The 71,725-nt window shown below is 43.9% G+C and overlaps 2 protein-coding genes across 3 annotated transcripts in view; both read left to right on the plus strand.

Moving 5' to 3' along the window:
- Positions 1–7,627: 7,627 nt before the first annotated feature.
- LOC116515391 (angiopoietin-2-like) lies at positions 7,628–43,370 on the plus strand. Its single transcript, XM_032227390.1, has 9 exons — positions 7,628–8,030; positions 23,117–23,272; positions 25,565–25,686; positions 31,773–32,005; positions 33,674–33,801; positions 35,163–35,264; positions 37,891–38,057; positions 41,010–41,140; positions 42,644–43,370. Exons 1-9 carry the CDS (start codon positions 7,722–7,724, stop codon positions 42,826–42,828), a joined length of 1,533 nt encoding a protein of 510 aa, XP_032083281.1. The 5' UTR covers positions 7,628–7,721; the 3' UTR covers positions 42,829–43,370.
- A 7,017-nt stretch (positions 43,371–50,387) lies between these two features.
- The window catches only part of LOC116515707 (probable beta-D-xylosidase 6), a 27,943-nt gene continuing 6,605 nt past the window's right edge, over positions 50,388–71,725 (plus strand). Inside the window, exons 1-12 of one of the 2 annotated variants that reach the window (XM_032227888.1) lie at positions 50,388–50,753; positions 54,006–54,161; positions 56,057–56,211; positions 56,361–56,521; positions 57,638–57,797; positions 60,212–60,382; positions 63,039–63,130; positions 63,828–63,985; positions 65,891–65,994; positions 69,128–69,352; positions 70,017–70,102; positions 71,118–71,254. In XM_032227888.1, the coding sequence (XP_032083779.1) occupies positions 56,062–56,211; positions 56,361–56,521; positions 57,638–57,797; positions 60,212–60,382; positions 63,039–63,130; positions 63,828–63,985; positions 65,891–65,994; positions 69,128–69,352; positions 70,017–70,102; positions 71,118–71,254 (1,444 nt within the window). In that variant the 5' untranslated portion in view covers positions 50,388–50,753; positions 54,006–54,161; positions 56,057–56,061. The remainder of the gene's footprint in view (positions 50,754–54,005; positions 54,162–56,056; positions 56,212–56,360; positions 56,522–57,637; positions 57,798–60,211; positions 60,383–63,038; positions 63,131–63,827; positions 63,986–65,890; positions 65,995–69,127; positions 69,353–70,016; positions 70,103–71,117; positions 71,255–71,725) is intronic. The other variant, XM_032227887.1, reaches the window with a different exon arrangement.

The following is a 71,725-nucleotide window of genomic DNA, read 5'->3' on the forward strand; positions in this document are numbered from 1 at the left end:
TTGCTTAATGACTACGGAATTTGCTTAATGACAACCATGAAAAAGATTGTAAAATTGGATCCAGTCATGTGTGACTCTTTTTATAATCGCCCGCCTAAAGTCAAGGACTAACTGTATGATTTAAAAAAAGAAGTCAGTCAGATTGCTGTGATAGTGTAATGAAGTTCTATCCTTTTTTATTGTGTGTCACACAGAATGATGAGAACAAAGATAGCATTTGAACCCTGCCTCTCTCAGATCCTCAATGGCAGAGGTATCACACTGGTTATTTTTCTCACTCGAGCTAAACTGAGTCCTATTTCCATTTCGTGCCATTTTCATATCTAAAACCGATTGCTTTAAGGTCAACTGCAGCACAACACGTATGGAAGTTACGCTTAATGGAAAGTTGGATAAGATTTTCCTCATCGGTTTGAATTCCAATTACTTGGAGCTGAGTTATTATTTTGAATGTGGAGCCAATGTTCTGGTTTGAATGGCTGGCTTATTGTTGGTTTTTTTTAAAAAAAATGGTTTTCTATAACTGTCAGCCTGATTTGTGAGATAGTTTTACTGTTGTTTTTAAAGTGGAAAAAAATTGCAACGTTGCATGTTTTGCTTTATACAAGCCACTGTGGGAGGCGATTTTGAAAAGCTGGAGGAAAATATTGAAAAACAAACCAAACAGTGCTTTTGGGGTTGATCTGAATCTTCTTCCCATCTAGTAACTGGTGACCATTTCAATGTGCACACAAATGTAAGGAAAAAAATAGGCTGCCCGTGAGCTGAACTCAAATCTCCTCCTCCTTTTCTTCTTTCTTCTTCTTCTCCTTCTCCTTCTCCTTCTCCTTCTCCTTCTCCTTGTTCTTCTTCTTCTCCTAGTTCTTCTTCTTCTCCTCCTCCTCCTCCTCTTCCTTCTTCTTCTAGTTCTTCTTCTTCTTCTTCTTCTTCTTCTTCTTCTCCTCCTCCTCCTCCTCCTCCTCCTCCTCCTCCTCCTCCTCCTCCTCCTCTGTGGGATGCCTGCTTCTTTGGAAAAATAGGACAGCCTGTAACTGTAAGTCATTGACAACCAACTCTCAGAGATACAGTATATGTCATGCTGTTGAGCTATTCAATTAAACATTGCCATGTCATAGCTGATGGTTGTGAAGCTTGTGAGGATTAAGTAATCTTTTGCAGGCCACTGGCATGACACACTTACAACACCCCTGTTCTATAATTAATACTGTGTAATTAATACGAGAGAGCTAATTTGGTGCCGTGAAAAAGGCATCACGCCAGAAATCAGGAGAGCGTAATTTCTAGTTTTGCCTTAAGGCATAAAGACGGCAGAGTGACCTTGGACCAGTCACTTTCTCTCTCTCTCAGCCCCAGGAAGCAGAAAATGGCAAACCACTTCTGAAATCTTGCCAAGAAAACTACAGGGATATTTCCCCCAGTCTTCAAGAATTGGGCCTGATTGAATAGAAGACAATATGCATACTATGTTCCAACCATCCTTTAGTTCAGCACACCTCACATACATCACAACATTGGAAATCCCCCGGTCTGAATAGATCCAGATACAAAGCATAGATTTCTCACACTACTTGGCCTTGTGGTTTAGCCCTTGTCAAAAGGTAGACCTTGCCTGTCGTTTGGTTTAAAATTAAAATTCCATTCCACCCCATCTCCTTTTTTTAGAGTCCACCCAAGTCAACAAGGTTCTTTGTGTACTTGAAGCCTTTGGCGTTTCCCCAGATTTTGGCTTGAGATGAAGAGTGGTAAGGGCAGGCTTTCCAAAATCAAAACTACAAAAGAAAAAGATGAATTGTATGGAATGATCTCACAAGGGCCAAGAACCAAGAGCTGCAGAAAGCAGCAATTTCTTCTGGAAAAATGACTCCAAGGACATCAACAGGAGGAGGGTAAAAAAAAATCAAGGTGGTGACCAAGATCTTATGATCTCATCTTGAATTTGTCCCCGCACCTACAGACCCCCTTCAAACATACCATTACTGTACAATCATCAACTTCAATACCAATCACCCAATAACTACAGGGTTGAGTGGGGACTAGATCCTGGATCTCACCAATGCCAAGAGGTACTGGTGAAAGATGTGTAGCTGGCAACAGCTACACATCTTATATTATTTAGATTATAGCTGTAATCTATAAAAGACTTTGGAGGTGTCCTTGGGCAAAATCTGAAAGAGCCATTAAGAGAAGGAAGTAAGGAAGAAACCATTGAAATAGTCGGAGAAGCAATTACAGATAGTCTTGGCTTATGACCATAATTGGTGGTGCTAAATAAGTTGCATTTGATTTTATGACTTTTTTGCCATGGTTGTTAAGCAAATCACTGCAGCTGTTAAGTGAATCATATAGTTGTTAAGCAAATCCAACTTCCCCCATTGACTTTGTTTGTCAGAAGATGGCTGGGAAGGTCCCAAAGGGTGATCACATGACCTCAGAACACTGCAACACTCCATCATACATTCATGCCAGGGCCAAGCGACCGAATTCTGATCAGTGGAGATGCTGCAACAGTTTGTAAGTGTGAGGACTGGTCATGAGCAACGTAAACGTTGTAAGTCGAGAATTACCTTTAGACAATCCAAATCAGGCATGAGAAAGACACTCATTATAATTCTAAGCATAGGGTGCAAAATTGTCTGCTACAACGTCCTACCTGTCAATGACTACTTCAGCTTCAACCTCAATAATTCACAGGCAAACAATAGATACAGACTCAAGGTAAACCGCTCCAAATTCGATTGCAGAAAATACGACTTCAGCAACAGTGGTCAACACCTGGAATGCTCTACCCGACTTCATTGTTACATCCTCAAATCCTCACAGATTCAACCTCAAACTGTCTACCGTGAACCTCACCCCATTCCTAAGAGGGCCGTAAAGGGGGAGTGCATAAGCGCATCAGCGTGCCTACCATCCCTATCCTACTGTCCCCCTTTATCTGTATTTACTTCCTTTGTTCATGTTTATGTTCATACCTATATTGTTATCTTGTACATGTTTGACAAGCAAACAAAACAAACGAATACATAATGTTATCTTGATATTGTTCAATGTTAGATGGAATAAGAGAAAACTGGACAGGCATTCGTGATTACAGTATGTTAATCCTGAATAACAATAATAAAGTAGCATTATTGGAAACCTGGCAGCGTCTGTTTCTTAACCTGAGCCACCTGGTCCAGGAATAATTTTAGGAATTTGGGTCCTCATTATCTCTTATCCAATATTTGGTAGTAGGGAAATGCAAGGGTTATTGGGAGAGTAAACTGTGACCTTTGGGGATGTGAAACTTCCACACTGTTGGAAGTTCACTGTTAAGACATCTGAGGCAGTGGTGAAATTCAAGTTTTTCCCTAGTGGTTCTATGGGTGTGGCCAGAGAAGGGTATTGCGAAATCTCCATTCCCACCCCACCAGTCAGAGGTGGTATTTGCAGGTTCTCCAAGCTACCGTATTTTTCGGAGTATAAGATGCACCATTTTCCCTCAAAAAAGAGGGTGAAAATCTGGGTGCATCTTATACACTGAATACATCATTTTTGGCCTCCCGAAACCCTGAGCCCTTCACCAAAATGGCCATGCATAGCCTTTAGGAGGCTTCCAGAGTGCTCCTGGGGGCTGGGGAGGGCAAAAATGAGTGAAAATGGGCCTTTTTTTGCTTGTTTCCCCCCCACAGCCCCCAGAAGCACTCTACAATCCTCCTAAAGGCTATGCATGCCCTTTTTTCACAAAAAACAGGCCCTTTTTGGGAGGTCTGCAGAGTGCAAAAACTTTTTTTAAAATTTACTTCTCAAAATCTTGGTGCGTCTTATACTCTGAAAAATACGGTACTCAAAATTTCCACTACGGTTCTCCAGAACCTGTTAGAACCTGCTGAATTTCACCCCTGATCTGAGGGCATCCAGCTGGGAGGGACTGTATAATGTATAATTGATGGTTCTTCCAAGAATTTAAGGTTGGATTCAGAACATCTCTTCTAGAGACAGCGATTGACTCAAAGTCACCAGTAAATTTCCATGATTAAATGTGGAATTCAGGAGCATCCATGGATGGAAATAGAAGAAGTCAAGATGATGCCTTTGGCTGCTCAATGGAAAGCCCCACCCTTTTTTCTGTGTCCAATAACATATGGTAGGGCTTTGGTCACCCACTCATGGGTACCATCTTGGTTTTTTTTAAAAAACTCTTATTCCAAATACTCCTGAATGGGTTGAACCTGGATCTCTTCTTTTCCCTATAATTAAGATTAAAAAAATAAGCCAGGCATGACTAAACTAGATATCATTTCCCCAGGCCAAAAAGTCTGCAATTTTCTTGAGTAAAGAAAGAAGAAACAAGGAAGGAAGGGAAGGCCAACCCATATGAAATTCCATGGGCTGGAGCCATAAATATTTACTGGAATTAATAAGTCCAGATTGACCTTTGCAGGAAAGAAGAGTGTTTTTGGCTTTGCTTTAAAACATTTTTTTAAATAAACAGATCGTACTCAAAGAATGCAATTTAGAAATCAAATTTCAAATGGAAAGTCTTTCAGTTTAAGATATTTGCACAGTGTTGTTTTCATGCAGTGTGTCATAAGTACAGAATGGCTGGCTTCACCCTTTGCCCTAAACTATGGTTTGATGAAAAAGCCATAACTGAATGCATTCAGACAACACTCTGTTTCCAGGCATAGGGTTACAAGATTAGCAGGAACCCTTGGGATGTTGTTCATTTATCAGATGTGTGGTTAGTATAGGTTTTATATCTTAATTGTTTGGCAGAGGATTATTTTATTTGGCATTTAATCTCCTCCAATGCATTCTTTAGAGGGTCGCAGTGACTCGGTGGCTAAGATGCTGAGCTTGTTGATCAGAAAGGTTGGCAGTTTGGCGGTTCGAATCCCTAGCGCCACATAACAGCTTCTGCCAACCTAGCAGTTCAAAAGCATGCAAAAATGCAAGTAGAAAAATAGGGACCACCTTTGGTAGGAAAGTAACAGTTCTCTGTGCGCCTTTGGCATTTAGTCATGCCAGCCACGTGACCACGGAGAAATCTTTGGACAGTGCTGGCTCTCTGGCCTTGAAACAGAAATGAGCACTGCCCCCTAGAATTGGGAACGACTAGCACATATGTGCGAGAGGAATCTTTATCTTTACCTTTCATGCTTTCTTTGTAACTATAATTTGTTTAAATTTGAAGCCCTTTTATTTTGTTGACACTAATAGTTTTCGATACTATTACTCCATTGTAACTTTAGATGTTATCATACTTAATATAATTTTACTTTTTCATTGTAATTGAATAGAGGCTATATCCTGGACCTCACATATAGATGTTAGATTATTTTACAAATGTATTTTAATTCTATCTTAAGTTTAATTTGTTTATTATCTGTACTGGTCTATGACAGCAATTAAATTGAATTGGAATAAATGGCATTTTATTAACAGTTAGCCACCCAAAGAGCAAACATCAATCATAAATCTGATTTACAAACCAGAATGGTAGGATTTACAAATACATTATGAACCAAACCCAAATTAATTAACATTACTAGTAGTCTCAACTTATGACTATTTTTCACACTTAATGTCTGTTGCAATATCCCAACAGCCATGGGATCAAAATTAGAACACTTAGCAACTGGCTGATATTTATGACAATTGCAGTGTCCTGAGGTCAAAGATTTTGCAACCTTTTGATAAGCAAAGTCAGATTCCCTTAACAACCGTGTTACTAACTTAACAATTGCAGTGATTCATTTAATGACTGTGTCAAGAAAGGTTGCAAAATGGAGCTCAACAACTATCTTGCTTAGCAACAGAAATTTTGGGTTCAATTGCAGTCATAATTCATCATTCATAACTCAGTTGATTCCAGGGTCTTTTAAGAAGAAAGGGGGCTTGGCAGCTCTGCAGCACCACCTTCCATAGGAACTGCTGGGATTTGGAAGCTACGCTTAGGCAAATATCCACTTTATGAAATAAGAGTGTGGTCGGAAGGTGTAAGCGATTTATGGTATTCTCTTTTTTTATTCCAAACCCTACAGCAGTTGAGAGTAGGATAGTGATGAAATGGCACTTTTTGTCCTCAGTATTTCAGGTGTTGGTTTCAACAGCTTCTGAGAATCTGGACCATAAATTGCACTACTTTTAAAAATGAAGTCAAATCTTGTTTAAATTCCTCCAGTCAAACTCAAATCCTACATGAAAGGCCCGCATAGGATTTTTTTTGGCAACTGTGCAGATGGTTTGTCCTATCCTTTTTCTGGAAAGTTTCTTTACTTTCCTAGCCTACAAGTTGGGATTTCCAGGTGAGTAAGCTTCCCATCCAAGCATTCAAACAGGTCTGAACTCCAGGTTTCCTAGATGCTGCTGAAAGCTGAGCAACCATCATAGAAATTGAATTGGATGGTCCAATTGACTTTAAGGGAGCTGACATTCAGGTAAGACTTCCTACTTTGAGACCATAAGTCTCGATATAAATGCTGCAAATATTAAGGATTATTGTTGGGGGCAATATGTTGACTCTGTCAGCTACTTACAGAGGGCTGTAAAAGCACTGTGAAGCAGTATATAAGTCTAAGCGCTATTTCTATTGCCCAAGTTTCTTATATGTTATTATGTTTAACATGTTATGTTATATGCTAAAACATATGAAGAACGGTTGCAAGAACTGGGTATGTCTAGTTTGATTAAAATAAGGACCAGGGGAGATATGATAGCAGTGTCCCAATATCTCAGGGGCTGCCACAAAGAAGAGGAGTCAAGCTATGCTCCAAAGCACCTGAGGGCAGGAAAAGAAGCAATGGGTGGAAACTAATCAAGGAGAGAAGCAACTTAGAACTAAGGAGAAATTTCCTGACAGTTAGAACAATTAATCAGTGGAACAATTTGACTCCAGAAGTTGTAAAAGCTCCAACACTGGACGTTTTAAAGATGTTGGATAACATTTGTCTGAAGTGGTGTAGGGTTTCCTGCCTAAGCAGGGGGTTGGACTAGAAGACCTCCAAGGTCACTTCCAACTATTCTATTTTATTCTATTCTGTTCTGTTCTGTTCTGTTCTATGCTATGCTATGCTATGCTATGCTATGCTATGCCATGCCATGCTATTCCTATTCCTATTCCTATTCCTCTTCTATTATATTCTATTCTAATTCTATGCTAAACCATGCCATGCCATGCCATTCTATTCTATTCTATTCTATTCATTCTTTCCTTATTCCATTCCATTTCCATTTCTATTCATTCTTTCCTTATTCCTATCCTATCGTGTCCTGTCCTCACGCCCCATGGGGAGAGGATGATTCTCAAGTTTCTTCATTATCCCCAAACTCCGGAAAATTTCCGCGCAGCCACATCCTGACTTCCCGACGTTCCCTGACCGGTCCAGCCTGCCAGGCACCCGCTGTTTGGAACGTGGCGGGAAGGTCCCAGCCGGTTGGTTGACTTGGGAGCGCGCGGATTTGACCCTCAAACGCTCTTCTGCGAAGCGGGTCCCGCAGCTCCATTCGGCCAGCAAAGCGACTCGGGCGGGCTTCCAAAAAGCCAGCAGGGGGGCAAAAGGGACGGAGGGGGCGGGAAGAGGCGGAGGCCAGGAGAGGGTGGGAGGGCTCCAAGCCCCCACCATCCTCCCGTTGCCCACAGGAGGCGGGGAGCCAGAGACCGCGGGACGTCCGGCAAACCAGAGCCCACTGCAAGCCCGGAGCAGGTTTTGCGACAGGTCCCACCGAAGAAAGTCAGGATGGGAAGCTGGAAGGTCCTGGCGTATCTCTTGCTGCCCGCCTTGGCAGGGATGCAGCCGGGGGTGCTGGGCAAGGGGTCCCCGGAGCGCTCTCCGCATCGCCTGCAACACGGATCCTGCACCTACACCTTCCTGCTGCCCGAGCTGGGGGGCTGCGATGCCCCGGCGCCTGCCGCCGCCGCTCCCCCGTTCCAAGTGTCCAACTCGCTCCAGAGAGATGCGCCGCCCTTGGCCGAAGCCCAGTGGCCCGTCCAGCGGCTGCAACAGCTGGAGACCGTCATGGAGAACAACACCCAGTGGCTGCAGAAGGTGGGGAGGAGGGAAGGGCGAGGGTGCTAAGGCCGAAGGAGCGGGGCAAAAGGTGCAGGGATCAGCCCCTGGGGATTGAGGGGGGCGCTGGGGAGGGAGGAAGGGGTGTGTGTGTGTGTTTGTTTGTTGTATGCATTCACTGCACTCGGTTGGGCTGTGGGGTGTGGGTGGACACGTGAAAAGCATGGGGTCAACTCACAACAGTCCATGTCTGGTGCAATAGCCAAGAAATTTATTTTATTTTCATTTTATTTGTTTTGGTTTGTCAAGTATGTATGAGGGGAAAAAAACCAGTCTAAGCATAAATATATAAACATAGAAGCAGGTATACATATGTATATACATAAGAAACAAGTACAAATAGGTGTGATTAGTCATTCCACACATTTGGAACATTGAAGCTATGGTGGAATAATGAGTGATTTTCATAATATTAAAGGACAATATCTAGGAAGGGATAACAAATATAGGGGCGCAAAGAAAGGTTATTTATGTTTAAATGAATAAATGGGGAATTGTAAAAGAAATATGAAATGAGATAAATATTGTCGAAGTTGGAAGATAAAAATTTCATATACTATTTGTATTATTACTGTTAATATTGTCCAAAAAAGATTTGACCCAGTCAATGCAAGGTCCACAAATTATGTATGTTTATTACTGGGAAAAGAAAAAAGAAAAAAAAAGAAAAAGAAATGAGTACAAATAAATGGGGACCAAGACGGAAGGCACGCTGGTGCGCTTATGCACACCCCTTTACAGACCTCTTAGGAATGGGGTGAGGTCCACGGTAGACAGCTTAAGGTTAAAGTTTTAGGGATTTGAGGATGTAACAACAGAGCCAGGTAGAACATTCCAGGCATTGACCACTCTGTTGCTGAAGTCTTTTTTTTTGCAATCGAGTTTAGAGCGGTTTGCCTTGAGTTTGTATCAATCGTCTTCCCATGTATTATTGCAGTTGAAGCTGAAGTAGTTGTTGACAAGTAGGACGTTGTAGCAGACAATTTTGTGTACTATGCTTAGAATTATAATGAGTGTCTTTCTCATTAGACTGAAGGCGGCACAGTTTTAGGTTGTCCAGGTCCAAAATTTCAAGCCTGGTGGCACAAGAGATTCTATTGCGAGCAGAGGAGTGGAGCATTCTTCTCGTGAAATACCCCCAGACCTGCTCAATTGTATTAATGTCCGATATACAGTGTGGATTCCAGGCAGACCAGCTGTGTTCGAGGATTGGTCTGGCAAAGGTTTTGTATGGCCTAGTTAGCAGTGCAATGTTACTGGAGAAGAAGCTTCGCAAAATTAGATTAACAACTCTTAATGCGTTTTCGGCAATGCTGCTACAGTGAGTTCTGGGGCTTAGATCTTTTGAAATGAGTACTCCTAGGTCCTTGACAGAGGGAGGGACTGGAAATGGATTCATGACAATCAGGGTTTACCTGGTATGTGTGAATGTAGGAAGGACTTTCACTGGTTGGAGTCTAAGATAAATATCTAAGGTAAGGTCTTTCTTTGGTGGAGGTCTCAGGACTGTGCCGTGCTGGTCTCTTTGCAAGTGTGGCCCAGGGAAGACAGACAGAGAGACAGAGAGACAGAGAGAGAGACAGAGAGAGAGAGAGAGAGAGAGAGAGAGAGAGAGAGAGAGAGAGAGAGAGAGAGAGAGAGAGAGAGAGAGAGAGAGAGAGAGAGAGAGAGAGATGGATGTCCTTTATCTGCACTGCACTGAAGCCTTGCAAGAAAAGCAACAGGCTGTGAAAAGCGACTACGCTGACTGGCACATTTGTTTTGCAGGTTTAACAGCAGCTTGCTTGTGGTTTAACGTATTCTGAGTCCGGTGCCATAACAGTTTGTAAGGATTTATGACTTAGGATGCTGTGCAGACCAATGGCAAATGAGTCAGTATTTATTTTTCTATTTGATTGATTAGAATTTTATCTAAGAACTAAGAATGACTTGCCTCCAGAAGTTGTGGGTGCTCCAATACTGGAGATTTTTAAGAAGAGACTGGACAAATATTTGTCTGAAAGGGAATAGAGTCTCCTGCTTGAGCAGGGGGTTGGACTAGAAGACCTCCAAGGTCCCTTCCAACTCTTTTATTCTGTTATCCCAACTTTATAAGTTAATTAAGGCAGCAAACATACTAATGCTCTTTCCTCTCCCAACACCCCCCCCCCAAACAATCTTTTGAGGTGAGTTGGGCTTAAGAGAGAGTATCCAGCCAAAGTCAGTTCAGTTCAGTTGCGTTTATTTATAGGCCGCCCTTTTCCCTGAGGGGACTCAGGGCGGCTAACAACTTATGGGAGGGGAAGACGTACAATAACATAAAAACACAGTATGTAGTTAAAATCAAACAACATTCATTCAACATTCGGGCGGGGGCAAACTATGGTCTTTACCCCCAGGCCTGGCGGGATAGCCAGATCTTGAGGGCTGTGCAGAAGGTCTGAAGGGTGGTGAGGGTACGAATCTCCACGGGGAGATCGTTCCAGAGGGTCGGAGCTGCTACAGAAAAGGCTCTCCTCCGCGTAGTTGCCAGCCGGCACTGGCTGGCAGATGGCACTCGGAGGAGGCCTAATCTGTGGGATCTTATGGGTCGAGAGGAGGTAATTGGCAGGAGGCGGTCTCCCAAGTACGCAGATCCACTACCATGAAGGGCTTTATAGGTAGTAAGAAGCACCTTGAAGCGCACACGGAGATCAACAGGTAGCCAGTGCAGCTTGCGGAGGATAGGTGTTATGTGGGCGAACCGAGGTGCACCCACGATCACTCGCGCGGCCGCATTCTGGACTAGCTGAAGCCGCCGGATGCTCTTCAAGGGCAGCCCCATGTAGAGCACGTTGCAGTATTCCAGCCTAGAGGTCACGAGGGCGCGAGTGACTGTTGTGAGAGCCTCCCGATTCAGGTAGGGTCGCAACTGGCGCACCAGGCGAACCTGGGCAAATGCCCCCCTGGTCACAGCCGACAGGTGGTGATCAAAGGTCAGCTGTGGATCCAGGAGGACTCCCAAGTTGCGAACCCTGTCTGAGGGGTGTAAATTTTGGCCCCCCAGCCTGAGCGTTGGAACACTAACCAAATTTTTGGGAGGGAAACACAACAGCCACTCGGTCTTTTCTGGGTTGAGTACAAGCTTGTTAGCCCGCATCCAGTCCCTAACGGCTTCAAGACCCCGGCTCATCACGTCCACCGCTTCATTGAGTTGGCACGGGGCGGACAGATACAGCTGCGTATCGTCCGCATATTGGTGGTATCTTATCCCGTGCCTCCGAATGATCTTGCCCAGCGGTTTCATGTAGATGTTAAATAGTACGGGGGACAGGACCGACCCCTGCGGCACCCCATATGATAGGGGCCTCGTGGTCGATCTCTGACCCCCGACCAACACCGACTGCGACCTGTCCGAGAGGTAGGAGGAGAACCACTGCAAAACAGTGCCTCCCACCCCCACCTCCCGCAGTCGTCGCAGAAGAATACCATGGTCGATGGTATCGAAAGCCGCCGAGAGGTCGAGGAGAACCAAGATGGAGGCATGGCCTCCATCCCTGGCTCTCCAGAGATCATCGGTCAATGCGACCAAAGCGGTTTCTGTGCTGTAACCAGGTCTGAAGCCGGACTGGAAGGGGTCCAGGTAATCGGCTTCCTCCAAGGACCGCTGGAGCTGGTAGGCCACCACCTTCTCAACAACCTTCCCAATAAAGGGGAGGTTGGAGACTGGACGGTAGTTGTTAAGTACGGCTGGATCCAAAGATGGTTTCTTCAGGAGGGGTCTCACCACCGCCGTTTTAAGTGCGGCGGGGAAGTGCCCCTCCCGAAGCGAGGCGGTAATAACCGCTTGGATCCAGCCCCGTGTCACCTCCCTGCTGTTAGCAACCAGCCAGGAGGGACACGGGTCCAGTACACAGGTGGAGGCGCTCACAGCCCTCATGGCCTTGTCCACGTCCCCGGGAGTAACATCCTGAAACTCAACCCAGCGATGGTCAACCAAATCGTCCTCTCGTGCCTCGGCTGGTTCTGCAAAGGTGGAGTCCAAATCCGACCGAAACCGAGCAACTTTGTCCGCCAAGAACTGGGCATAATCTTCAGCCCTACCCTGCAAGGGGTCCCCCGTATCCCTCTTATTTAAGAGGGAGCGGGTTATCCTAAACAGGGCGGCTGGACGAGACTCGGCGGACGCAACCAAGGTGGCAATATAAGATCTCTTTGCTGCCCTAAATGCCCTGATGTAATCCTTGGTGCAGGTTGTTAAAAGTGCTCGGTTCGGTTCGGATTTATCGGACCTCCAAAGTCATCCAACCAGCTGTAATGCCTAAGGTAGGATAGAACTCAGTGTCCTGGTGATTGGCCTGAAGTTATCCAGCCAGTTTTCTGCCTAAGGCAGGACCAGAACTCATAGTCTCTGGGTTTCTAGCCTGGTGCCTTAAAATACTACACCAGATTGATTGTCTCTAGGGACATGCTTAAATAGGTGGCTTCGTGCAGTGTACTAAACTAAAACCAAACAAATCCCATTTTGGTTTGACAGCAAATAGCACACTCCTTACCAGTACTGATGATGTTACCTAGTTTGGTAATGAAATGTCTGCAAGCTCAGAGAGCAGCAAGGACCCCTCATTTCTACCCTAAGCTCCAAATATTCTCCTTTCTTGGTGCAGTTTGTTTTATTGCAATGGGTGACTCAAACCAAACTTCTGATCCTTAAACCTTTATTGTCAATCAAATCAAATCAAATCAAATTGTGGTTCTTCTTGTTGTTGTTAATACTCTTGTGTCATTAAGTCTGATGGCTTTAATTTTAATCAGTTTGGGCTGAACCACCACAAGGGACTCGCTTCCTCACCCTAAGGCACGGGTGGAATATATTTGTGTGAATAGACTTTGCTGTTGAGGAGCGGGGAGAATTCATTGGGAGGAATGGTGATCCAAAATGGGTGGGTGGGATTATCACAAAAGTGCTGGGATCTTCATTTCTCTCCCTGTTACATGGAAGGGAATTTTCTTGGCTTTTCAAAAAAAAAATTCTCCTACAGTTTTGATACTGAATAGCAGAAAACCCAGAAAACTATTAAATAGAAAAGGCAAACTATAAATTTTTGGCAGAGGTTGCTCATGCATGTCATTAAATGGGCATGGTGATGGGAGTTCCTATTATATTAACTTCAATCCAGCAAACCATATTATGGCTTTGAGGGATGTGTGGGGCCAGGAAGAAGCATCGAAAAGTTGTCGTCTGGATAATTTTGGTGGCCAAGATTTTTTTTGTCCCTTCAAAATTAGTGCGTGACAGAGGTGCAAGAGAGTTGTGTGTTACTTAGAATTGAGTTGGACAAAGAGTCTCCAGATCAGGGATGGGTTGCTCCTGGTTTTACTACCGGTTCGCAACCCGTGTGCAATGCGCGTTGTGCATGCATGCGCTTTTGAGTGTAAATTGTTCTTCACACATGCGCAGAACAATTTACAGTGAACTGCACAGCGCACTCATTAAAAACCAAAATGGCGGCGGGGAGGGAGCCGGGGAGGGAACCGGTTTGGGGGCATGGCCAGCCTGAATTCCACTACTGGTTTGGCTAAATCGGGCCAAACTGGGAGCAACCCACCTCTGCTCCAGATCTAGTATGTGTGTCATTGCTGTACTTTGTTGGCATAACAATTTAGGCCCCTTAAGATTTTGGTCCTCAACTTATGATCACAGATAGGTACAGGTTGTCATCGACTTACAACAGTTCATTTAGTGACCGAAGTTACAACGGCACTTATGACCATTGCAGCATCTCTGTGATCATATGGTTTACATTCAGAGGCTTGACGACGGGTTCACATTTATGACGGTTGCAGTTTCCTGGGGTCATGCGATCCTCTTTTGCAACCTTCAGTCAAGCAAAGTCCATGGGGAAGCCAGATTCACTTAACAGCGGTGTTACTAATTTTAACAACTGCAGCAATTCGCTTAAAAAACTGGGGCAAGATAAGTCATAAAGTGGAGCAAAACTCACTTAACAAATTTCTCATTTAGCAACATCAATTGTGGGCTCCATTGCAGTCATAGGTCAAGGACTACCTGTACTGGAGAATTCATCATTAAGCAGTGTGGTCATTAAGCGAGGCATCACAGGACAATGCACGATTTTGCAACCTTTTTGCTGTAGTTGTTAAATGAATCACACAGTTCCCCATTGACTTTGCTTGTCACAAGCGGCTGTGAAGGTTGAAAATGGTCATCATAGGACCTCGGGATGCTGCAACCGTTGTAGATACAATGCTGGTTGACAAGCCACCAAATTTTGACCATTGGGAGATTGCGATGCTTAGGGCGGGGACTGATCGTATGTCACTTTTTCCCAGCAACGTCATAACTGCAAACAGATTCTAAATGAAACCAAAAGTGCATATACAAACTAGGTGAAACCAGGCTTAACAGCAGTGACTGTGAAAGGAATCTTGGAATCTTAGTGGACAACCAGCTAAATATGAGCCAGCAGTGTGCAGGGGCAGCCAAAAAAGCCAATGCAATCCTAGATTGCATTAACAGAGGGATACAATCAAGATCAAGGGAGGTACTAATACCACTCTATAAAGCCCTAGTAAGACCACACCTAGAGTACTGCATCCAGTTTTGGTCACCACACTATAAAAAAGATGTTGAGATTCTAAAAAGAGTGCAGAGAAGAGCAACCAGGATGATTAGGGGACTGGAGGCTAAAACATACGATGAAGGGTTGCAGGAACTAGGCATGGCTAGTCTAGTGAAGAGAAGGACCAGGGAAAACATGATAGCAGTCTTCCAGTATTTGAGGGGATGCCACAGAGAGGAGGGGGGTCAAATCATTTCCCAAAACACCTGAAGGGCAGAAAAGGAATAATGGATGGAAACGGAACAAGGAGAGATTCAACCTAGAAATGAGGAGGAATTTTCTGAGAGTGAGAACAATCAACCCATGGAACACAAGTTGCCTTCAGAGGTTCTGGGAGCTTCATCACTGGAAGCTTTCAAGAAGAGACTGGACTGCCATTTGTCAGAAATGGTGTAGGGTCTCCTGCTTGAGCAGGGGGTTGGACCAGATGACCTATAAAGTCCTTTCCAACTCTGTTAATCTGAATGGTCATAAATCGAGGACTTTCTGTACATTCCTTGGAAGTGTAGCCAGAGAAGAAAGAAGCTGGAAACTCTAGTTCACTAATACCCCTATATCCCACCTCTTTTTCATACCAGCTTCTGAGCAGTATACATTGGGGACTTAGCAAAATCTATTTTCATGATGACAGTTCAGGGAGCTGCCAGTTCTTGGAATCCAGCATCAGATGTTCCTGAAAATAATCTGAGCAGGAAGGAGATGCTGTGTGTGTGTGTGCGCGTGTGTGTGTGTGTGTGTCACACACACTACGACAGGGAGTCCTCGACTTACAACAATCCGTTTACTGACCGTCCAAAGTTACAACTGTGCCGGAAAAAGTGTCTTATGACCTATTTTTAACACTTACAAACACCACAATATCCCCTGATCCAAATTCAGATGCTTGGCAACTGACTCCTATTTATGATGGCCACCGTGCCCCAGGGTCATGTGATCCCCTTCTGGGGAAGCCAGATTTGCTTAACAACCACCCTACTAACTTAACAGCTGCAGTGTTTTGCTTAACCACCACGGCAAGAAAGCTTGTAAAACGTTGCAAAGTTGACTTAACCCATGTTTCACTTAGCAACAGAAATTTTGGGCTCAATGGTGGTTGTACATCGAGAACATTTCCTCGGGGAGTTGCCAATCTTGTCAGTGCTCACAGCCATGTCGGATCCCCAGGTGAGAACATGTGGCATGTTTCCCATCTGTAAAGTCCTGCCAATTCCACCCCACACCTACCCCACTCCCGTTTCTCTGCCTTTAACTGCAGCGAGGTCTTCAGATTGCAGCCCTGAAGAATTCCATGGCTATAAAGGCACCCGAGGAAATCACTCTCCATCTCCATCCATTGGCAGAAGTTAAAATGATTTGGGAAGCCACATAGGCTGGTAGGCCCAGTGATGCTCCTGCCTAAATATTTGAAAAATATCTGAATGAGCAGAATAGATTTCTTTATTGGTAAGGTGACCAGACGTCCCGCTTTTGGCGGGACAGTCCCGCAGCGTGTTCAAAAAGTCCCAATTTTCCAAAAGAAAGAAAATCAATTTTTAAAAGGACGCTATCCTACTATTTTATTTTTCTTTATGTACACTGAGAGCATATTCACCAAAGACAAATTCCTTGTGTGCCCAATCACACTTGGCTAATAAACTATTCTACTCTACTCTACTCTACTCTACTCATTTCTATTTCAATTCTAACAAGGAGTTTAGCTTCTCTCTCTTGAAAATGTAAGCTAGCATAAGGCATTATAATGCAAGCTAGCCTTAGCTTTCAAACAGTTCATTTAGTGACCAAAGTTACAATGGCATTGAAAAAAGTGACTGATGACCATTTTTCACACTTAGTGACCATTTTCACACTTAGCGACCATTGCAGCATCCTCATGGTCACGTGATCAAAAATTTGATGTTTGGCAACAGATTCGTATTTATGATGGTTTCAGTGTCCTGGGGTCATGTAATTGCCTTTTGTGACCTTTTGACAAAGTCAAATGGGGAAACCAGATTCACTTATGTTACTAACTTATCAGTTGCAGTTATTCACTTAAGAACTGTGGCAAGAAAGGTGGTATAATGGGTCAATGGTGTCCCTCTTTACCAATCTGAAAATCTGGTCGCCTTATTTATTGGCCAAGTGTGATTGGACACACAAGGAATTTGTCTTTGGTGCAAATGCTCTCAGTGTACATAAAGAAGAATAAAATAGAACACATTCATCAAGAATCATAAAATATAACATTTAGTGAAAGTCATAAGTTACTAATAAGCAATCAAATCGTACTAGGAAACAAATAAAACAATATCAATTGAAAGATACAAGCAACGTGGTTATAGTCATAAGTGGGACAAGATAGGTACTAGGAAGGAAGAGAATAATAATAGTAATACAGTCTTAGTAAGTAATTTGACAGTTTTGTGGGAATTAGTTGTTTAGCAGAGTGATGGCATTCGGGGAAAAACTGTCTTGTGTCTAGTTGCTCTGGTGTGCAGTGCTCTATAGCATTGTTTTGAGAGGTTGAAACAATTTATGTCCAGGGTGTAAATTGATAAATTGACATAAATTGATGGGCAATATCCTGCTATGGATTCCCCGAACCTCTCTCCATCTTCCAACACGCCAGTTATTTAATTAGAATTTTTGGTTCTTAAAATAACAAGCTGGCCAGTTATCAGCACATAAGTACACATACTGGCAGGAAAGGCGAGAGCAGGAGGAGGAGGAAAAGCGAGTGATATTTTTAGGGCTGTTTTTGCATCTACTGTTTCGTCTTCCAGGCTACGGATTTTGAAAGTGTTCTAAGCATTTTAATAGCTGGCATAATCTTCCATTTTAAAATGTGTGTGCCGTGTTTAAAGCTGATGAAGACGTGCTTGTCTTAATTGCCAAGACTACATACTTTTTAAAAAATTAAGATTATCGTATATAAAATACAAAGAAAATTAGATAGTTGGGAAAAGGAAAAATGGAGAAAAGAAAAGAGATGGGGTGGGGAGGGAAAACAAAGCCTTAACTTCCAATACTTTTCAATGCAACAAAGTACAAAATAGAATTACAGCCTCAATTTTTTAGTTTCACCAGTTTAATAAGTACCGTTCATTTCTATAACAAGAGCTAATTTAATCAGCAAAACCCAAATTCAAGATTTCTTTTATTTTCTTGAGCACAAAATCCAGGAATGGTTTCCAAGTAAAAACTACACTGTCTTTGCTTAAAGCAGTTAATTTTGCCATCTCTGCTAGTTCCATCACTTTTTCCATCCATTCTTCCATTGCAGGGATTGATGTAATGAGCTTAATCATGATTTATTAACTAAATTTGATGGCTGGATTCGCATTGCATGCTAAGCCCTGAATAGTGTCTTGCAAATATGGGTTTGTAGAGTAAGACCAGAACAAATTAGGATGTAATGTGGTCCAGGAACTCTGCCAAAGAGTTAAAAGGTTGAGTTGATTTGTCGAATATCATAATGGTCCAGTTTTGACAATTTAATAAAGTGTAAGCTGTGTTTACAAAGTACGATGATTGGATTCATACAAAACATGAACCTATAATACGATTTATTTAAGTTGAACTTTAAAAGTTGGATGAATTTGACCTTCGTGATTCAAAAAACTTGGCTTACAGTTTTGTATGTTTTGTGAACCAAATTGTAGCTTATTGAATAAGCCATCGTTAGAGAAAACAAAATTTAAAAGAGGTGTGAGCCCAGCCAGCCATTCTATCTTAATTCACATATTGTACAGAGCCATCATTTGCTGACTAAGACACCACTGGCTGAAATCCACAGATCAGATTAAGCCATATAATCTAAATTGCAAAGTACCATGGATGGTTTTTGATAGCCTACTACCACCTGGCTGGAGTGTTCTGGGAATTGAAGTCCACTTCTCTTAAATTTGCCAAGGTTGAGAAACACTGGACTACCAAGCTAAGGTGTGTGTGTGTGTGTGTGTGTGTGTGTGTGTGTGTGTGTGTGTGTGTAGATAGATAGATGATGGATGATAGATAGATAGATAGATAGATAGATAGATGATAGATAGATAGATAGATAGATAGATAGATAGATAGATAGATAGATAGATAGATGATAGATAGATAGATAGATAGATAGATAGATAGATAGATAGATAGATAGATAGATAGATAGATAGAGTGAGTGACAGAAAGAAAAAAAGTCATTTCGGGTGATGTCACATTTTTAAAAATCCCTAAGAAAAGTTCAGAATGTATTATTAATAGTATGGCTAATAGAATGTGCAGGGAAATGTATAGTTAACATTATGAAGGAACCTAGCAAAAAAGGAGGAAGTTTCTGACGTAAGTTATTGGATCATGTAAATAATGTCTAAATTTAAATATTTTTATTACATCACTGGCCAGCTAAGAGGAGCAGCAGGAGGCAGACCAGAGCTGAGAGATTTCTGTTCTTGGTGTTGCCATCTACGGGTTGTAGGGTTTTTTTCAGCCTAATTGATGACAGATACTAACCTTCAGGTGTTCAAAAGGACCCCACCCCAAAAAGAAAATAGAAATGGAGCCAGGAGATCTTATTTCAGTAGAGCCATGATGGCAAACCTGTAGCACATGTGCCCGAAGTGGCACACAGAGCCATGTTACCTGGTATGCGCGGCACAGTAGTGAAATTCAAATGTTTTCACTACCTGTTCTGTGGGCGTGGCTTGGTGGGCATGGCAGGGAAAGGATACTGCAAAATCTCCATTCCCATCCCACTCTGGGGCCAGCCAGAGGTAGTATTTGCCGCTTCTCTGAACTACTCAAAATCTCCGCTACCGGTTCTCCAGAACCTGTCAGAACCTGCTGGATTTTACCCCTGGTGCGGCGTCACCCAGTCATCTTCCAGGTTTCTGGTGCACATGCGCGTGCAAAGATCACTTGTCCTTCGTGCATGCGGCAGTGCCAGAAACTGGAAGAACTGGTTTTCTAGCGTGAGCATGCCGGCTGGCCAGCTGATTATCATGCGCTCATGTGCGCCAGTAACCAGAAGTCTGGCTGGGTGGTGCACATGCTCGTGGCAGAAACCAGAAGTTCATTTTCCAGTGCATGCATGCCCACTGGGCAGCTCCTCTTCCAGGTTGCAGCCCAGATGAACGTGCAAGCACGCACTCATTCCCGTTTAGGCACCCAGTGCTGAAAATGTTTGCCATCACTGGCCTACAGAATTCCCTTCAAGGTCTCTTTGCTGGTTTTCCTTGCTTCGTTTTCGATCCATATAATCCACTCTGCTAACGGGGGGGGGGGTCTAGGAAAGATTTTCACAGGTCTGGTTTATCTCTTCCAAAGACCCCCACATGTTCCCACTGCAATGGGGTTACACAAATATGCTCGGATTAACTGGAGTAATTTATTCCTTACAATTCAAGCATGGAGCCAGACAAGACCAATCTGTTTCTCTCTGGCTGAAATGTGCTGATTTCAGGAGTTTGTAGAAGCAGCTGTTTCTTCAGCTTGCTGGCAGATTTCAAAGGCTTGGATTTCCAGGTATGAAATTGCATTGAGAAATAAATCACACCCGAGAGCAGAAGTTTTAGTAAATTGCTAAATTGCTTTAAGGTGGCCATTAACCAGCATTAGAGAACTGATATTCAAATATTCAAATTATCCAAAACTAAATTGACCATAGCCAATAGCACTTAGACTTATATACTGCTTTCTAGTGCTTTACAGCCCTCTCTAAGCGGTTTACAGAGTCAGCCTATTGCCCACAACAATCTGGGTCTTCATTTCACTGACCTCGGAAGGGTGGAAGGCTGAGTCAACTTTGAACCCGTCGGGATCGAACTCCTAGCAGTGGGCAGAGTTAACTTGCAACAATGCATGTAGTGGCCCTTTACTTCAATGTCAGGATAGTTATGAATAGTACAAAACTTTTTTTGACAGAAGTAACTAGCTATTTTTATTGAATTAGTTATGTCCTGCCTTTCTTAGTTTTACAAATAACTCAAAGCAGTGAACATATCCAACACACCTTCTTCCTCTTATTTTCTCACAGTTGTAACTCTGTGAGGTGGGTTGGACTCAGAGAGAGCGACTACCTAAAGCCAGTGGTGGGATTTAGCCAGTTTGCACCTATTCGGGGAGAACCGGTTGTTAACTTTCTAAGCAGTTCAGAGAACTGGTTGTTGGAAGAAATCTCCTTTTGTTTTTCTCCACTTTACAGGACTAATCCTGTAAGGAAGGCAGGAAGGAAACATTCTGGTGTTGTTTCTAGCCTAATCTTTATTGCCCTGCTTATAGAAACTGCCTCTCCGGTTAACCCTTGTTACATTCTAACAGCTAAGACGAAGCACCCATCGACATAAGTGATGTTGAGTTGGCCACGCCCACCCAGTCACATGACCACCGAGCCACACCTATCCGGCTGGTCATTAGGGCAGAGAACCAGTTTTAAATTATTTGAATCCCACCACTGCTAAAGTCATCCAGAGCTGGTTTTCATGGCTAAGACAGAACTACAGTTCACAACCTCCTGCTTTCTAGCCTTAACTACTAGCCAAAATGTCTCTTCATTTGATTAAGAGAAGCAACTAAGGCCAACCAACATACATCTTTTTGAGGGTCTTCCATTTTGCAGCAGCTCATCCCATGATCTGGCTCAATCCACTAGAGATGTTAGTTGGAGGATTCTAGGAGTTGAAGTCCACCCATCTTAAAGTTGCCAAGAAGTAGAAACTCTAGAGAAGTGCTGGGCCTTTAAGGCTATGTGAAAGGGTGGGAAGATCAGGGCCAGAGGTGGGTTCTTACCAGTTCAGACTGGTTCAGCCGAACTAGTAGTGGTTTGGCGGCCTGGGTCTCTGGAACCAGCAGTGACCCAGGCCTGCCACACCCCCGAACAGGTTCTCCTACGAGGCTGCCATCTTGATTTTGACTGCACACATTTAATTTTTTTTCTTTTTTCAACGTTTTGTGCATGCACAGACATATTTTTGTGCAATTGCGCACAGAACCAGCAGTAATGCCGGGAGCAACCCACCCCTGATCAGGGCTATCCAAATGTTGATGATAATGATGTTGCATAAGGTAGGATCTACAACAGATATTCCACAGATCCTACAGGTGACAATGCTTTCTGAAGAGAGACAAAGAATGCCCAGTCTCGGACTGGGGACAGGCAATCTTGCAAGAACAGGTAGTTCTCAACTCACAACCACAACTCACAACCACAACCATGACTAGGGGGGATGTTGCGATGGTCACAAGTGCGAGGACCAATTGTAAGTCTCGTTTTTCAGTACTGTTGTAACTTTGAATGGTTGCTAAATGAATGACATAAATCAAGGATCGCTTGAAATTGTTTCTATGTGTCTTGGCCAAGTTCCCTAAAAAGAGAAGAAAAAAGAAGTGCCAAATAGAAAAGATAAGGTTCAGCAAACCTTCCTGGCAAATGTATAGTTCTTAAGCTCCCCTTTACTTAAACTTTGCAATCAGAAGATGTTGGTGATGCAAGAATCAAGCCAAAATAAATTTACTGTGTAATGTACATATCTAGGAAGATACGTGGAGATGCTTTGGAGGTTGGTTAGCCCTACTTAGAATACAAAATACAAATGGAGCATATGAATATAGAGTAATAGAGTTGGGAGGGACCTTGGAGGTCTTCTAGGCCAACCCCCTGCTTCAAGCAGGAGACTGTATAGCGTTTTAAAAAATGACTATCTAATCTGCTCCTAAAACTTCCAGGGATGAAGCATCCATAACTTCTTTTTTTAAAAGTTTTTATTAAGTAAATATTAAAAATGTTGGACATACTGCGACGTTTCTGACATAATCATTTCCATGGAGTTTTGGATCTTACAACAATAACAGTCTGTATCCATTACATAGCTATGAGTGGTCAGTCAAATTACCTACATTTTAATCCCTTACATCAGTGGTCTCCAACCTTGGCAACTTTAAGACGTGTGGACTTCAACTCCCAGAGTTCATCAGCCAGCTTTGCTGGCTGATGAACTCTGGGAGTTGAAGTCCACAAGTCTTAAAGTTGCCAAGGTTGGAGACCATTGCCTTACATGATATAGCTACTTTCAGTACATATACATATCCAATTTCGACCTTTCGTACAATATTAATGCCATATTTTCCAATTCTTCACTTATCCATGTTTCTCTGTCCCAACCTTTTTTGCTCATTTCTAACCATTGGTGCCATTTGTCCCAGATTTCGTGGAATTCCATCTCACCCTTGTCTTTGAGCTCTAGAGTCAGCCTGTCCATTTCTGCACCCACCAGTATCTTCTCTATTATTTCCTGCATCCACAACTTCTGAAGGCAAGTTGTTCCACTGATGAATTGTTCTCACTGGTGGTAAATGTCTCCTTAATTCTAGGTTGGATCTCTGTCTGGCAAGATTCCATCCGTTACCTTTCTCCTGCCCTCAGGTGCTTTGGAGAATAGGGTGACCCTCCTCTTCTCTGTGGCAAACTCTCAAATTTAATCCCCATTGCTTATGTTCTTTCAGCTGGAGAGTTACATCCAGGACAATGTGAGGATGGAGATGTCGGAGACCCATTTCAGTTCTGTCCAAGACCACACGGCAGCCATGTTGGAAATTGGGACCAACCTCCTTAACCAAACTGCTGAGCAGACACGGAAGCTTACGGATGTAGAGATACAGGTAAGCCGATCCTGGATTTTTATCCCAGGTGGTTATTATAATTTTTTTTTAGAGCAAGACTATTTCTTGCCAACTTACAGGGATTGGTTTGCCTATTTCGGCCATTGTAGCTCCACCATTGTTTACTGAATATATCAAAGCTGAGATGACAGCCGGAAGGGAAGATGATCTCCAAATCACAGTGGCTGCTTTCACAGAAGCTGTGCCAAAACAAAACTGGGGTTTAATAGGATGGCTGGGTTTCTACCACAAGCTTGACTTGGTCCCTGAATTCATGCTTTTCTGGATTTGCACAACTGAACAAATAGCCTAGATCCATGATGGCAAACCTGTGGCAGCCTCCAGAGCCTGGGGAGGGTGAAAAATGGGCCCAATGGAAGTTCAGAAACGATCTGTTTCTGGCTTCTGGAGGCCTCTTACCTTTAACCATGTTGTCTGACAAAACCATCAAGCAACATCTGGAAACCAACCAGCTCCTTATCCCAGTCTGTGCTAAATATAATTGAGGTGGCTGTTAGATTGATGGCAGACTCCACCTCCCCACCCTTGCTCTCTGCTGTCAACCCATCCATCTTTCTGCTTAACATTTGTTGATGTTGTTGCGAAGTTGTGTCTGACCCATCGCAACCCCATAGACAACGTTTCTCCAGGCCTTCCTGTCCTCTACCATCCTCTGGAGTCCACTTAAGCTCACGCCTCCTGCTTCAGTGACTCCATCCAGCCACCTCTGTCGTCCCCTTCTTCTTTTGCCCTCAGTCTTTCCCAGCATGAGGCTCTTCTCCAGGGAGTCCTTCCTTCTCATTAGGTGGCCAAAGTATTTGAGTTTCCTCTTCAGGATCTGGCCTTCTAAAGAGTAGTCAGGGTTGATCTCCTCTAGGACTGACTGGTTGGATCACATTGCAGTCCAAGGGACTCGCAGAAGTCTTCTCCAGCACCATCGTTCAAAGGCCTCCATTCTTTGGCACTCAGCCTTTCTTATGGTCCAACCTTCACAGCCATACATTGCAACTGGGAAAACCAGAGCCTTGGCCATATGCACTTTTGTTGGCAGGTGATATCTCTGCTTTTTAATATGTCTAGATTTGCCTCTGCTTAACATATTGATGTATTATTCTCATTCTGTGCCTTTGTCTTTGATTATTTTTCACCTCCCCAGGCTTCAGGAAAGCCTCCAGAGCCTGGGGAGGGCGAAAAGCAGGCCCAACGGGCCTACCAGAACATCCGGAGTAATGGGGGGAAAACACATACTGCGTCAAACAGGGAACCGGTTCAGAGATGTGGCAGGCCTGGGTCGCTGCCAGTTCCGGTGACCCAAGTTGGCAAACCACTACTGGTTCAGTCGAACTGGGCCGAACTAGTAGGAACCCAACTCTGGGTTGAACCTCTCCTTGATCAGTTTCCATCCATTATTCCATGGCTGGCCTTCAGGTGATTTGGAGAATAGCTTGACCCCCACCTCTCTGTGGCAGCCCCTCAAATATTTATCAAATAAATATCAAAAATATTGGAAGACTGCTATCCTGTCTCCCCTGGTCCTTCTTTTCATTAAGCTGGATATACCCAATTCCATCAACTGTTCTTTATATGTTTTAGCCTCCAGTCCCCATATCATCCTGGTTGCTCTTCTCTGCGTTTTTTCTAGAGTCTCAACATTGTTTTTTTTAATAGCGTGGTGACCAAAACTGGTGTGGTACTCTAGGGATGGTCTTACTAAGGCTTTATAGAGTGGTATTAGGACCTCCCTTGATCTTGATTGAATCCCTTTGTTAATGCAATTTAGGATTAAGTGGTTCAGCTTGATTGCAAGGGGTTCAATCATAAATATCTGAGGGATCTTTGGAAGAAGCGCTCAATCCAGGGGTAAAATTCAGAAGGTTCTGATCAGTTCTGGAGAAGCGGTACTGGAAATTCTGAATAGTTCAGAGAACTGGTGAATGCCACCTCTGGTTGATCCCACCCCCATCTATTCTCTTCCTCCCAAGTCCCAGCTGATCGGGAGGGAATGGAGATTTTGCAGTATCCTTCCCCCTGCCACGCCCTCCAAGCCACGCTCCCAGAACCAGCACCACTGGCTCAACCAGTGAGCTCCCTCAGATGGTTATTCTCATTTTGTATCAGAATTACTTCAGTTCCTATTGTATTTTAAGCCATCAGTCGTGATTTACAATCACACACTAAACTGAAGTCAAACCACCTGAAGATGGAGCATGCTGCATAAGGGTCCAGAAAAGATACAGGAGATTTTCTCTGCTATTTCTGCTCTCTGGTATAACCAGGTTTTCTAACAACCAGGTGCTCAACCAAACGTCCCGCCTGGAAATTCAAGTTTTGGAAAATTCCCTGTCTACCAACAAGCTTGAGAAACAGCTTCTTCTGCAGACCCACGAAATCAGCAGACTCCAGGAGAGAAACAGGTTAGTCATGTTTGACTTGATGTTTCATTCATCAGGAATAAGTGAAGCCCCACTTAATCCAGGGGCATTTGTGTAATCCTAGTGCCGTTGTGGCATCGTAGAGCCTTGGAGCAGAAGGAAATGTTGAGAAACCATTACAAAAATGAAAAAGAGCAAAGTCCCAGAAAAGATGCTAGTGTTAGGAAGAGACTCAGACCATCTTCTCCCTGACTCACCGGGTATTCTGACCGAGGCTTTCCGAGAGCATGAAGCAAACTCCTTGTCCCAACAAAAACCCCTTTTATTAATTTTCTGTGAATTCTGCTCATTCACATCCAGCAACGTCTTTCAAGGGAGGATTTACAGCCACAGACTTCATCTAGCTTGGAGAGCTGTCAGGCTGTTATCTGCAAAACTTGGCAAGGAGTCACGGAGAGACACAAACCAATGAAGCAAACGAATTGTCTCCTGCAAACTCCACTCCCCTTTTGCTCCTCTTCTATTTCCTCTGGGAGGAGCCATTCATCGTCCACCTCTGACCTTACTCCCAAGTCGATCCCTGTTCTTTAGCTGTTCCCTTCGTCTGGCAACTCTGTGCATGCACACACTGGGAACGGGCTCCAGCTGTTCATCTGCCTCACTGATGTCTGACTCTGAAGGCAGCTGAAAACTGACATATGGCCCTGGCCCCCTCTCTACTCCAATGCAGAGCCCTCATCAGAGCCCTCCCCAGAGTCCAGGACTGGCCCATGTTCCTCCCCAACCTCCTCACTGTCCGAATCTGCTGCCAGCTCCACTGACTGCTGGCGGGCCACAACACCAGAGTAAAGGATGGAGAAAAGAAAAATCACAGCCAGTCTTGACAAGTCCTGCTAATTCATGTTATCTCAGTACAACTGAATTCTAGTCGTCTTCTGGAGTCAGCTTCCTGATCTGGATAATTTTGAAGGGAGGACAAACATTTTGGTTTCTTATGGACAGAGAATTCAGCACCTCTAGACATAGCTGGATAAATTTTTGTTGGAAAACCAGTCGGTAAAGTTGCCTCTACAACAGAGATGCGTTCCTACTGGTTCGGCTAAACCGGTAGTGGTATGCCTGCCTGGGTCACAGAACCAGCAGTGACCCAGGCCTGACATGCCCCCGAACTGGTTCTCCGGTCACCGCCACCATCTTTTTTCTAGTTCAATTTCCATTGAACTGTGCATGTAAGTGCAGCGTGCATCCAGCGCGCACGAGAGCGAACCAGAACTAACGCCAGCTAGAATCCACCCCTGCTCTACAGGTGGTCTCTGACTTACAATCCTTCATTTAGCCACCATTCAAAGTTGCAACGGCATTGAAAAAAATGAACTTACAACAGTCCTCTCGCTTATAACCGTTGCAGCATCCCCACGGTCAGCATGATCAACATTAACATCTTTGGCAAAGAAAGATCATAAAGTCGGGTGAAACCCATTGAACAACTGTCTTGCTTAGCAACAGAAATTCTGGTCCCAATTGTAGTTGTAAATTGAGGACTCCTTGTACAGAGCAAATCAGACAAATTCAAGGAACATGTTTAATTTAGAGATGTCTGCATATTAAGAAAAAAATTGAGCCATGGATTATAAATTATAATACAAATTATTCCTGGAGCCACAAATTTTAAGTGTTGTGCAACAGCTTCTCCTACGTTTTTTCTTCCCTGGTTAAACTTATTGTGTGAGGATAGACAGTATAAGACCTGTTACTATGATTTCACATGGAATTCGTTCCAAGGTGGAAATTCTAGAAACAGTTGCCCTGAAGAAAAGACTAGATTTACTAGTTAAACACTACACAACTCTGTTTCTACATGGTCTGGTTCAGTATATTATAGGTAGTCCTCAATTTACAACAGTTCATTTAGTGACTGTTCAAACTTACAACAGCACTGAGAAAAAGGGACTTATGACTGTTTTTCATCGTTACAATTTATGAACCTACATTTTGCTTCTCATCCAAGCAACTTGAGTAGCTTCTTCACTGGTAATATTGTACTGCTAACCAGAGCATACAAAACCTTTTCTAGACCAATTCTTGAATACAGCTTATCTTCTGGAATCCGCACTGCATATCGGACATTAATACAATCGAGCAAGTCCAGAGGTACTTCACGAGAAAAGTCTTCTGCTCCTCTGTTTACAACAGAATCCCTTATGCCACCAGGCATAAGGTTTCTTTCTCAAACCCCCCAGGTTATAACTTTAGACCAGTGGTAGTCAACCTGGTCCCTACCGCCCACTAGTGGGCGTTCAAGCTTTCATGGTGGGTGGTAGGGGTTTGCTGTAACTCTGCTTTATAAATTTTATAAAGTAAAGTTACTTCCCTACTTTATAAATCACCTTTACTGTGGAACCGGTGGGTGGTTAGAAAATTTTACTACTAACAGAGATACAAAAGTGGGCTGTAGGTATAAAAAGGTTGACTACCCCTGCCTTAGACCATCTACTGTCGACTTCACCCCATTCCTAAGAGGTCTGTAAGGGGTGTGCATAAGCACACCAGCGTGCCTCCTATCCCTGTCCTAATGTTCCTTTTTATTCATATCCATTCCATGTATTCAAATAATGTTTATACTTATATATGTTATCTAATACATGTTTGATGAAATAAATTAAAAAAAACCTTCTTCAGAAACATCTTCAAAGAAACAACAAGAAAGTCCTGTTGCCTCCTGAAAAAAAAAGCACCTTTGGGACAACCATGACCTGGATGACTGAGAATCTCTACAGACCTTTAGCTGTGCAATTTGGGATGAAGACCCTTGGAATGGTGTGGGAGTAGAAACGGATTTCCAGAGGAAAAATTGCAGACTACAGGAACCATTTCCACTATCAGGTGACCTCAAGGACACAGATAAAACCTCCAAGTGCTTCAACAACCCTCTAAAAGGATGCAAATTACTAGCTGTCTGCAAGGAGTATAAATCCTTCCATTCCCCACTATTCTGTCAGAGCTGAAGAAGCTTCTTGGATGAGAAGCAAAATGTCTTCAAAGAAAAAAACAAAAAAGTCAAGTTGCCTCCTGAAAAAGCACTTTTGGGACCCTCATAAGTTACATTTTTCAGTGTTGTAACTTTGAATAGTCACTAAATGAACTGCTGTAAGTAGAAGACTGCCTGTACAAGGAACTGTCATAAGTCATTTTTTCCAGTACTGTTGTAACTTTGAATGGTCACTAAATGAATGGTGTTAAGTTGAAGACTATCTACGTATAATGTGAAGGAGGGGACAAGGCACAACAGCTTACAGTGGCCAAAAGTGCTTTAAGGGTTTTAAAGCATCTTTCCTGATGCCATCATAACTCCAAACAGTCATTAAACAATTGTAATCAGTTGAGGAATACTTTTTCACTGATTGGCTAAACCTAGGTGGGTCACAGTCCCATTATTAACCATGTTTGGAGCATAATTGTTCACTATTTTGGTTAGCTAAAACCTCGGGTCAGTCTCACTAGCAGCCATCAACAGATACATAGAGACAAACTATGTTTACATACCATTTGAAAGAGACAATATAAAGCTTTTGGAGGAAACAAAAAGATTTCAACACAACCTCTCTAGCACCAAACATTCAGATATGTGGACATCAACACCAACCGAACAATCAGACAGAAGACAATACTCTAAACAAGGAACTACCAAGGAAAAAAACTACACCCCACCGAACAGCAAGCTACTGAATACAAACAGGCAGCAAAACCAAAACCTTCTGATGATGTTATCTAGTTGGGTGATGAAACGTCTCCAACCAGACAACCAAGCTCAGAGAGCACCGCCATCTCCATTCCTCTCTTGAAACAGAATTCAAACTATACATCTGTCACACTAGGGCTCAGGATCCCAGATAGCGCCCCAAGGTTCGGGATAGCTGGTAAGTATTTTAAGGCAGATTTGGGTTAATGTCAGGGTTCCAAATAGCATCCAAAATAAAATAAGAATCCGAGGCAAGAGGTTCCTCAAAATTCTAATTTATTAAAAGGGCCATGTAGGCACATCTGGGAAAACCTGAATCTGAAAGCTTCCAGGTTTTCCCACCCAGTTGAAAGTCCAAGCTCCTGCCTCAACACCCACTAGTTCATCACATGGTCCAATCCTCCACTGCCACGAAGACAGAATCCACTCATCCAGTTTCAGCCAGGTACAGAGACAAAGATGACCTTGACTTTCTAAGAAGAATATTATGGCTACATATCACCCAACTCCATATACTATAATCCCTGTTCCCAAGTTTTTAATCTTGTACACGGACCAGAGTTCCTTGGGGAGATAGAATGCTGTATGGCAGTGATGGTTAACCTTTTTGGTGCCAAGTGCCCACAGCCCTCGCTTGCGCATGTGAATGCACAGGCATGTGCCCCAATTCTCAAAATGCATATGACATATGCGCCCCCGTGCATATGCCATGCCCCCCCGGGCCCGTTTTGCTTTCTAGGTTGGTTCAGGAGGCTTTCTAGGCCCAAAATAGGACCACAAGGGGAGCCTCGCACGGCACCACATGCCCCGGTTTGGCTTCCCCAATCTTCACAGTTTCTTCCCCCCACCGCACCCTAGCTTTCTCCTCCATTTCTGCCACAAAGTAGCACCTGCGAAGGGGGGAACCTGCAGAGATCAGGGAAGGCAGGGGCAGCAGAAATGGAAGAGAAAGGTAGGCCACACTGGTGGGGGAGAACCTGTGGAGATCAGGAAAGGCCCCACTCCCCACGCATGCATGGCAGAGGCTCAAAGACCAGCTGGCCAGAGGGAGACATGCGCACATGAACGGTAGAAGAGTTGGGCTGGAGCGACGCATGCCATAGGTTTGCCATCACGGCTATATAGAGTACATTGGATGGATGGGTGAGTGGATGGATGGATGGGTGGATGAATGTTTCCTTACCTAGGTGACTGTAGAAAAAAAGAAAGTGAAGGGAACAGGATTGCTGCTTTCCTTCTTCTGAATAAAGCAATACAAATGCAGATTTTCTTGGAATAAAGTGAGTAGACCTAGAGAGGCAGAAGGTGCTGGGGGAATATACAAGCATGTGTAAACATGGGATGTGTTCTGTATGTATGGATCTTTTCACAGGGATCTTTCTCTATGGAAAATGTTATATATATCATGGTAAAGTTTTAATATATTGTTGAGCTTTGACCATGAAAAAGAATATTCAGCAATCTTTCCCCTGAGATGACAGAGGAATAACAGTAAGTGAACATAAAAGTATAATCCAAAATTATAAATCTACAGTAACTCTATTTTTCTAGTGCTGAATTACTTCCTTTGCTCCACAGCAAACCTAATAATTCTTTAGATAATTCTTCTAAATGACAGGTATAGCATTGAAAAGAATTTTTTTCTGATCAGCAGTGGTCTGCAAAACATTTAACCATTTTTAAAATATCAAAATAGAATAAGCCCTGATCAAGTGGGGAAGTCAACCAACCCATCCAATTTAGCGCAGGGGTGAAATCCAGCAGGTTCTAAGAGGTTCTGGAGAACCGGAAGCAGAAATTTTGAGTAGTTTGGAGAACCGGTAAATGCCACCTCTGGCTATCCCCGTCCCCATCTATTCTCTGCCTCCCGAGTCCCAGCTGATCAGGAAGAAATGGGGATTTTGTAGTAACCTTCCCCTGGAGTGGGGAGGGAATGGAGATTTTGCACTATCCTTCCTCTGCCATGCCAAGCCATGCCCACAAAACTGGTAGTAAACATTTTTGAATTTCACCACTGTTTTAGCCTACCCGTCCTTGGAGTGAACTAACAAAATAACAGAGTTAGAAGAGAATATGGAGATCTTCTAGTCCAGCCCCCTGATCAAGCATGGGATCCTATACCATTTTAGACAAATGGTTGTCCAGACCTTTCTTAAAAGCCTCCAGTGTTGTAGCACCCACAACCTCTGAAGGCAAGGCAAGCTGTTCCACTGGTTCCACTGATGATGTTACCTAGTTAGATACGGAAAAGTCTGCAAGAAAACAACCAAGCTCAGTGAGCACCAAGGACCTGACAGTCCAACCCTGGGCTACAAATATTCTATTGGTACACAAAGAATTGCATCAACTCTGAGTTTGAGAATCAGAATAAATTGTCTCTTTTCTTCAGCTTCCTAGAGAAGAAAGTCTTGGCTATTGAGAACCAACGTGAGGAGGAGCTACAGGGCCTGAGGACTGAGAAGATAGAAATGCAGAAGCTTCTTTCTAAGCAGGTGGACCTTGTTGGACATCTGGAGCAACGCCTGGGTGTTGCCTTGCTGAACAACACAGCCCTCCACAAACAACAAACATCTTTGGCTGAGACAGTGAAGCATCTGATAGGCTTGGTGTCCCAGTGCAATCGTAAGTAACTTCCCCTAAGCGTTGCGGTCTGCTGGCAGCCTGCGGAGCTGGCAGCAGAGTCAAAAAATGAGGAGGTTGGGGAGGAACATGGGCCAGTCCTGGAGTCTGGGGAAGACTCGGCTGAAGGCTCTATGTTGGAGGCAGAGAGGGGGCCAAGGCCATCTGGTAGTTATGTGCTGCCTCCGGAGCCTCCAGAGTCTGACATCAGCGAGGCAGAAGAACAGTGTGAGCCTGTTCCCACTGTGCGCATGTGCAGAACTTCCAGAAGGCAAGAACAATTAAAACAGAAATGGTGACTCAGGAGTAAGGCTTTGAGATGATTGGCCACTCCCATAAGACATAAAGGAGGAGCAAACAGACGTGAGCCTTTGCAGGAAGCAATTTTGTTCATTCTGGTTGGTTCAAATACTGAGACGCTCCGTTTGACTCTGTGGCCTTGCAAAACTAATCAGCAATTAGATCTCTGGCAGCGTTTCAAGGGAGATAAAAGTGGGGTGCTTATTAGCATTAACCTGAAAGACTGTGGCAGACATCTGTCGGACTCTTTACAGACTGTTTGTGAATGACCATAATTCACAGCCATTTAAATAAAAAGAGGGTTTTGGGGTCTAAGTGTGTGATTTATGCTTTCTCAGGAAGCCGAGGTCAGAAGACTTAAGTTTCAAAACTTGGCCATCTGGCCCAATTGGAATTTCAAGTCTGGTGAGAAGCAGGACAATACTAGCATCATGTCGACCAGAGGTCTTCAAACTTGGCATCTTTAAGACTTGTGGACAATGTTCCCTCTAACTTTTTTTCAGTGTGTGTGGAAAAGTATAGTGTTTGAGCGGCACATTTTCCTGCCTGAGCACCTGATTTTTTTTTAGCCATAATTGGCATCAGAGCAGATGTTGGGAGAGGGGGCAAGGAAGAAAAGGGTCCCCTGTGGACTTCAGCTCCCAGTGTTCTCCAGCCAGATACAGTTATGTTTCTACTTGCATTTTTACATGCATTCAAAGTGCTAGGTTGGCAGAAGCTAGGACAAGTAACAGGAGCTCACCCTATTACGTGACACTAGGGATTCAAACCACCAAACTGCTGACCTTTCGATTGACAAGCTCAGCGTCTTAGCCACTGAGCCACCACACCCCTTAAGATATTAATAGTGTTACCTTAAACCCACAATCTAAAATTATATGCAGAATATTATCAGCCTTAAACCTGTATAATTAAAGCTGATATCCAGGATCAAAAGCCCTTGATCATCCAGTCACTCATTTCTACTTCCGGTTATCCCATTTCTGAGAATAAGATGCTGGAAGGTTCTTTGGTCTTTCTTAAATTTCTACAGGCCAAATGATCTCAAGATTTGCTTTAACCTAATTTTAGAAGCTCCTTTTTCAGCCCAGGTGACTCTTATGGCCAAGACTAGGAATATTTGTAACCTTTAGTGTAATCCCTATTTTTCTCCTTGCATTTTTTTATGTGCTTTCGAACTGCTCGCTTGGCAGAAGCTGGGACAAGTAACGGGAGCTCACTCCATTACGGGGTGCTAGAGATTCGAATCACCGAACTGCTGACCTTTCTGATCCACAAGCTCAGCGTCTTAGCCACTGAATGTCATTGATGCACATTCTTTACCCTAACTGGGCAATTGTACTGAAAATGACTTTTGATCTCACCCCACAGATGTTTCTTTTACCCAGATGCCAGATGAGCAGAAGGTCTTCAAGGATTGTGCAGCTGCATACAAAGCGGGGTTTTCTACCAGCGGAGTCTACACCCTTCGGCTCCCCAATACTACAGCCACTGTAAAAGTGAGTGTGTGTACCAATGAGCTTTGTCCTTCTAGACAGGCGAGATTCATATATCAGAATAAGCCGCAGTATTCTTAAGCACGATTGGTTGAAACTTTGCACAGGTAGTCCGTGACTTAACAACCTTTGTTTACCAACCATTCAAAGTTATAACAGCGCTGAAAAAAGTGGCTCCCGAATGGTCCTTGCGCTTACGAGCATCCCAGCATTCCAATGGTCATGTGATCAAAGTTCAGGCACTTGGAAACTGACATGGACTTACATCAGTTGCAATGTCCTGAGGTCATGTGATCACCCCTTGCAATCTTTTGGCAAGCAAAGTCAATGGGATAAGCTGGATTCACCTAACAATCACCTGATTCACTTAACAAGTAGTGATTCACTTACCAACCATGGCAAAAAAAATTGCAAAATTTGTCACCATTCACTTAACAATTGCCTTACTTAGCAACAGATATCCTGATCCCAGCTACAGTCATAAATTGAGGTCTACATATAAAGCTAAGTTACAAAGGCTGCACCCACATGAAGGCACAATGTGGCCTGTTTAATTTTGGCTTTATGTGAAGAATGAAACCAGGCATAAACCATGATTTAATTTGGTCCATAGTTTATGTTGCTTTACTTACAACCATTAAGTGTAAACATCATATTTAAGTTTTAGATAATGTATAGATCCACTCATTATATAAAGCCGTATTAGGCAAAACAAGCCAATGAACAATTATATAATTGGTATAAGAAATAGGTTTCATCTGATGTCTAGAAGAAAGAAATTTCATAATTTGGGCACTACTACTAAGAGCTACGAGGGGATGCAGTGGCTCAGTGGCTAAGATGCTGAGCTTGTCGATCAGAAACGTCAGCAGTTCGAATCCCTAGCATCATGTAACAGAGTGAACTCGCGTTACTTGTCCCAGCTTCTGCCAACATAGCAGTTTGAAAACACGTAAAAAATGCAAATAGAAAAATAGGAACTACCTTTGGTGGGAAGGTAACAGCGTTCCGTGCGCCTTCGGTGTTGAGTCATACCAACTACATGACCATGGAGATATCTTCGGAGAACGCTGGCTCTTCGGCTTTGAAATGGAAATGAGCACTGCCCCCTAGAGTTGGGAACAACTAGCACATATGTGCAAGGGGGACCTTTACCTTTACCTTACTAAAGCACATAACTTAGTCAATTGAAAGGAAAAAGGAGATTGTAGTTTGAATTTGAAGACTAAAATCTCCCACTCAGAAATCTTTTTAAAAATTAAATCTGGAAGAAAACTGATACTGGAGTTTTCCATGTGCTCAACCAGTTGTTCGTCATAATTTGGGGAAACTGCTCTTCCATTGATGTTCTGCCATTCTTCCAGGTACTGTGTGACATGGAGACCAGTGGAGGAGGATGGACCATTATCCAGCACCGGAAAGATGGTTCTGTGGATTTCCAACGCACCTGGAAGGAATATAAACAGGTAAGAATTGATATAAGTCTCTCTGACTTAACGTGGCGGAAGAATTCAGAATGAATTGGATCCAGATGGAAGAAACAATGGATGGAAATTAATCAAGGTGAGAAGCTACCTTGAACTAAGGAGAAACTTCCTAACAGTGAGGACAATTAACCAGTGGAACAGCTTGCCTTCAGAAGTTGTGGGTGCTCCATCAGTGGAGACTTTTAAGAAGAGATTGGACAGTCACTTGTCTGGAATGGTATAGCGTCTCCTGCTTGAGCAGAGGGTTGGACAAGAAGACCTCCAAGGCAGGGGTGGGTTCCAGCAGGCACTACTGCTGGTTTACTCGTGTGCCCTTCGCAATAAAAACTGTTCTGTGCATGCGCAGAAGCAAAAAAACAAGATGGCGGCACATATGGTGCCGCCGGGAGAACTGGTTCGGGGGTGTGGCAGGCCTGGGTCGCTGTCGGTTCCAGCGACCCAGGCCACCAAACCACTATCAGTTCAGCTGGTTCAGGCTGAACCAGTAGGAATCCACCACTGCTCCAAGGTCCCTTCCGACTCTATTCTGATTGGGTTATTTTGCACATTGAAAATGAGATGACCCGGAGAAGATTGAGCAAGAAGCATTCTTCCTATTTTCTATGCGCAAGCAGAAGAATCCATCATTTGAACTTCTACTGCAATCAGTAGGAAGAGACCTCAGTCACAGCAAGTGCTGGGCTTTTGTTCAGCTTCTGCAAGGTTTGCCAGGTGTTTTCTTCATCAAAGCTTTTGCGACTCTGAGCCAGGCTAGTTCTAGGGTGGCACTTAAGCCACCAGGCTTTTTTCCAGTACTGGGAGAAAGGATTATACTGAACAAGAAAGATAGGTATGAAGATGAGGAGTGTGGGAGGTGAGTAAAAAATGGATAGAAATTGAAGCACCAATGAGGATAAGAGATGACGGATAGAAAGAATTGCCTTTTAAACATTAAGGGAGCTTGTTGTAAGCTGATAGAGGCAGAAATAAAATTAGATAGGGGAAATATTAGAAAGTATATTTTAATACAATAAACAAAAATAATAGATAGGAAGATTAGAGGTTTACAGATGTTAGGCATTTTTTCTTTTTCTTTTTTTATTTAAATAATATTATGAGGATCACTTGTTTGATAAATGTGATAAAGATTACCAATATTGTTGTAATTTGGATTAATATGAATGACAACCAAAATCAACACTGTCCACACACAATATGGATGTATATTTAAAAATAAAAAATATATAATTAAAAAAAGCTACCAGGCTTTTTTTTAGCTCATACATGGAGAGCTTGTGGCACTGAGATCTTGCAGACTCCAACTTTCAGCATCTCTTACCTTTAATCATGTTGTCTGGCAAACCCATCCAGAAACATCTGGAAACCAACCAGCTCCTTATTCCAGTGAAGGCTGCACTAAATATAATTGAGGTGGCTGCTACATTGATGGCAGACTCCACCTCCCCACCCTTGCTCTCTGCTGTCAATCTACCCACCTTTCTGCTTAACATTTGTTGTCGTTGTTGTTGTTGTTGTTGCAAAGTTGTGTCTGACCCATCGCGACCCCATAGACAACGTTTCTCCAGACCTTCCTGTCCTCTACCATCCTCTGGAGTCCATTTAAGCTCACGCCTCCTGCTTCAGTGACTCCATCCAGCCACCTCATTCTCTGTTGTCCCATTCTTCTTTTGCCCTCAATCTTTCCCAGCATGAGGCTCTTCTCCAGTAAGTCCTTCCCTCTCATTAGGTGGCCAAAGTATTTGAGTTTCATCTTCAGGTTCTGGCCTTCCAAAGAGCAGTCAGGGTTGATCTCCTCTAGGACTGACCGGTTTGATCGCCTTGCAGTCCAAGGGACTCACAGGAGTCTCCTCCAGCACCAGAGTTCAAAGGTCTCAATTCTTTGGCGCTCAGCCTTCCTTATGGTCCAACTTTTACAGCCATACATTGCAACTGGGAAAACCAGAGCCTTGGCTATATGCACTTTTGTTGGCAGGGTGATGTCTCTGCTTTTTAGTATGCTGTCTAGATTTGCCTCTGCTTAACATATTGATGTATTATTCTCATTCTGTGCCTTTGTCATTGATTATTTTATTGTTCTATTATTTTACTTCTACAGGTAGTCCTCGACTTACGACCATAATCGAGCCCAACATTTCAATTGCTAAGTGAAACATTATGTTAAGGGAGCTTTGGCCCATTTTATAACACTTCTTGCCATAGCTGTTAAGTGAATTACTGCAGTTGCTAAGTTAGTAACATGGTTGTTAAGTGAATCTGCCTCCCCGACTAACTTTGCTTGTCAGAAGGTTGCAAATGACCCCAGGGTCATAAATATGAGTCAGTTGCCAAGCTTCCGAATTTTGATCCCATAACCATGGGGATGTTGCAGCAGTTGGAAGTGTGAAAAACAGCCATGTCACTTTTTTAACGTCGTAACTTTAAACGGTTGCTAAATGAACTGTTGTAAGTCGAGGACTACCTGTATTCCTTTCATTTCTCTTCCTTTTTATCATCGTAAGCTGCCTAGAGTTGCCCCACAGTGAGGCAGGTGGCAAATAAATTTAACAAACAAACAAATATTTTGTACCAGACTTTTTTCCCAATGTCTTCTCACACTTTCTGACAGGGTTTTGGCTCCCCGCCTGGAGAATATTGGTTGGGTAACCACTTCATCCACTTGCTCACTGCACAGAACCGCTACTCCCTCCGCATCATGCTCCAAGACTGGGAAAACAACGAGGCTTATTCCGCCTTTGAGCATTTCCAAGTGGGCTCCGAGGAGCAGAACTATCGGTGAGTTTTTTCATGGAACATCTGTGGGCTTTGCTTAAGCCCGTGTTTCTCAACCTTGGCCACTTGAAGATGTCCGGACTTCAACTCCCAGAATACCCGCTGGCTGGGGAATTCTGGGAGTTGAAGTCCGGACATCTTCAAGTGGCCAAGGTTGAGAAATACGGGCTTAAGCTGTTCGTTGAATAAACCAGAACCTGGAATCATGCCCTAACAGATGGGTGATCTTCCACTCCTAAAATTCCCCAAGGCTGAGAATTCTGGGAGTTGATTGCCATACTGGGACAGCTGCACTCCAATTCTCATATAGGAAGATCATTTGGTGATCCTGTAAGATTTGGGCCAAGTGTAATTTTCACAATCTCTGTACGGTTTTATGTCTGTCCCAGGGCGGGGGTGTGTGTGTTCTTGATTGGGAGCACTCTGATGATTGTGAGCACTGTTTCCAACCCTTGCCCAATTTCAATCTGGGTGCTCTCCAGCATAAGAAAAGTAACCAAGCCAAGTTGGTTAAGGGTCGCGGATGGAGAGGGGGCGAAACAGGTTGCTGAGCTCTCCCTCTCTCCCCCCCCCTCTCCCTTCCTTCCCCCTCTCTCTTGGTTTCTACAGGGGTGTGTGCCTCAAACTCAGATAGCAGTTGAGAAGTTTTTTGAAGCTTGAGTTCCAGACCTTCTCACTGTTATTCCATCTACTAACCTGGGTGGAAACCAACATGGAATTTCCCATGCTAGATAGAACAATATTTCCCAACCTGGTGCCAGAGGTGGAATTCAGCAGGTTCTGACCACTTCTGGAGAACCAGTAGTGGAAATTTTGAGTAGTTCGGAGAACCAGTAAATACCACCTCTGACTGGCCCCGCCCCCATCGATTCTCTGCCTCTCAAGCCCCAGCTGATCGAGAGGGAATGCGGATTTTGCAGTATGCTTCCCCTGGAGTGCAGAGGGAATGGGCGCAGTAACCTTCCCCTGGAGTGGGGAGGGAATGAATTTTTAAAGTATCCTTCCCCTGCTATGCCCACCAAGCCACGACCACAGAGCTGGTAGTAAAAAAAATTGAACTCCACCACTGCCTGTACCCTCAATGCTGGCTGGGAGTTGGGACAGTTGCAATCTCTCATGCCAGGGGAAGTGTGTTGCATTGGGGAAGATTGGCAGAGCCCAACTGCACAAGAGAAGACGCGGGGGAGGAGAAAAAATGAACAGCTGTCTCTCTAGAGCAGTGTTACTCAGCCTTCATAGCTTTGCGATGTGTGGACTTCAATTCCCAGAATTCCCCAGCCGGGATGTATTCTGGGAGTTGAAGTTCACCCATTCTAAAGTTGCCAAGGTTGAGCAACACGGCTTTACAGGTTGATTTCAGTGGCAGCTCCTTGAGCCAGGATCTCACCTAGGAATTTTCTAAAATAAAATGAAATTCTAATCTCCCTCCAACTGGACTGGACCTCCTGCAGAACTGCCTGTCTCTGGTCTTATGGCTTTCAGCTCATCAGGAACAAGAAATCACTCCTACACCTCTGGCAGAAATTAAAACACAACTTAAATCAGGGTAGGCCTCTCCTTTTTAAAAAGCCCACCTAAGAGAGCAGCTTTCTTGCCCCTAATGGGTACCTCACATTATATTTTTCAAGGGGCATCTCATTTGCCCATTCAACTGGATTAACCATTCAGGCAGTTCTTTCACTCTTTCACTTGGTTTCATTCAATGTCTACTAATTCCTATACAAGCAAAGCAAATACAGACTGTCCTTAACTTATGACCATAACTGAGCCCAAAATTTTGATTGATAAGCAGGACAGTTGTTAAGTGAGTTTAAGTGAGGCCGTGTTATGACCTTTCTCGCCACAGTTGTTCAATGAAGCACTGCAGTTGTTAAGTTAGTAACCTGGTTGTTAAGTGAATCCGGCTTCCCCATTAATTTTAGCACTAGCAATAGCACTTAGACTTACCGTATTTTTCGGACTCTAAGACCCACCGACGCAGTAAGCTTTACATGAGGTAAGTAAGAAAAAAAGAGTTTTTGTCCTCCCCGGGCCCCCAGGATTACTCTGCAGGTTTCAGCAGGGCTGGGGGGAGGCAAAAATATCCTGTTTTTACAAAAAAAACAGGTGGAAATGGGGTGTTTTTCACAAAAACGGGAGCATTTTTGCCTTCCCCCAGCCATGCTGAAGCCTACAGAGTGCTGTTGGGGGCTGGGGGAGAGGCAAAAACAGCCTGTTTCTCACCCATTTTTTGCAAAAATGGGGTGCAGGGGCTGGGTTTCGGGAGGCCAAAAATGGCTGCATTAGGTGTATAAGATGCATCAACATTTCCATGCTCTTTTAGGGGGTGAAAAAGGTGCATCTTAAACTCCAAAAAATACGGTATATATTGCTTCATAGTGCTTTACAGCCCTCTCTAAGCGGTTTACAGAGTCAGCCTCTTGCCCCCAACTCATTTTACCACCCTCGGAAGGATAGAAGGCTGAGTCAACCTTGAGTCCATCAGGATCGAACTCCTGGCAGTGAGCAGTGAGTTAGCCTTCAGTACTGCATTCTAACCACTGCAACAGTCTGGGTCCTCAGTTTACCGACCTCAGAAGGATGGAAAGCTGGGTCAACCTTGAGCCTGGTGAGATTCGATCTGCCAAACTGCTGGCAGCAGGTGATCAGCAGAAGGAGCCTACAGCACTGCACTCTAACCACTGAGCCACTACTGACTTTTCTTGTCAGAAGTTTGCAAAAGATGATCACATCACCCCGCTGCAAATGTCGTAAATGTGAGTTGCCAAGCTTCCGAATTTTAATCACACAACCATGGGGATGCTGCAGTGGTCGTAAGTCTGAACAAAGGTCATAAGTCACTTTTTCAGTGATGAAGTTGAATGGTTATTAAATAAAAGATTGCAAGTCCAGTATCTTTATGATCAAATTGTGACTTACGGTTGACGGTAGCTTCTTTGCTCTCCCTTCGGGCAGACTTTATGTGAGGAGATACAGTGGGACGGCTGGACACACCAGCAGCCTCAGCCTCTCGGGAACTGACTTCAGCACCAAGGACGCTGACAATGATCGATGCGCATGCAAGTGTGCCCAGATGGCAGGTGGAGGTAATGAGGGGGGGAGCGGGACACACTCCTTCTATAGGACCATCATTCTGAGAAGTAGCCAAGCAGGACGATCAGTAAAAAAAAAAAATGGTGCCTGCCCAAGGATGGGGTTCAAAAATTTTAGCAAGGGGGTTCTCTGCCCGGTAGCTGGGTGGGTGTGGCCATGATGGGCATGGCCTAGTCGTCCTCCTGCACCACAGTAGAGGGTGGGTGTTTTCACCCTCCAGAGGCTCCAGAGGCTTTTCTGGAGCCTCCAGAAGGGCAAAAACTGCTTCCGCTGGACTCTGGGGGTTCTCCAGAGGCTGGAAAAGGAACTTCTGGAACTTCTGGGAGGTCCGTTTTTTGCCCTCCCCACACAGACCCTGTACTTACCTGGCATCCCAAATGGGCCGCATGGGGACTCCTGGGAGGGGTTGAGGGGGGGTGGTGAAAACCAATATGGAATTTCCCATGCTAGATAGACCAGTCTTCCCACCTTCGGTGATGTCTGGGAATTGGGGCAGTTGTAGTCTCACATACGAAAGAATTGTCTGGGTTGGGGAAGTCTGGGGCACCCCAAAACACTTGTCCATCAACCTACATTTCCTAAACCTACAGAAAGAGGTTCAATGAGAGAAACCAATGATGTGATTCAAGACTTGCTTAATCCAAACTATTCTGCAAACTTTTCTTAGAAAGTTGAAAGAGCAACCTCTTTTGATGTTTGGGCCAAATCATCACCATCACCACCACCACCACCACCACCTCCTCCTCCTCCTCCTCCTCCTCCTCCTCCTTCTTCTTCTTCTTCTAAAAATGTGTGTGGTACACATATGACTTACTCTCTGAAAACAAATATTATGGGTGTAAGACACACCTAAGACCCCTCGGGATGTGTGTTCTGTTACGATACAGCCTGTTGTGTTTTAAAATGGCTTCTAAAGTAGGGCCATAAAATGGCTTCTACTGTGCAGCACAGTGGAGTTGCCATGGTAATGTCTTCACAGTATTCCACAAAGGGCAGGGGTGGGTTTCGACCGGTTCGCACCGGTCCCTGCGATCCGGTTGGTCGCCGAACCCGGAAGTAAGTAACTTCCGGGAACGGCGAAGCCCCGCGCCCGCGCCCGCCCGCACACCCGCACCCGCTCCTTACCCGGTTTTTTCGAATTTTGCGCTTTCCACGCCTGTGCAGAACGCCTGCGCGATCCTCCAGGAGCAGCTGGAGCATCGCGCAGATGCTAGTACGCATGCGCGTGCTGCGCATGTGCACGCGCATGCTGCGTGCGTGTGCGAGGACGCCACGTGCGTGTGCGAGGACGCCACCGGCCTCGTTCCAACCGATCCGGTTGGAACGGGGCGAGAAACCCACCCCTGACAAAGGGGCTCCGTCTGGTAAGGGGGGAAATCCAACATTAGAAATTTCGTTTAGTCCGGACATTTTCTCCCTATAAATAAATACCCGGGCAACGCACCAGTTCTAAATATTTTTCTTTTCTCCTTTTCCCCTTTCTCTGCCTCCTTCAGGTTGGTGGTTTGATGCTTGTGGACCTTCTAACCTGAATGGCATCTATTACCCTCCCAATCCTGCCACAATCAGATACAATGGCATGAAGTGGCACTACTGGAAAGGACCCGGACACAGCCTCAAAACAAGCACCATGATGATCCGTCCAGTGGACTTCAGAGAAGAGCAAGGGGGGATGCTGTGATCTGTCACATGACAGAAGGAGAGGAGACCCCCTTCCGATGGTCTCCTGGCTTACACAAAATTGGTGGATGATTGCAAGTCCTTGCATGAACTAAATTTCTTCTAGGTAGATTTTTTTCTTTAAAAAATCTGCACGGCACAGAGTCCATTGTGGAAATTTCACAGGAGATCTGGAAGGTGTTGCTTTTTTGTTGCTTTCATGGCGGGGGGGGGGGGGAACAATTAAGCCTGAATCTCTCAACCTTATCAACTTTGAAAAATCTGGATGACTTCAACTCCCAGAATTCTAAGCTGGCTGAGGAATTCTGGGAGTTGAAGTCCATGCATCTTAAAGTTGTCGAGGAATACAGGTTGAGAAATACAGAATTAGACTGTAAATGATCCTACCCTTTGTATAATATTTGTTGCCCAAAGAAAGCAGTGTGGCTTTAGGCTGCTCTGGAAGGGGTCAGAAATAAGTTTGGTGGCTGAATGAGAGTTACCATATTTTTGGAATATAAGATGCTCCGAAGTATAAGACGCACCTAGCTTTTGGGGAGGAAAACAAGAAAAAAAATCTGCTTCTGCCTCCCAGCAATTTGCCTCCTTGCAGCAAACAGAAAATAGCCCGTTTCAGTTTCAGCAGAGCCTGATTAGCACAAGCAGCTGATATGGTTGGATAGGCCTCCGATCAGCTGTTTCAGGCTGCAGGGATTGCCATTGCCTTTAGCCGCCTCTGCACGCCCCATTTTCAGTCTCCACATCTTGTTTTTAGCCTCCGCAGGCCCCATTTTCGGCCTCCATGCACCCCATTTCCCGCCCGTTCCAGGCGGCAGGGATTGGAATGGGTGGAAAATGGGGCACGTGGAGGCCAAAAATGGAGCATGCAGAAGCCAAAAATGAGGTGCAGAGGCCCAAAATAGGGCACGCGGAGGCAGCAATAGGCAATGGCAATCCCTGCAGCCTGAAACAGCTAATGGTCGGGAGGCCGATCCAACCAACAATCAGTTGCTTGTGCTTAATCAGGCTGTGCTGAAGCTGAAACTGAAACAGAGTATTTGCTGTTTGCTTCTAGGTGGCAAATTGCTGGGAGGGTGGGGCCAGGGTGTGGGTGGGGCTACATTCAGTGTATAAGACACACCCAAATTTTCACCCTCTTTTATAGGGGGAGGGAGTGTGTCTTATACTCCCAAAAATATGGTACCGATCCTTGATTTAAGTAGAAAGACTAGGCACAAAACTGTAACACTCGATTGATAACAGGTATTTGAGTGATAAAAGGTATTTGGGAGTTGACATTGGCAATGACATTCCTTGTCTCCCCACCATTCCTTCTTCTGAACATCTCCAAGAGTGAACCATGTGCACTAGTCACTAGGATCTCAGACAGCTGTACCTTTTAGCACCGGAATTCAGGAATTCCAAGAAATGGCAACTTGACAAACCAGGAAACTCTGTGGGAGTGTGTTTGTATGTGTGTCTCTGCTCAATGCAGGTGTTTCTGTTAGACCTGCATGTCTATGATTCTCAGGGGAAACAGGTATAGGTAGTCCTCAACATACGACCACAATTAGGACAAGAATTTCTGTTGCTCAGCAAGGCAGTCATTAAGTGACCTTTTCCGCCACCCTTGTTAAGTGGATCGCTGAAGTTGTTCAGCGAATCATGTGGTCTTTAAGTAAATCTGACTTCCCCCGTTGACCTTGCTAGTCAAACGTCAGCTGTGAAGGTTGCAAATGGTGATCACAGGCTGATGCCGCCATTATAAAATCCATGCCTTTTCGTCTGAAACTATGAAATTCAGATCACAGTTGCAAGATCTGAATTTTAATCTTGCAACTATGGAGATGCTGCAACGGTCATAAGTGTCACTTTTTTCAGTCCCATGGTTACAACAAATGGCGGTTATGCACAGGGGTGAGCTTCAAAAATTGCAGCAACGGCTTCGCTGCCCCATTGCTGGGTAGGCGTGGCCTAGCTGGCCTCCTGCACCATGGTGCGGGGCGGCGGCCTTTTTTGCCCTCCCCAGGCTCTGGAAGCTTTCCTTGAGCCTCCAGGAGGGCAAAAACTGCTTCCCCCTCCATTTTCCCCCTCTCCGAGCCTCCATGTGGGCCCTGCACTTACCTGGCATGATGAACAGGCCACGTGGAGGCTCCTGGGAAGGGAGGGGCAGGGCGGAGTAGGAGGGGAGGGGTGGATGTGGCCAGCCTGTGGTGGCATTTGGGGGTTCACCGAACTGGGCAGAATCCTAGCTAGAGGATCACCGAACCTGTGCAAATCCCCAGCAGCCCACCCCTGGCTATACGAATGGTTGTAAGTTGAGGACTACCTATATGCAAATTAGCTACCAATTTTCTAGCATATTATATCTGCATCATTGCTCTCTTGGAGCCGTTTGTTTACATATAATTGCTGAGCTCATGAAACCTCTTATGCAAAAGTTTAATTACAAATACAATTTTCAATTTTTTAAAATAATAATAATACTGAGATTACCATATTATGGTTTAGAACTCTTAGACAATTGGGACCCTTTTAAAAATCAAGTATTTTATCTACAATATGTTTTTTTTAAAAACTGTAAAAAGGAATCAAATAAAAGAGCGGTCTGCCTTTTCATACATATCTTTGTGTGTCCTTGGGACTAACTCAAGGGAAGGGAAAGGAATGGAAGGAAAAAAAGACATCAAAAAACATCTTGGGTGAACTACTCATAAACCTTGGCTGATGTCAGAAAAGCTGATTGGAGCCCTTACTGCGTGGATAAGGAGCCAGGATTGAAGGCTGGACAGGAAAGGGGAAAAATATCCCAGAAAATTCAAGGGGAAACAACTTCCATATTTCCACAGAGAAAACCAAATGGAAATGTTTATGTAATCATGAAGACCTGTATCTACAGTTAGTCCTTGGCTTACGACCACAATTGGAAACAGAACTTCCCTTTCTAAGCAAGGCATTTGTTAAGTGAGTCACGCCGAATTTTACGACATTTTTCATCATGTTAAGTGAACCACTGCATTTGTCAAGTGAATCATGCAGTCACGAAGTGAATCCAGCTTCCCCCACTGACTTTCCTTGCAGGAAGATGGTTGGGAGGGTAACAAATGGCAATCATATGACCCTGGGATGACACCATGGTCATAGGTGTGAGGAACGGTCATAAGTCACTCTTGTCAGTGCCTTTTTTCCAATGCCATTGTAACTTTGCTTGCTAAACAAATGGTTGTAAATTGAAGTCTACCTGCATTATTTTCTCTTTTACGGACACCATGAAAAACATTTGCTTGTGTTGAACGATTTGCCTCATTAGTCCCTTATTATACTCCCTTATGATTCTGCAAGCATAAACAACAATAGCAATTAGACTTATATACCGCGTCACAGTGCTTTACTGCCCGCTCTAAGCTGTTTACAGAATCAGCCTCTTGCCCCCCCCCAACAATCTGGGTCCTCATTTTGCCCACTTTGGAAGGATGGAAGACTGAGTCAACCTTGAACCTCGTGAGATTCGATCTGCCAAACTGTTGGCAGCTGGTGATCAGCAGAAATACCGTATTTTTAGAAGTATAAGACTCACCTTTCCCCCCCCCCCAAAAAAGAGCACAGAAATGTTGGTGCATCTTATACACCAAATACAGCCATTTTTGGGCTCCTGATGCCCCACCCCTACACCCCATTTTTGTGAAAAACATGTCGTTTTTCACAAAAACAGAGGTGTTTTTGCCTTCCCCCAGCCACCAGCAGTACTCTGCAGGGTTCAACAGAGCTGGGGGAAGGCAAAAATGCTTCCATTTTTTGCCCACTTTTTGCAAAAATGGGGGTGTTTTTGCCTCCCCTACCAGCCCTGCTGAATCCTGCAGAGTGTTCCTGGGGACCGAGGAGGACAAAAACTTTTTTTTCTTACTTACCTCTTTGAAATCTTGATGTGTCTTATACACTGGTGCATCTTATAGTCCAAAAAATACAGTAGCCTGCAACCATCAACGATGGAAAAGCAACAGAACATATAAAAAGAAGCTTACCTCCCTCTTGCTAAATTTGGAGAAGGGTTGGAGAGGTGGGGTGACAGCTGCAGGATAAATTCTGGATATTTTTATCATATCAGCGATTTTCAAAATTTAAGATGGGCGAATTTCAACTCCGCGAATTTTCCAGTCAGCATGGCTAGGCCAGGGGTGTCCAACCTTGGCAACTTTAAGACTTGTGGACTTCAATTCCCAGAATCCAGTCCGACTTAAGATTGTATCAGATTTTAAGAAGAAATGCCTTTCAAAGGAGATAAGCATTATGTCTGGTCCCTGTGTACAAGGATTTCTACAAGGCAGAGAGGGAGCAAGAGCCATATGCCAGTTATCAGCTACCTTCAGAGGCAGACATCAGTGAGGCAGAAGAGTAGCTGGAGCCTGTTCCCAGTGTGCGCATGTGCAGAGTTGCTAGACGAAGAGAACAGCTAAGGAACAGAGGTCAACTTGGCTGTAAGGCCACAGATGGACAATGAATGATCTCAGAGGAAATAAAAGAGGACGAAAAGGGAGTGGAGTTTGCAGGAGACCATTAGTTTGCTTAATTGGTTTGTGACTCTCTCAGACTCCTTACCAAGTTCTGCAGATATCGGCCTGGCAGCTCTCCAAGCCAGATAAGGTCTATGACTGTAAATCCTCCCTTGAAGGACTTTGCTGGATATGAATGAGCAGAATTCACAGTCAATTAATGAAAGGGGTTTTTTTTTGTTGGGACTTCATGCTCTTGGGAAGCCTAGGTCAGAACACAGGGTCAAAACCAGGACAGATGTGACCAGGAGTTGGAGAGAAAACCACGTGCACGAAAGCTCTCCCAACGCATCGTGGTAGGAGAGCCAGAGGGACAATGGCTGCAAATGATATCAGCATCTCCATTGAAGCCCCCTACTTCCTGTGTCACAGAAGCCCGGACAGAGCTTACGTAGCCCCCTCTGTGTGCCCTGGGGACATCAAGTGATGACCATCCAATGTAGCCACTACAGGTAGCCTTTGACTTATAAGCGTTCACTTAATGACTGTTCGAAGTTGCAACAGCACTGAAAAAAGTGACATTTTTCACACATTGCAGAGTTCCCATGATCACATGATTAAAATCTGGACGCTTGGCCACTGACTCTTATTTATGACAGTTGCAATGTCCCGGGGTCATACGGTCACTTTTTGCAACCTTCTGACCAGCAAAGTCAACGGGGCAATCAGATTTGCTTCACAACCATGTTACTCACTTAACAACCTCAGCCATTCACTTTAACACCTGGGGCAAGAAAGGTTGTAAAACGGGGAAACACTCGCTTCACCAATGTCTCACTGAACCACAGAAATTTCAGGGTCAATTGTGGTGATAGCAATAGCAGTTAGACTTATATACCGCTTCATAGGGCTTTCAGCCCCCTCTAAGCGGTTTACAGAGTCACCATATTGCCCCCAACAATCTGGGTCCTCATTTTACCCACCTCGGAAGGATGGAAGGCTGAGTCAACCCTGAGCCGGTGAGATCTGAACAGCCGAACTGCAGCTAGCAGTCAGCTGAAGTGGCTGCAGTTCTGCACTCTAACCACTGCGCCACCTCAGCTCCTAAGTCGAGGATTACCTATATTGTATTTTTTTGCCTGAACAGCCATGTCAGTTGCCAAAACCAGTCGAACAGGAGCAAAATTTGTGGTGTCAGAGCCAACGGATGGAAAGGCCGGGTGGTTTTGAAAATGGAGCCGCAGGGGGAAAGCTTTTAGGGAGGCCATTCTCCACAACGTTCTCATGGAAGACACCGTTGCATTACTGTGCCTCATGCCTGCTTCTTTTCCAGGGTGGGTCTCAGGGTAAGAGCTCGGAAGGCTTCCAGAAACCACCAGAAGCCGAGGGACTGGCCTACCCGGTTTGATTTCTCAGGCTTGCCTTGAGGTCTGGAAGGCAAAACAATCTGCTGAAGGCAGCTATGCAGCAGTTTTTCAGAAAAACCAGTTTCCAGGAGAGCAGAGTTCCCTTTTGCCAATGCACCATCTTACAACACAACAGGAACCCTGCCGTTATTTCACCACCCATGTCTGCTCAGGAGAAGCCTCAGGAGATGGCAGGGCTTGGCTGAAGCCACTTAAAGAACCCCACATTGGGTTATTATTTTGATTGGATTTATTGTTATTGTTATTATTTGATTATTATTATTGGGTTATGATGATTGATAATTGGGTTGTTGTTGTTATTACTGGTTAATCTTTGGTGAGATTCACAGCCTTTGGGGCTGGTTGGTAGCTCAACAGCTCGAATCCTAACCAAGGACCTAGGAACTGTTAAGATAATGTCGGAAGATATAAGTTGTTTCAAGTAGGGTGGTTTTTTGTAGAGTCAGAATGTTCAAGTCCGATAAATTTAGAATTTCCAAATAGCAAGGTGTCCCTTTAGGTATTGCTCCAAGGGCTCCAATTACAATTATTGGAGCGATTATTATTACTGGTTAATCTTTGGTGAGATTCACAACCTTTGGGGCTGGTTGGTAGCTCAACAGCTTGAGACCTAACCAAGGACCTAGGCAAATACTATTGACTAGTGATGCCAGCGTCCTAGGTATCAACTAATTATTGTTGTTGTTATTATTGTTATTGTACTTTATTCATTAAACATGAAACTCAGCCAACTGAACATTCAAAAATGCATCACAAATACCATTGACTGGTGCTAGTGGTAAATACAAGTTGCTGCCAGCGTCCTAGGTATCAACCAAGTTCCTTCTTAAAATATAAGATGTTCCGAGTAGCGCAGTTTTTTTGCAGCTCTGCTGGTGTTATTGCAGGAAGCTGCAATTTGTTGATGTATCTTATAAAATTCTTGGACATGGTGCCAAGTGCCCCGATGACAATGGGTGTCACTGTTACATGATTCACCCATAGTCGTGTAGTTTCGATGGCCAGGTCGCGATATTTCATTATTTTTTCTAGTTCTTTTTCTTTGACTCTGGCATCTCCTGGAACAGCGATATCAATAAACTGTACACTTCGGCCCTCTACAACCGTGATATCTGGCGTGTTGTACTCCAAATGATGATCCATTTGTATTCGAAAGTCCCACAAGATCTTCATCTTCTCATTTTCGATAATGTTTTCCACTCTATGTTCCCATGACTTTCTGGATTATTATTATTATTATTATTATTATTATTATTATTATTATTATTAGTAGTAGTAGTAGTAGTAGTAGTAGTAGTAGTAGTAGTAGTAGTAGTAGTGTTATTCCTATATTGTTTTTTTTAAAGAGGTGGGGCAAAAAAAACCTTTTACCTCACCTCAGGAACACTGCACGGCTGGGCCTGTGACGCTGAGCTGGCCGTCGCGTCCCTTCCCGCTTGCCTGGGGCTGAGCAACTTTACCTCTTCTCACCTGTCCGAGATGCGGGCTGAAGGATGCACGCGGCGGGCATCTGGCTGGGGAGTGAGCCGGTCTTTGCCCTCTAGCGGACAAGCCAGGAAGAGCAGTTCGGTGGCCACTGAGGAAGACGGTCCAGCGGCTTCGCCTGCAACTTGGCTCGGCTCGTCGGAGCGGGGGTGGGTGGGGACGGGACACCCCGCCTCCGTCTCTAACGCCCGCCCTTCCTCCCTTCCTCCCCCCCTCCCTGGTGTGCCGAAGCGAGAGAGGCCCAGAAGTTGCTGAGGAAGGAAAGATTAAGAGATTGGCAGAGTTGGAAGGGACCTGCCTTCTGTTGGGCTGCTAAAGCTTGGTAAGCATAGAGTCAGCCGGGAAGGAGATCTTGTTTCGCGCACCAGATCGGGGCCTGTCTGCGGTGCTCAGCTTCCCCCGCCCCTCCACCCGCAAGCCTCCGGGCTACAGAGGCGGGGAGCCTGTTTCGTGATCGCCGTTGCGCAACAACCCTGTGCTTGCAACTGATGCGGCCAGACTCAGCCGGGTGCAGAAGCGGCTGGACGGAGGGATCGCGAGAGAAGGTAAGGGGGAAAGGTGGGGAGAGCGAGAAAAAGGGAGAGAAACAGAGGGGGGGGAGACAGAGAGAAAGAGAGGGAGAGAGAAAGAAAGAAAGAAAGAAAGAGAAAGAGAGAGTGAGTGGGGGGGAGAGAGTGTGAGGGAGAGGAAGAGGGAGAGAGAGAAAGAGAGAGGGAGAGAGAAAGAGAGAGGGGGGAGAGGGAGGGAGGGAAAGAGAGAGGGGTGGAGAGAGAGAAAGAAAGAGGGAGTGGGGGAGGGAGAAAGAGAAAAAGAGAGGGGAGAGAGAAAGAAAGAAAGAGAGAAAGAAAGAGAGAGAGGGGAGAAAGTGAGGGAGAGAAAGAGAAAGGAAGAGAGAGAGAGAGAAAGTGATAGAGAGGGAGAGAGAACGAGAGAGGGAGGGAAAGAGAGAGGGCTAGAGAGAGGGGGGAGGGGGGAGAGGGAGAAAGAGAGAAAAAGATGAGGAGAGGGAGGGGGAGGGAGGGAAAGAGAGAGAGAGGGAGAAAGAGAGAGGGAGAAAGAAAAAGAGAGGGGGAGAGAGAGAAAAGAGAGAGAGAAAGACAGAGAAAAAGAGAGAGGGAAGGAGAGAGAGAGCGAGAGTGACCAGTGACCTGTTTTGCCCTCTCTCCATCCGTGACCCTTAACCAACTTGGCTTGGTTACCTTCCGTGAGCCTGAGAGCACCAAACCGGGTCCAGTTGGCACCGTTGGGTTGGCGAAGAGTGCAGAAGAACTCAAGAGAAACGAGCCTCCTTGGGGTTGGGGGTGGGTTGGGGTGCAATCCCAGCCTTGGGATCCCAAAACCAAACCAGAAAAAGTGCTGGTGCCAACCAGAAAGTTGGCTGCCTAGCTGAGAAGTGTTTGTTCTGCTGCCTCTGGAGGGTGACAGGTAGGGAGTAATCCAGGTGTTACACTCCAAAACCACATAAAGTTAGATCCCGTTCAGGACTGCAAACTAGACTGAGAAGGTGTGAAAGCATGAGTACAAAAACCACAACCTTAACAGAGTCCTATGGTTGCCCAGAGAAGGATTTGCATCTCTTTTTTAAAAAAATAATTTTTATTACGCAGTTTTTTTAAAACAAAAAAGAAACAACTTTAACAGTTTTCTTCTACAGTATACCACCTTTCCATATGTCCATCTCTTAAGTCAACTTTTCCTTTCATCATTAAAGGATTTCTCCTGATAGAATAGAATAGGGTAGAGTAGAATAGAATGGAATGGAATGGAATGGAATAGAATTCTTTATTGGCCAAGTGTGATTGGACACACAATGAATTTGTCTTTACTGCATAGGCTCTCAGTGTACATAAAAAGACAAGATAAAAGACAAAATGATGAAAGCTTGACCTTCAGTAGGGCAACAGCAAGGGTACAACGGGGCTGAAAATCAGAGTCCCCCGTTTCAAATAGTTCACATTGGCCTGTTTTAAACTTTTGGGAAGGCTTTTTATGGGATTAGGCACCACGTGGATCAACATGAAATATCCATCTGGTCCACTTTAAGACCTGTGGACTTCAACTCCCAGAGTTCCTCAGCCAGCTTTGCTGGAAGTTGGAGTCCACAGGTCTTAAAGTGGCCAAGGTTGGAGACTCCTGATTCTAGTTTTTCAATCTTTGCATCTTGTTCTCCATGTGGAAAGGATCCGTTCAAGGCCACATAAATCTGTGGTATGGTTGCTTCAGTTCTGGTTTCGTGGGTGGACCATACCCAACGTCAGGCCTGCAGGCATCTTTTCTTTTCAATCTTTGGCCTGCCACACTTTCTATTATTCTACTATGCCTTTTTCTATTGTGGGAAAATTGGGGGGGGGGGGTTGTAAGGAGTCGCATACTATGTAGCCATAACAAAATTCCTTTTAGAAAGCCAAGGTCATATTTTGTCTTTGCACCTCTGCACCTGACTGGAACAGGATGGGTGGAATTTTCAGCATGGCAGTGGGAGATTGGCTCTTGTGATGGACTGGTGGGTGTTGGGGCAAGATGTTGAACTTTCAACTAGGTGGGGAAAACTGGGAAGCTTTCAGATTCAAGTTTTCCCAGATGAGCCAACATGACATCTCTAATAAAGTGGAACTTTGAGCAATACTTTGCCTTGGACTCTGATTTACTTTTGGATGCTATTCGGAATCCTGACATTCCAACCCAAGCTCTGGAATCCGCAAATGATGGCTTGTTAGTTCGTGCATACTGGTGAAACCAACTAACTGTGGCATGTTTTAGCAATGAATTGATAGACTCAGCATGGCTTCCTTGATGGAGGAGTCCCCCTTGGTGCTTAGGGTGCTTGTAGGGAAACAGTTCAGTTTGGGGGAGAGATCTGATCTCAAAAATAGTGAGTAGTTTCACAGCAGATGGGTAATGCTTAGAGTGAAGTCCACCCTGGGAAATAAAATTCTAAGTCAGAGAAAATAGTAAAAATGTCTATCGAGATACTCAATCATCCAGGCCATGGTTGTCCCAAAGATGCTTTTCAAAAGGCAGGTGCACTTTCTTGGTTTTTTTCCTTGAAAATGTTTTACTTCTCATCCAAGAAGCTTCTTCAGTTCTGACCAGTTTCTTGGATGAGAAGCGAAATGTTTTCAAGGAAAAAAACCCCAAGAAAGTCCAGTTGCGTTTTGAAAAGCACCCTTTGGATATTAATAATGGACAGTAACAGTAAGTATTAGTAATAGATAGCAATTGTTTTTTCTTTATTTCTTCTTTTTTTTCTGCATTTATTTATATCCTGCTTTTATTATTTTTGCAAATAATTCAAGGTGGTAAATACACACTACCTCCTCCTATTTTCCCCACAACAACAGCCCTGGAAGGTAACAGATAAACGAGTTGGAAGGGATCTTGTAGGTCATCTAGTCCAACCCCCTGACCAGCAGGAGACCCTACAGTACTTCTGACAAATAGCAGTCCAATCTCTTCTTGAAAGTTTCAAGTGATGAAGCTTCTATAACTTCTGAAGGCAACTTCTGTTCCATGGGTTGATTGTTCTCACTGTCAGAAAGTTCCTCCTTATTTCTAGGTTGAATCTCTCCTTGGTCAGTTTCCAGCCATTATTCCTTATCTTCAGGTGCTTTGGAAAATAAGTTGACCCCCCCCCCTCTCTGGAAAATAGCTTGACCCCCTCCTCTCTGTGGCAGCCCCTCAAATATTGGAGGACTGCTATCCTGTCTCCCTGGTCCTTCTTTTCATTAAGCTATTATTCTTTTTATGTTTTAGCCTTTAGTCCCCTAATCATCTTGGTTGTTCTTCTCTTTTTCTAGAGCCTCAACATCTTTTTTATAGTGTGAGCTGGGTTGAGGGAGAGTGAGGGGCCCAAAGTCATCCAGCTGGCTTTCATGGCTAAGGCGGGACTTGAACTCATCGCTCCCTGCTTTCCTACTAGGCCAAAGACTCTCCGTTATCTATCTCAATAGATAGTAAGTAAATAAATCTTTATTACGGTGAAAGACCAGCAATACACATTATTTTTTACAATATGTTAAAAAGTACTGACATTAAGATATAATTAAAAAGTATTGTTGTTAAAAGTGGAAAATAACATACATGTTCTCAGATTGTTCTCAATAGATAGTAATATTAAGTCACGGGAAGCTACCTTCATTGTCTGGCCCAGAAGCCCCCTGTTGTGATTTCCTAGACACCTTCATGGAATTTTCTTGTAGGCCTTTGTCTTTCTAGAATCCTAAAGAAAATGCTTATCTTGTTTAGCCATGTGATACCGCATTGCGTGCATGTAAATCTCCTTTCCCAAGAAGATTTCACTGACTTGGTTAGGCGTTGGTCCTGAGAACGTTTCTAATTCTTTAAAAATCACCCCATGTCCCAGAACTCCATTCTCTTTGCTCCAGGGTTCAGATTAACACCTTCTTCAGAAGAGGGTGTTGCTTCTGTCCTTACAAACACTTTATCTGTTTCTTGGATCATTATCTTCACTGTGTTCTCAACGTCATCTTATCTTTTTCAAAATGTTCCCCCCCCCCCGAATGCCATCACTCTGCTAAACAACTAATTCCTACAACACTGTCATATTACCTACTAAGACTGTATTACTATTCTTTTTCTCTTCCTTGCTAATACCTTCCTCTTCCCACTGATGACTATAACCATGTTGCTTGTATCTCTACAATTTATATTGCTTTGTTTCCTAGTATAATTTGATTGCTTATTTGTAACCTATGATTATCAGTAAGTGTTATGATTCTTGATGAATGTGTTCTATTCTATTCTTCTTTATGTACACTGAGAGATTATGCACCAAAGACAAATTCCTTGTGTGTCCAATCACACTTGGCCAATAAAGAATTCTATTCTATCTCTTCAGAAGGTGCTACCGAAGCAGGGAAGCAATCACATTAGCAGCCCTCCAAGGATCGCATCAGGCCATTGACAGTTTCATTTAAGCCCAGAGGGATCACAGTTATCATAGGTTGGGTTCCTACATTGCACAAAGCCATGGTTGGTTTATAGGGCTTATGGGATAAACGACAATTGGCTGGATAGTCACACAATGTGCAACGCCCAAAACAAATTACATTATGGATTCATGTTGAACCCAATGGTGCTTTTTCAAGAGTCAACTGGATTTTCTGGTTTTTCTTTTAAGACGTTTCGCTTCTCATCCAAGATGCTTCTTTAGCTCTACAGAGGAAGAAGCTTCTTGGATGAGAAGCAAAACATCTTGTGGTTAATTCTATGAGATGTGGAGAAACAAAATCTGGTTTTGAATTGTATGAACAAGGATCTGGTGGAAGAATTTACTGATCTACCCAGAATTAATGCAACTGCTCTTGAATCTCCCTTGGGCTTTTCTCAATAAACCATTAAAGACTGATTCCAGGATGAAGGTTCTTTGGAAAAATTGTAGAGTTTTGTAAAGTTTCCTGCAGAAACCTGTTAGTTCTTAGATGGGATTACAAGGGTGGGAACTGGAATGGGAAATAGGAAGAACATCTTGGAAGAAGGAACATTAAGCCACTTCTAAGATATGCAAAACAAAAAACACCCTTATCTGGATGAAAACTCATCTCAAAGGAATGTTCCTCTGCACCACAAACTCACCATGCATCGAACCGTGGTGGTGCCGTGGTTAGAATGCAGTATTGCAGGCTAATTCAGCTCTCTGCTCACTGCCAGGAGTTTGATCCTCACCGGCTCAAGGTTGACTGAGCCTTCCATCCTTCCAAGGTGGGTAAAATGAGGAGGCAAATTATTGGGAGCAATAGGCTGGCTCTGTAAACTGCTTAGAGAGGGCTGCAAAGCAGTATGAAGCAGAACATAAGTGCTATTGCTGTTGCTGTTTTCTCCATTGCAGACAAAATGATGGCTTTCTGTCACCTTGCTGCCCCGCTGCTGTTGGCTGGGCTCTGCTGGGGATGGGACTTCCCCTTCAGGGATCCCACATTGTCTTGGGAGGAACGAGTGGATGATCTGGTGAACAGGCTGACTCCGGAGGAGATGATCCTGCAGGTTCGAGAAGCCTCTTGAGTGGTTTGGTGGGGTGGATGGTCAACGGGGCTTTGGAAGAAGCCAAGTCTACTTGTCTTCATCTATCAAAACACATCAGAGGAGTGCCTGACCATTGTTATCCATTCACCATATGGGCTTTCTACCCACAGATGGCGAGAGGTGGAGCTCTGGGCAATGGACCAGCCCCACCTATTGCCCATTTGGGCATTGGCCCTTACCAGTGGAATACTGAATGTCTTCGTGGCGATGCAGAAGCACCAGGCTGGGCGACATCTTTTCCTCAAGCGCTTGGCTTGGCTGCCTCTTTCAGGTAGGAGTTTACCTATTAAGTCAATAGAGGGGTAGTCCTAGACTTATGGCCACAATGGAGGACAAAATTTCCATTTGTCAGCAAAGCTGTTGTTATGTGAGTGTTGCCCCAATTCTGTCTCTAGATTCACCCACTTAGAATCTTGGTGACCCGTTATTGCTAAATTTTCAGCAATCAGACCTATCAGCATGGACATCTTAAGAGTCTAGAGTTGCAAAACCTGGCATCATTTTTGGAATTGTAGAGTTGGAAGAGCCACAAGGATTCTCTGCTCCAAAGACTCCAGAGGTTTCTTCAGAAGAAGAACAGATGTACAGCTTGTCAGGGTTCCAAATAACACCTCCAACGCAAGAAGACTCTGAGACTTGAAGTTCCTCAAAGTTCCATTTTATTAGAGATGTCATATTAGCACATCTGAGAAAACACGAATCTGAAAGCTTCCGGGTTTTCCCCACCCAAAAGAAAGTCCAAGCCCCTGCCTAGCACCCACATCTCCATCACATGGCCCAATCAGGCACCATCCCAACTGGAGATGCCTCCCAGTCATGCCACTCCAGGTGCAGGGCAAGATGTCCTTGACTCTCTGAGAAAGGAATGTTATTTAGACTATAGGTAATGATGAAGGTGTAATTCGGAAAATATTTGACTGTGCAGAGATGGATAGATTGACTTTAAAAATAAAAGACAAAGAAGGCACAGAATATTACTTGACATGGAATAGATTTTATGAATGGTTAGAGATAACAGGTAGAAATTAGATGAAGAAAGATTAGTGCTATATATGAATTAAATATGAAGATGGTTTATAATTATAAATATGCTAATATAATTAACAGAATTATGAATAAGCTAATATAAAGAAGAAATTGAGCCAAAATGATTCTGTTATATTTTCATTATTGTAACCAGTATATGTGTTAATATTTCATTTTGTTTTCTCTTTGTTTTTCTTTTGTACATGATATACCCTGACAATACACTGTATGCAAATTGTTTATGAAATTTAAAACAAAAACAAAAAAAGATAGACTAGCACAGATTGCTTGCTTGGGGTGACCTCATTTCATGGCAACACAGAATCCTTTTCTCTTCAACTCTCCTCATGTCTTCGAACAGCCCTCAACTCATCTTTGAAGTGGCCAACGCTACGGCCACTGAAGTTCGCGCCAAGTACAACTATTTTGACTCCAAGGGCTACTACAAAGACCATACCGGCTTAAGTTGCTTCAGCCCAGTCTTGAACATAATGCGGCATCCACTCTGGGGCAGGAACCAGGTATCACAGATTTAGGAACAGAGACGGGGAGGGTGAAGATCAGTGGTGGGATTCAAAAAATTTTTACTACTGGTTCGGTAGGCATGGCATGGCTTGGTTTGCATGGCTTGATGGGCATGGCAGGGGAAGAATACTGCAAAATCCCCATTCCCTCCCCACTCCAGGGGAAGGATACTGCAAAATCCCCATTCCCTCCCAATCAGCTAGGACTCAGGAGGCAGAGAATAGATAGGGGCCAGCTTCCCGGTTCTCCAAACTACTCAAAATTTCTGCTATTGGTTCTCCAGAACTGGTCGGAACCTACTGAATAGCACCTCTGGTGAGGATTGAGGTCCATCAGACTTGGAAGATCAGGGAAAACATGTCAGAGACTTTGATTGTCACAATAGTCCTCTGAAATGCAACTATTATTGAGTGTCTCCAAAGTTGTGAAGAATAATAGCTGATTATTGAGTCTCAAGGTCAAGATCTCCTTGTTACCTTCTGGGAGAGGATCCATGGTGTATGAAGCAGAACATCTAGATTCAGTCACCATTTTGTTCCATGTGGCATCAGCTTTGTGAAGTCTCAAGATGTGTGTGTGTGTTTGTGTCTATGTGTAACAACACACATATATACACATGTTATATACATATGCATGTATGTATGTATGTATGTTTGCATGTATATGGAATGTATATAGAATTTAATTTTTAAAGCGTGCCAGTGTGCTCAAAGTAAAACAATGACAATAAAGGTTACCTTATCTTACCTTAACAGGGATTACACTAAAGGTTACAAATATTCCTAGTCTTGGCCATAAGAGTCACCTGAGCTGAAAAAGGAGCTTCTAAAATTAGGTTAAAGCAAATCTTGAGATCATTTGCCCTGTAGAAATTTAAGAAAGACTCAAGAACCTTCAAGCATCTTACTCTCAGAAATGGGATAACCAGAAGTAGAAATGAGTGACTGGATGATCAAGGGCTTTTGATCCTGGATATAAACTTTAATCATACAGGTTTAAGGCTGATAATATTCTGCATATCATTTTAGATTGTGGGTTTAAGGTTACAGCATTAATATCTTAAAGGACGTGGTGGCTCAGTGGCTAAGATGCTGAGCTTCTCAATCGAAAGGTCGGCAGTTTGAATCCCTAGCACCACGTAACAGAGTGAGCTCCCTTTACTTGTCCCAGGTTCTGCCAACCTAGCAGTTCGAAAGCACGTAAAAAATGCAAGTAGAAAAATAGGAACCACCTTTGGTGGGAAGGTAACAGCGTTTCATGTGTCTTTGGCGTTTAGTCATGCCGGCCACATGACCACGGAGACATCTTCAGATAGCGCTGATCTTCAGCTTTGAAACAGAGATGAGCACCGCCCTCTAGAGTCGGGAACAACTACACCTATGTGTGAGGGGAACCTTTACCTATTAATATCTTGCTATATAGTATATACAATACATACACACACACACACACACACACTGACACACAGACACACACACAGACACACACATATATATGTGTGTGTGTGTGTTGTATTTTTGCTGATAAATAAATAAAGGGAGACTAGTCTATTTCAAGCTATTTAGCTCTCATCAGCTAGCCATACCCTTACTGGGATTCGAATATATATATATATATTTCCAGGAAACTCCAAACCTGAAGTAGTCTGAAGCCGCCTGAAGATGACGAATGAGACTTCGTCGAAACGTCGCCAAGACATCTCCAATTCTACGCGGGAGAAAACCCGAACAACTAGAGACCTACATACTAACACCCGCGAAAACCTCAGAAAATATATATATATATATGTGTGTGTGTGTGTTTTATTTGTGCTGATAAATAATATATATATATATACACACACACATACACATACACACACACATACACACACACACACACATATATACATACATATACATACATACATACATACAGATAGATAGATAGATAGATAGATAGATAGATAGATAGATAGATAGATAGATAGATAGATAGATTTAGTGTCACAACCCCTGGTAAGCCCCAATTATGGGAGGAAGCTAACAGCTTCCACTATCTGTCAATCGGCTCGTCACGAGTCCATCACAACAGAAACCCAATATTTTTACTGTTGCCTTTGTTACACATTTTGTGTTATATTTGTGCTGATAAATAAATATTTATTTATTTATCAGCACAAATATAACACACAAACATGTATGTATGTAGGTATGTATGTATGTATGTATGTATGTATGTATGTATGTATATTTTGTATATAATTATACACCGAAGAATCTCATTGCTTTTGGCACTTCTTCTTTGCAATACTTTTCATTTCTTTGCCAGCAGATTGGTCTCATTTTATGCTTGTCATTAACTGAAACAAAAGTGGGGTGGGGGAAGAATAGGGTTGAGCTGACTAGCTTGCTTCTTTTCCCACTCTTAGGAGACTTATGGGGAGGACCCATTCTTGACCACCCAGCTGGGAGTTGCATTTGTGAAGGGACTTCAGGGTGACCATCCCCGTTACGTCAAAGCTAATGCTGGCTGCAAGCATTTTGATGTCCATGGGGGTCCTGAGAATATCCCTGTCTCCCGATTTCTCTTTGATGCCAAGGTCAGTGAAAGAGGACCAGAGATGGAGGTTCTGTCCAGGTGGATTTTGGAGTTCTCCCTGCCAGTTTCTCTAGCTCATTTATTTTCATCCCAACCACCTAGTTTCTTGCAACTGTCAAAGCAAGAACAGCACAACAGACTTTATTTACTAGCTGATAAGGTATTTATTTATAGGGGGGAAATATCCAGACCAAATGTAATTTCTAATTTTGTATTTTCCCCCTTACCAGAGGGAGCCCCCTTGTAGAGTACTGTGAAGCCGTTACCATGGCAACTTCACTGTGCTGTACATAGAAACCATTTTATGGCAGTATAGGAGAAGCCATTTTAAGGCACAACAGGCTGTAACTTAACAGAACACACATCCTGAGGAGTGTTAGGGGTGCCCCCCCCCCCCAGTATTTGTTTCCAGAAGATAAGTAATCTGTATACCAAGTTTGGTTGAAATTGCTCGAGGTGTTCCAGAGTTATGCTGAAACACACACACACACACTCATTTAGATAGTAGATAGATGATAGATAGATAGATAGATAGATAGATAGATAGATAGATAGATAGATAGATAGATAGATAGATAGATAGATAGATAGATGATAGATGATAGATAGATAGATAGATAGATAGATAGATAGATAGATAGATAGATAGATAGATAGATAGATAGATGATAGATATGGATGGATGGATGGATGGATGGATGGATGGATGGATGGAGAATAGATAGATAGAGAGAGAGAGAGAGAGAGAGAGACAGAGAGAGAGAGAGAGAGACAGAGAGAGACAGAGATAGGTATAGGTATAGATATAGATATAGATTTAAAGATTAAATATAGCATATGGCATCTCCAGGGGCCATGCAATCACAGATATACAACAGTAATGAAACACACTATAGATACAAACACAAATACAATAGCTGAGGTAAAGTATTAAATTAGGCTAAATATAATATGGCATCATAAAGTCACAAATAGGTAGATGTTATAGTTCAATATCTAAGGAAGTTAACTGTTTCTGGTATGGCTGAAATGGCATCATCCCAAGTGCCTTGAAATTTCCTGAATCTGCAGTGGCAGATTAAGGCTCACTGGTACCCTAAGCACGTGCTTAGTCTGCTTAAGGGTTAATACAACACTGCCTGAGGGTCGTTCTCAAAATATATATCTTATACATTATTGTTCCTATCACACTGTGGATTCTAGGCCAACCTTCATTTGAAGACATAACAGACAATCCTCTCTGATTAGTGGGACCAAGCACTGGGCCCGTCCTCTCTGTGTTCCTTAATCATGGTCAATGATTCTCCTTCATGTATGGTGGGAATCTGATCAACCACTAATTCCTATTAACACAAACTAGATTATGAAATGAACCCTCAACCATATGTTTTAAGTTCTGTTTTAAGTTCCCAAAGGTGCTTTTTTTTAAAATAGAATTTTTTTAATTTTTAGACAGACATAGACAAACAAGACATAAAACATAAAACCAGCTTTCATTTCATACAGTGTGTCATTTGATTACAAGGTTTTTGTGCATCCTTTCCATAGTCATCACTTGCAATTTATATGAAATCACATATTATCAAATCAAATATGTTTATATACATTATTATCATTGTACCTCATTTGTTTGACTATCACTATTTATTCCTTCATTTTCAATGAGATACACTAAATGTTGGGATCATTTATATTGTTTACATCATTCTTTACATCATTTTCAATCTATCCAATAATAATGTATCTTTATGTTATATTCAATGTCATTCTATTATTCTTGTATTGCTAACATTCTCTAGTATCTTTCATTTCCATGTTTTTTTATCTAACCATTGATAAAATAAATCCCATGTCTTATAAAATTTTGTATCTTCTTGTTCTCTAATTTCAAATGTCAATTTACCAAAGGCAACTGAACTTTCTGGTTTTTCTTGGAAGATGTTTCGCTTCTCACCTTCTTCTTCAGCTCTGAAGAAGCTTCTTGGAGGAGAAGCGAAACGTCTTCCAAGAAAAAACAGAAAGTCCAGTTGCCTCTTGAAAAAGCATATTTGGGACAACCATGACCTGGATGATGGAGACATATAGAGGGCTGGCTTGGGTTACAATGAGGAGTGAACAAGGAAACTTGGTTATGAATGTAAGGTATTTACAAACAGCCCTTAAGTTAAGACTGTAATGGCGCCTGCTCATTGCGGCTGTAAATCATGATGTTTGTAATGCAGGCTACCCATCTGACTGTCCCAATTTTATGACCTTCCTTGTGGTAGTCATTAAGCAAAGACCACGGTTGTAAAGTGAATGCCGGAATTGTAAAATGAACCAATTGTTTTGCTGAAAGCCAGCAGGAAATGCCGGTTTTGGCAAAAGCGTAGAAAAATGCAGTCTTGTGAATACAGGATGCTGCAAATGCCAGCTGATTGTTGAGCAGCTGATACCTGATTGTGAGGGAGGGGGGTGCAGCTGTTGGAACCAGGTTGTAAATATCCCAGGGGAAGGCCATCAGTTTTATGAGCTTTCTGGCAGTGGTCGTATGCAACCAGTCATAAGCTGAGGACTGCCTATATTAAAAGGACAGAAGACAGAAGTGACTTGGGGGGGGGGGGGAGTTTCACAAACCTGGCAACACCCTGAGAACATGGTGGCGTGTTTTGTGACAGGTGGAGGAACGTGATTGGCGCATGACTTTCCTGCCTCAGTTTGAAGCCTGCGTACGGGCTGGGACGTTCAGCTTCATGTGCAGCTATAACAGGTAGCATTGTATTGTATTGTATTATGGTTTTATATTTTTATTGTTTTTATTTTATTTATTTTTTGTTTATTTTATTTGTTTTATTATTTTATTTTATTTGTTTTATTATTTTATTTTATTTGTTTTATTGTTGTCATGCCTCAGTTTGAAGCCTGCGTATGGCCTGGGACATTTAGCTTCATGTGCAGCTATAACAGGTAATATTTTATTTTATTTTATTATTGGCATTGTATTGTATTATTATTTTATATTTTTATTGTTTTTTGTTTTTATTTTATTTATTTTATTTTATTTGTTTGATTATTTTATTTTATATTTTATTTTATTTATATCCTGCTTGTATTAGTTTTACAAATAACTTGAGGCAGCAGACAGATCCAACAAATCTTCCTTCTCCTCTTTTACCCATAACAACCCTGTGAGGTGAGATGGGCTAAGAGAGAATGGTTCAAAGTCACCCAGCTGGCTTTCATGACTAAGGCGGGACTAGAACTCACAGTCTCCTAGTGATTGGCCCAAAGTCACCCAGTTGCCTTTCATGATTATAGTGGGACTAGAACTCCCTGCCTCCTGCTTTTTTCCTGGTGCCTGAACCACCAGACCAAACGGGCTCTTGTCAGATCAGGAAGACTGGAAGCGATGACCCCAAAGACGTCATGCTTGTAAATCTGCTAACCATCCTTGTTTCGTCTGGCAGAATTAATGGAGTCCCAGCCTGTGCTAACAAGAAACTGCTGACAGACATCCTGCGTGATGAATGGGGCTTCCAGGGTTATGTAGTGAGCGATGAAGGTGCTGTGGAGCTGATCATGGTTGGGCACCAGTACACACACAGTTTCCTGGAGACTGCCATTGGTGAGTGTTGGGAAGCCCTCTCTTCTCACCTCCATGCTGGAAGCCTTTTGCAGCCTAGCTTCAGTTGCAGATTGAGTTCCGAGAGTCCATGCTCAGAGGCTAAATTTCTGGCCTGGAACCCAGATTTGCTTCTATCTGTCCTTACTCTCACCATCCAAGCGTTATTTTCTCTCCCACACCCACCAAAAACTCCTTGTCTGGAATTAGCACATATAAAGGTAAAGGTTGGACGTGGTGGCTCAGTAGCTAAGATGCTGAACTTGTCGATCAGAAAGGTCGGCAGTTGGGCGGTTCGAATCCCTGGTGCTGCCTAACGGAGTGAGCTCTCATTACTTGTCCCAGCTTCTGCCAACCTAGCAGTTCGAAAGCACGTAAAAAATGCAAGTAGAAAAATAGGACTCACCTTTGGTGGGAAGGTAAGAATGTTCCATGCACCTTTCAGTGTTTAGCCATGCAGGCCACATGACCACGGAGACGTCTTTGGACAGCACTGGCTCTTCGGCTTTAAAGTGGAGATGACCACCGCCCCCTAGAGTCAGGAACAACTAGCACATATGTTCAAGGGGAATCTTTACCTTTGCCTTAAAGGTAGAGGTAAAGGCTTCCTCTATTCACTGGTGCCTGACTCTAGGTCAGTGGGTCTCAACCTTCCTAATGCCGCGACCCTTTAATACAGTTCCTCATGTTGTGGTGACCCTCGACCATAAAATTATTTCATGTTTTCCATACGTTTTTGAAAATATGTGTTTTCCAACAGTCTTAGGTGACCCCTGTGAAAGGGTCGTTCGACCCCCAAAGGGGTCCCGACCCACAGGTTGAGAACCACTGCTTTAGGTGATGCTACACATCTGCAGTTTTTAGCTGAGGGAGCAAGTGTTGTCTGAAGATGCTTCCATGGTCATGTGACCAGCATGACTATATGCCAAGGCACACACAAAACTGTTGCCTTCCCACCGAAGTGGTTCCTATTTATCTACTTACATTTGCATGCTTTCGAACTGCTCGGATGGCAGGAGCTGGGGCAAGTAATGGGGACTCACCCCATCACACAGTGCTCGGGGCTTGAACCCAGGTTCTTAGCTTTCCAATTGACAAACTTAGCCTCTTTAACGTCTGAGCCCTCCAATTGGCACATATGCTGTACATCCAGAATGAAGTTACAAATATTATCCTAGGCATTGTCGTGTTAATGTTAGCAGTGAGAAATGGAGATCCAAAGGGCTGTAATATGAACATTGGTAGTTGAAGCTGCTAGGGAATAACAATTCCAGAACCTGGAATTGGAGGGCAACAGCAAAGATTATCCTAAACTCTATAACATAAGGTGGTGGCGCAGTGCTTAGAATGCAGTACTGCAGGCAAATTCTTACCGTCTCAAGGTTGACTCAGCCTGCCATCCTTATGAGGTGGGTAAAATGAGGACCGAGATTGTTGGGAGCATTAGGCTGACTGTGTAAACCACTTAAAGAGAGCTGTAAAAGCACTGTGAAGCAGTATATAAGTCTAAGTGCAATTGCTATTTCTCCCCTCCTTTCCTTGGTCCTGGTGGTGCAGTGGTTAGAATGCAGTGTTGCAGGCAAACTCTGCCCGCAGCCCGGAGTTTGATCCTGACTGGCTCAAGGTTGACTCAGCCTTTCATACTTCCAAGGTTGGTAAAATGAGGACCCAGATTGTTGAGGGCAAGATGCTGTCTCTGTAAACCGCTTAGAGAGGCCTGGAAAGCCCTGTGAAGCAGTATATAAGTCTACCTGCTGTTGCTATTCCCTTGCTAAGGGTGGCACACTATTGCCAGGCTGTCTCCTCAAACAGAACAGCCAAACCATGGCTTGCAGATAAATATGAATTGGAGCCAATGTTTCACTGATTTTTTTGTACTAACAGTGCTATCCTTCTTCCTCCCTGCAGTGGCTGTGAATGCTGGATGTAATCTAGAGCTTTCTTTTGGGATGAAGAATAATGTTTACATGTACATAGCCGAAGCCCTTAGCAAGGGCAACATTTCTCTGGAAGTAAGTGGTCCATCTCCTTGCAGTACAAGAAAGTGCCACCAATTCCAGAGCAGATAGCAGACGGGATGTGATACTGTCTCTTTTCCAAATGAGTATTGTGGCCTGCCAGTGGAGCTGGTAGCAGAGTCGGACAATGAGGAGGTTGGGGAAGAACAGGGGCCAGTCCTGGTGGTTGAGGAAAGTTCAGATGAGGGCTCTGCATGGGAGGCAGAGAGGGAGTTAGACAGCAGTGAGGCAGAGGAACAGCTGGAGCCTGTTCCCAGTGTGCGCATGCGCAGAGCTGCCAGGAGACAAGAACAACTAAGAAAGCAGGATCGACTTAAGAGTCAAGCCACACCTTGAAGGCAGAGGTAGCTTGCTAATTTTTTTACTACCGGTTTCACTTCTACATGCGCAGAAGTGTCCGGGCAGGTGGGTGGAGCCTCCTACCACCGCTTCTACCGGTTCGGCTGATCCAGGCTGAACTGGCAACAACCCACCTCTGCTTAGAGGTGATTGGCCCCTCCCATAGGAAACAAAAGAGGAACAAATGGGGGAGTGGGCTTTTGCAGGAAACAATTCGGTCTGGAAAGTTCTGTTTGTGGTTATAAGAGACACTGTGTATAGTTTTGCTTTGCCATGTGTTTGGAAACTAGTTATCTGGCAGTGCTCCAAATGAGATAAGGTGTGTGTGGATAAGCATTCCTCGGAAAGACTGTTTGCTAAAGACTTGATGACTGTGAATGAAAGGAATTCACAGTCGTGTAAATAAAAGAGGTTTTGCAGGGACCAAGATTTTGCTTCTTGCTTTCTAAGGAAGCCTGGGTCATAACAATGAGTGAAGAAAAACGGGGGACCTAGGGCTCTTCCAAATGTTACTAAACTACAACTTCCAGCATCCATTACAATTAATTATTACTAAATGGGATTGCTGGGGGTTGTAGTTCAGTAAGAAGGATAGGGCTCTAAGGAACATCCTAAGTCGGATTCCACAACGAAGGACTTATATTACAGAGGAGGGAGGTTTTGATTTAATGTGAGTAAAACATCAGGTGTTTGAGTGTCGTGGAAAGAGCTAGACTCATCTTCAATTGGAACATTATCAACAGAAGTTAGATGGGAAGTTTTTCAGGAATGTTATAGAGGACAAGATAATTGTTACTGTTGCCCTCCAACTCCATATCTTGGAACTGTTATTCCCTAGCAGCGTTCACACAACACCCTCAACTGTAAACCCTGGAACTGCTAAGTAGCCATTACTTCACGACTGCCTAACAAACAGGCATTATGAGCCGTGGTGGTGCAGTGGTTAGAATGCAGTATTTCTGGCTGACTCTGCCCACTGCCAGGAGTTCGATTCTCACTGACTCAAGGTTGACTCAGCCTTCCATCCTTCCAAGGTTGGTAAAATGACGACTCAAATTGTTAAGGACAATATGCTGATGTTGTAAACCACTTAGAAAGGGCAGCAAAGCTTTATGAAGCAGTGGTAACGGTGAAGTAACCTACAATAATGTGGTACGTAAAGGCTTTTACCCTTTTTAAAGTAACCACAGGGATCGAATATTTGGATAATATAAAAAGCACATGGCCAGGTGTAGGCAAAACTCTGGGAAAAGCACAAAAAAAGGTCAAAAAAAGACAGGCAGACAAGAAATGAGATATCCAAAAGGTGTTTAAAGTAGACAATAAGGTATATTCGTCCTCAAAATATTTGAACCTAAAAAGACCTTGTAAGAAACTAAATCCTAAATATTGCTATCATAGGAGTCATCAAACCAGATGATGACCGGATGATGAAAAGAGGGCTGTGAAAATATCTACAGACCCCTCACATCCTGAACATAAATTGTTTCAACTTCTATCCTCAAAACAACGCTATAGGGCAGTGATGGCGAACCTATGACACGTGTGTCAGTGCTGACACGCGTAGCCATTTGGGGTGACACGCACAGGATTTCATGCGATTCATCCTCGGCTCCTGCACGGCCGCCGAGGATGAAAGAATCTGTGCTGGAGGAACGGTGGGGGGCGGGACGTGTGATCTCCCCCGCCCACACTCACTTACTGTATCGCCGCCGCCCCTTTCTGAGCGCAGGGGCTGCTGGTAAGGCGTGCGTGCCGTGCGCACACACGTCATCAGCGCGGCGAGGGAGGACCTGCAGGAGAGGAGCGCGGGAACAGTGCGCGCCTCTCTCCAGTCAGGCCGGCACAGAGAGTCTACTCCTGGGACTGTCGGTTATGACCGCACCACAGCATGGAACAGCGGAGTGCCAACGGGAACTGTGAGCGCCATTATACATTTTTGTAGTTTAAACTATAAATTGCGCAAAATTATGTTTTTGTCGAAGTGACACACAACGCGAGTTATGCTCGATTTTTTGCTGATTTTTGACACACCACGCCAAAAAGGTTGCCCATCACTGCTATAGGGCATTGCACACCAGAACAACTAGACACAAGGACAGTTTTTTCCCAAATGCCTTCACTCTGCTAGACAACTAATTCCCACAACACTGTCAAACTATTTACTAAAACTGTGTTACAATTATTATTCTCATCCTTCCTAGTACCTATCTCTCCCCACTTCTGACTATAACCATGTTGCTTGTATCTTTACAATTTATATTGTTTCATTTGTTTCTTGGTATGATTTGATTGCTTATTAGTAACCTATGACTATCACTAAGTGTTGCATCTTATGAATCTTGGTGAACGTATTCTATTTTATTTTTCTTTTATGTACACCAGTGGTAGTCAACCTGGTCCCTACCGCCCACTAGTGGGCGTTCCAGCTTTCATGGTGGGCGGTAGGGTTTTGCTATAACTCTGCTTTATAAATTTTATAAAGTAAAGTTACTTCCCTACTTTATAAATCACCATTAATATGGAACCGGTGGGCGGTTAGAAAATTTTACTACTAACAGAGATACAAAAGTGGGCGGTAGGTATAAAAAGGTTGACTACCCCGATGTACACTGAGAGCATCTGCACCAAAGACAAATTCCTTGTGTGTCCATTCTATTCTATTCTGTACTGTACTGTACTGTACTTTTCTGGTAAAATTGCAATTGCCAAGGGATTTTAAAAGGATACACCCAGTGTTCCATTGTAGTTTATTGAAGACAACGCTGCTTCTCCCTACTTCCTGCAGATAATCCGGGATCGTGTCCGTCCCCTTTTCCTCACTCGTCTACGGCTGGGAGAATTTGACCCACCAGCCATGAACCCCTACAATGCACTGGGGGCTGAGGTTATACAGTCAGAAGCCCACCGCCTTCTGGCCCTCAAAGCCGCCCTCCAGAGCCTTGTTTTGCTGAAAAACCGGAATGAAATGCTGCCTTTTAAGGAGGAATATCTGTTGCGCAAGACCATTGCGGTAAGTGTTCACCGAGGGACACTTGCAAAATTAACCTGTTCCTGATAGGTTTGCACTAATGATGGATGTTCCTTCCTGGGACGTATTCATGGGGAGATTGACACATCTGTGAACATGTCTGAGCAAACGTTGTCCAGATTGTCCAGTTTGACTTCTGGGAGTTTCACAACAGATCAGCAACACCATTTGGCTCCCAGGACTTCATTCCTAGGGGTTCTAAGTTGCTTCTCTCCTTGAGAACTTATACTTTTTAATGGGAGACGGAGGGCAGGAGGGAGGGTGGGTGGGCAGAAGGGAGGAAGAAAGTTTTTGAGGTCCTGCTGAGGTTCCAGACTGGCCAGGCCTTGGGGTTGCTTGTTCAAACAGTGGGTGCTATGACTGAGAAGTCCTGCTTTCTAGGTGACATTGTTTGAAGGCTCCTGTAGCAGCATCACCCTACTGGGAAGGAGCAGAGACCATGAGAAACAATGATCCTAGGGCAAAAAGGGACACTGTAACTAGCATACGTTATACTGATTCACAAAATCAAAACATAAACAAAATACTGTGGATTTTAGTTCATAAAATGGGGACAAAGTCAGTCCCAGAAACCTTGATGGCCACTAACTTCCTCTTCCTCTGAGAGGCAGAAGCTCCTCTACTTTCCCTTATTCTTTCTGTGCAGGTGGTCGGACCCTTTGCAGACAACGCTGATCTCCTCTTTGGGGACTATGCACCAGTCCCTGAACCCCAATACATTTATACACCCAGGTAGGACCAGCAATCTTCTCTGCCTCCCAAACAGATTGTGATTGGGGCTGATGGAGTTAGAGCTGAGCTCTAGATCTAGATGTCTTCTCAGCTTTTCTACAGTATTTCTACTATTATTATTATTTTGTTTATTAAATTGTTATGCTGCTCCATCTCACTTGTCAAGTGAGAGATATATGTTATTTGAGTGTTCCCTTGGTTGTGGCTCTTCCTTCTGTTCCTCAAGGTTATTCCTTCTTCTCATTACACTCAACTATGAAGCCAACTGCAGTTCAGCCACTACTTTGGGTATTCTGCTGGTTGTAGGTACTTCAAATGTACCTAAAATATGGTGGGATGTATGAAGGACATTCCCAGGGTTGGTTAACAGATGAACAGAGTTGGAAGGGACCTTGTAGGTCATCTAGTCCAACCTCCACCTAAGCAGAAGACCCTGCACCTGCAATGGCGAACCTATGGCATGCATGCCACAGGTGGCACGTGGAGCCATATCTGAGGACACGTGAGGCGTTGTCCTATGTCAACTCCAGTGCTGATTTTTGGTCTTCCGGCAGGCGGGGAAAGCTATTTTTGCCCTCCCCAAGCTTCAGAAAAGCCTCCGGAGCCTGTGGATGGCGAAAAACAGGAAAGAAACATTGGGCTGTTTTTTTGCCCTCCCCAGGCTTCAGGACGCTTTCCTGAAGCCTGAAGAGGGCGAAAAACAGCCCATCAGGCCTACTGGAAATCTGGAGGCTTCAGTGAGGCCTGCGCACATGCACAGGAGGGGAGCAGGAGGTCATGTGCGCATGTGCTGGGGGGAGGGCATTGCATTATGGGTGTGGGCACGCACACGCGCACTATTGCGCCTGTGCCCTTTTAGCACCTGAGCAGAAAAAGGGTTGCCGTCACTGCCCTACACCATTTCTGACAAAAAAATGGAAATCTGGTTGATCCAGTTTCACAACTCAAGGCTCTGAAAAGGAGATGCTTCTGGTGTTGGTGACTTCTGAGAAGTTCTTGTCTCTGGCTGATGCAGGAGGGGCTTAGCAGCTGTCTCGGCCAATGTCACCTGTGCCCTTGGATGTCAGCGTCCGAGATGTCTCAAGTATAATCCCGAAGATGTGAAAGCTGCAGTTGAAGGAGCAGACATTGTGGTTGTGTGCCTTGGGACAGGTAAGAGCTGTGCCTAAAAATGCAGGGCTTCTGTCAGCCTTCCAAGAGGTGTAAGGTTATAGTAACAGGATCTTGCAAGCCTGAAAGCATTTCCCCCTTTCCCTTGGCTTGACTTTCCAGAGAATTGGGGAGTGTCCCTGTTCTGATCTAGGCTTCCCTAAAAAGAACGAAGCAGATTCCTGGTCCCAACAAAACTCCTTTTATTAAACAAATGTGAATTCCTCTCATTCACATTCAGCAAAGGCCTGGCAAACAGTCTTTCAAAGGTGAATTTATGACCACAGATCTTATTTAGCTTGGAAAGCTGCCATGTAAATATTTTCCAAATGAGTTGATGTGCAAGGAAAGACTTGGCACAGAGTCTCTGAGATTCACGGACAGATCTTCACACTCCTGAAACAAACAAACAAATTGTTTCCTGCAAAAGCCCACTCCCCTTTCACTCCTCTCTTATTTCCTATGGGAAGGGCC

The sequence above is a fragment of the Thamnophis elegans genome, chromosome 12, assembly GCF_009769535.1.
Source record: "Thamnophis elegans isolate rThaEle1 chromosome 12, rThaEle1.pri, whole genome shotgun sequence".
In the NCBI taxonomy this organism is placed as follows: domain Eukaryota; kingdom Metazoa; phylum Chordata; class Lepidosauria; order Squamata; family Colubridae; genus Thamnophis; species Thamnophis elegans.

Bases quoted from the DNA above. Each gene is read 5' to 3' on its own strand.
- LOC116515391 (XM_032227390.1), top strand. From the start codon at position 7,722: ATGGGAAGCTGGAAGGTCCTGGCGTATCTCTTGCTGCCCGCCTTGGCA. The intron at 25,687-31,772 runs GTTAGTCATGTT...TCTTTTCTTCAG, and splicing joins AGACTCCAGGAGAGAAACAG to CTTCCTAGAGAAGAAAGTCT. The intron at 35,265-37,890 runs GTAAGAATTGAT...ACTTTCTGACAG, and splicing joins CCTGGAAGGAATATAAACAG to GGTTTTGGCTCCCCGCCTGG.